The 60948-nt window shown below is 34.7% G+C and overlaps 4 protein-coding genes across 4 annotated transcripts; 1 reads left to right on the top strand and 3 right to left on the bottom strand.

Annotated features, from left to right (window-relative positions):
- Window positions 1–13162: 13162 nt before the first annotated feature.
- Window positions 13163–13683, bottom strand: LOC131613847 (uncharacterized). Its single transcript, XM_058885483.1, has 3 exons — window positions 13667–13683; window positions 13494–13584; window positions 13163–13411 (listed from the first exon to the last, which is right to left on the bottom strand). The coding sequence occupies exons 1-3, from the start codon at window positions 13681–13683 to the stop codon at window positions 13163–13165; spliced, it is 357 nt and encodes a 118-aa protein (XP_058741466.1).
- Window positions 13684–21276: 7593 nt separating this feature from the next.
- Window positions 21277–23969, bottom strand: LOC131613845 (protein FAR1-RELATED SEQUENCE 5-like). Its single transcript, XM_058885482.1, has 2 exons — window positions 23922–23969; window positions 21277–23835 (listed from the first exon to the last, which is right to left on the bottom strand). Exons 1-2 carry the CDS (start codon window positions 23967–23969, stop codon window positions 21277–21279), a joined length of 2607 nt encoding a protein of 868 aa, XP_058741465.1.
- Window positions 23970–27388: 3419 nt separating this feature from the next.
- Window positions 27389–29356, top strand: LOC131609212 (chloroplast envelope quinone oxidoreductase homolog). The gene is made up of 4 exons (XM_058880867.1): window positions 27389–27547; window positions 27631–27772; window positions 27921–28012; window positions 28459–29356. Exons 1-4 carry the CDS (start codon window positions 27482–27484, stop codon window positions 29146–29148), a joined length of 990 nt encoding a protein of 329 aa, XP_058736850.1. The 5' UTR covers window positions 27389–27481; the 3' UTR covers window positions 29149–29356.
- A 3789-nt stretch (window positions 29357–33145) lies between these two features.
- LOC131613844 (uncharacterized) lies at window positions 33146–34195 on the bottom strand. Its single transcript, XM_058885481.1, has one exon. It carries the CDS (start codon window positions 34193–34195, stop codon window positions 33146–33148), a length of 1050 nt encoding a protein of 349 aa, XP_058741464.1.
- Window positions 34196–60948: the final 26753 nt, after the last annotated feature.

Here is a 60948-nt window from a genome sequence, read left to right as displayed (position 1 = left end):
TGATACATGTCAGGGATTCAACTGATGATGTGGAACCATGTGTGGATCCATGTCAGGGATTCAACTGATGATGTCTTACTATGTGTGGAACATGTCAGAGATTCAACTGATGATGTGGAACTATGTGTGATCCATGTCAGGGATTCAACTGATGATGTCGAACTATGTGTGGAACATGTCAAGGATTCAACTGATGATGTTGAACTATGTGTGATCCATGTCAGGGATTCAACTGATGATGTCTTACTATGGGTGGAACATGTCAGGGATTCAACTGATGATGTCGAACCATGTGTGGAACATGTCAGGGATTCAACTGATGATGTCGAACTATGTGTGGAACATGTCAGGGATTCAACTGATGATGTCGAACTATGTGTGATCCATGTCAGGGATTCAACTGATGATGTCTTACTATGTGTGGAACATGTCAGGGATTCAACTGATGGTGTCGAACCATGTGTGGAACATGTCAGGGATTCAACTGATGATGTCTAACTATGTGTGGAACATGTCAGGGATTCAACTGATGATGTCGGACCATGTGTGATCTATGTCAGGGATTCAACTGATGATGTCGAACTATGTGTGGAACATGTCAGGGATTCAACTGATGATGTCTTACTATGTGTGGAACATGTCAGGGATTCAACTGATGATGTCTTACTATGTGTGGAACATGTCAGGTATTCAACTGATGATGTCGAACCATGTGTGGAACATGTCAGGGATTCAACTGATGATGTCTTACTATGTGTGATCCATGTCAGGGATTCAACTGATGATGTCGAACTATGTGTGGAACATGTCAGGGATTCAACTGATGATGTCGAACTATGTGTGATCCATGTCAGGGATTCAACTGAGGATGTCTTACTATGGGTGGAACATGTCAGGGATTCAACTGATGATGTCGAACTATGTGTGGAACATGTCAGGGATTTAACTGATGATGTCTTACTATGGGTGGAACATGTCAGGGATTCAACTGATGATGTTGAACTATGTGTGGAACATGTCAGGGATTCAATTGATGATATCGAACTATGTGTGGAACATGTCAGGGATTTAACTGATGATGTCTTACTATGGGTGGAACATGTCAGGGATTCAACTGATGATGTCCAACTATGTGTGGAACATGTCAGGGATTCAACTGATGATGTCGAACTATGTGTGATCCATGTCAGGGATTCAACTGATGATGTCGAACCATGTGTGGAACATGTCAGGGATTCAACTGATGATGTCGAACTATGTGTGATCCATGTCAGGGATTCAACTGATGATGTCTTACTATGTGTGGAACATGTCAGGGATTCAACTGATGATGTCTTACTATGTGTGGAACATGTCAGGGATTCAACTGATGATGTCGAACTATGTGTGATCCATGTCAGGGATTCAACTGAGGATGTCTTACTATGGGTGGAACATGTCAGGGATTCAACTGATGATGTCGAACCATGTGTGGAACATGTCAGGGATTCAACTGATGATGTCGAACTATGTGTGATTCATGTCAGGGATTCAACTGATGATGTCGAACTATGTGTGGAACATGTCAGGGATTCAACTGATGATGTCGAACTATGTGTGGAACATGTCAGGGATTTAACTGATGATGTCGAACTATGTGTGGAACATGTCAGGGATTCAACTGACGATGTCTTACTATGTGTGGAACATGTCAGGGATTCAACTGATGATGTCGAACTATGTGTGGAACATGTCAGGGATTCAACTGATGATGTCGAACTATGTGTGGAACATGTCTGGGATTCAACTGATGATGTCGAACTATGTGTGATCCATGTCAGGGATTCAAATGACGATGTCAAACTATGTGTGTACAATATTAAGTATTTATTTGTAAAGTATGTATTTGTAAAATTATATTTTTAATGAAGATACATCTCAAACAATATTAAACTAAATATATACGTATTTGTGAAAATTATTGCATTAGATTGAAATCAATATTATAGCACCAAATAAGTATTTAAATTCATCAACGTCAACACATATATACTTTAATATACTTTAATCATTATTTTTGCATTGGCTTTAAATCAATATATACTATAATATACTTTAATCAATAATATTGCAGTTAAGTATATATTGAAATCAATATATATATATATATATATATATATATATATATATATATATATATATATATATATATATATATATTTTAATGTCCAATCCATTGGTTGTTTCAGATTTTTATTTAAATACTTACTTAAATTTACTATTTAAACACAAATATTCTTATTTTGTCCAATTAATAAATATGTTGTTTTTTAATGCAAAATTGAAATATGTTTTTTTTATAAATATACATATTTCAATTAAAATTAAGTACTTATATTAAAATAACCTTTTCAAATAATACATATGGCCCATAGAAAAATCACCACTTTATCATGTTACAGCACTTGGTTTTTTTGGAGGGAGTGTATTTAAAGGCGCCATATTTTAATTAGGCAGTAAAATGAATGCATAAAATATTTAGTTTTTACCGCCTACTATTGCACAAATGGGTCAAGATGGATGAAGGAAAGGAATGTGTTGTCCACGTGTGAAAAAAAAAGCTATATTAAATGAAGCAAAAGGTGAATATCAACTGTGTCAGTAAAGTAGATTTTTTGCAGAAAAAATAATGTACTACTAGTAGTACTAGTACTACTTTAAGTAATGCTCAAGAAATCAATATATTATGCTATTTTTGATTAAAGTAGTGGAAAGAATGGGGTGGTAGGACCAGCAGAGATGGCTATGTGTGAACAATTGTATTTTCTGTAGCATTTGTCCTTTTTCGAAAACGACATAGTTTGCATGGGAAAAGCTGAACGACATATATATCCCAATCCCCAGAAACATGAGAAACCAAACATGGGCAGATATGCCAAAATTTGCAACATATATTTAACATAAATATAAGCATTTCAATATATAATATAACTACTGCAATAGGGAATATAAATGCTATAGATAATTAACACACAACCAATGTTCAACGTGCATAGCTAATTCTTAAACAAAATAGAAGTCTTGGAAATAATAGTACCACAATATTTCAAAATACATGCAACAACCTTCAAAACATCATCAAAATACATAGTAACTTCAACAAACCCCACAAAATCTGGCCTTACCATCCCCTGTGTTCAATGTTCAAAACTGTGACAACGATTTCTTCAGCAGGAGGATACTTGATGCTGAATCCCACCAAGTCTCCATTGCATAGCCCCAGATTCCTTGCAAACCTGTTCCAGCCGCCACCTAAATACTTCTCAGTGTGGCCTCCCCTCTCAAAAGTATGCACTTCAGACTGATAGGTGTCACCGGTTATGCCATCGACAATGTCGATATACCTCACTTGCTGAAGACGGCCAGTCATAACAACTTCCTGCGGGATTTGCTGCACGTTTACATCTCAACCAATGTTAGTTTTTATGTTTACGCTTAATATAAAATAAACTAAATTCATATATGTACATGTTTATGGTTTTAGCAACTAACTTACAAGAAGGTTACTTCGAGCAATCTGCGCATCTTTAACCTCCCTCTTCCATAAGCAATATGATGAACGACGGGTCCTACTTCCAACAATGTCATAACCAACAGACACTACATCCCGACTAAAATAAATTTTGCAAGGAAATATAAATCAGCTTACATCATAACATATAAATAACCGATGATTGCAATAACATATAAATAAAATCTACACTTTCAAAAGCTATGTGTGTGAGTTAAGTGATCAAAGTTTCAGAACCTACAACAATGACCAATCTGGTGATTTGCTTCTGGCCTCCTCATCGTTTTTCCCTTCACTGTGGTCTGTAAAAAAAGATCTGCAAAAAGAAGTTTTGGAATCAACACACCATGTTAAAGATTATTTGTTAAACAGAGCATGCAAACAAATAATACTAACATATGATCTAAAACTTACCTTGCAGATGCCATTGTATGAACAGATGAAAAGATTGGAGAGATTACAGAAGAACTTATGTTATTTTTCCACCTTTACGTTTCAGCAGCAAATGCAAGTTTTAAGAGTAAGTAGTGTAGTGGTAATTATAAATGGTATAGATGAAGTAAATTTAATATCCACAACTACCAATACCCTACCAGCTTCCAATCCTCGATGATCTCATTTACTCCTCTTAATTGGAACCCCAAAACATCCTTTCAAATTCTTTAACTTTTACAATTCTAAATCTTCAAAATAATGCCATAAATATATTTTCTCAAAAGCTATATTCTCACAATTATCTAACAGAAGGTTTTCAAGACATTTTACCATTGGGACGGAGCCACGTTTGCAACACTGTAGGCCTATGCCCCCACTTCATTTTGATTTATATACTATATATGTACCATAGTCTCTAAATATGAGTATTTAGATGGGTCCTACTCAATTTTACACATTATATTTATATTACACTTTCAAAAATTTTAAACAACTCAACTATATTTTTTACATATCCAGCCAACCCTATTTTTTCTTCAAAAATTTTAAACAACTCAACTATATTTTTTACATATCCAGCCAACCCTATTTTTTCTTAATTATCCATCAACTGTGACAGCATGACAATATATTTATGCAAGCCATTTATATATCCATCCCTTTCTTTATTTTTATTTATTTAACTTTTAAAAAAACATACTATTAATAACATATAGTACTTTTCTATTTTCTTTTTCTTTTATTTTGTTTATTTTTTAAAACTTACATGTATAATATTTTGTAACTAAATTTTCGTGTAATGTACGTACATCAACAAAATAAAATTAAAAAACCTTTACCTCCATTACTATAATATTGAATAACAAAAATCAATTAACAAAATAATATTACAACAATATTTTCTAACCTCCATCTCTTTACAATTATATTTCCTATTCTTACAAATTTTTTACCAAACCTTAAAAATGAGAATTAATATGAAGAAGGGGAAAGAGAAACAGCTTAAAAGAAATAGAAATTGATATAGTTTTATGAGATAATGAGAAGTTAAATTTTGAGGAAGTTTTTTTTAGAAAAGCATTATTTTTTATAATTAATTAATGATAGAATACGTATCATTTATTTAGGAAGTGGAGTTAATGGTTTAGTGGGATTTATTTCATTTTTAGGGAGTGTGGACTGACGATGGTAAATATTTTAATTTAATAAAATTTTCTTAAATCATTAATAGTAATTAATATAAATAGAGGTTGGATCGTGAATTGAGTTAGTGGGACGTTTTGACTAATAGTTAATAGTTTTTATTTTTATTGATAAATAATAATGAGTTAGTGGGATGTAATACTATTTTAATTTAATTATTATTAAGTATTTAAATTTAAGAATAGAAAAAAATTTGACCAAAATTTTCTTTGTGTGTAAATTAGTGGGGGTAATCATTAAAGAAATGGTTAGTTATCATAAATTTTTGGGAGTAGGTGGTTAATTGAAACGTAGTGAGTTGTTTAAATATAATATTTATCAATTATTAATTATTAGTATTATTATTATTATTATTATTATTATTATTATTATTGTTTAAATATATTATGGGACATATAATATTTATCGCTAATAAAATGAAATACACTATACACATATTTATTGATGACATATAAAATAATATGTTCAAATATATGTCATTGATTATTATACAAAAATATGAGAATATTTTTTATCAATAATATGTGTATACTATGTGTCAACCATGTCAGGGATTCAACTGATGACGGTCAACTATGTGCGAAGCGTGTAACAGATGAACTGATTACGGTTAACTATGCGTGAAGCATGTTACAGATGAACTGATGATGGTAAACCATGTGTGATCCATGTCAGGGATTCAACTGATGACGGTCAACTATGTGTTAACCATGTCAGTGATTTAACTGATGATGGTAAACTATGTGCGCAGCGTGTTACAGATGAACTGATGACGGTCAACTATGTGTTAACCATGTCAGGGACACAACTAATGACGGTTAATTAACTATGTGCGAAGTGTGTTACAGATGAACTGATGAGGTCCGAAAATGTGTTAACCATGTCAGGGACACAACTAATGACGGTTAATTAACTATGTGCAAAGCGTGTTACAGATGAACTGATGAGGTCCGAATATGTGTGGAACATGTCAGGGATTCAACCGATGACGGTCAACTATGTGATAACCATGTAAAAGATTCAACTGACGATTGTCAACTTTGTGTGAAGCGTGTTATAGATGAACCGATGACGGTCATAAAAAAGTTATTTATTCATCCATTATAATTGTTTCATAAGAAAGTTATATATAAATTTATTTTAAAGTTTTTATAAATTCAATAATATAAAATATTTTTGTTTTAAATTAGGTTTGTTAACAATATAAAATATATAGAAGGCTTATACACACACACACACACACACACACACACATATATATATATATATAGAGAGAGAGAGAGATAGAGAGAGATAGATAGAGAGATAGATAGAGAGAGAAAAGGGGTGATGCACTGACAATGTAAAATACTTTTACACTGTCAACCAATCACCACCCATGTATCTAATTAAAGATTTTTTTATTTAAAAAAAACTAAATGACATGACACCTTTATCATTTTCTATTGGATGACAGTGTAAAATTATTTTACACTGTCAGTGGAGTACCTTTTAACTCATATATATATATATATATATATATATATATATATATATATATATATATATATATTTATATTTTAAAGAATCCCAACAGTTATATATATATATATATATATATATATATATTTATATTTTAAAGAATCCCAACAGTTTTTAAAAACTTTTTAGGAACATATTGGGCCTACAAATAGAACTTTTTGCATTTATCCTCAAATAGAAGTTGCAGAAGTTGCAGAGGCTCTCCGTCCGTCCGTTCGCAAAGGAGGTTTGAAATCCGGTTTCTCCAGCCCTACTATGTCTACCCCTGTGCCGATAGTAGAGGATAAGAGGTACGTGTAGGTGTTGACGTTGATCGGAAGTAGTGAATGTTTATATTTCGTTTTGCATGGTAGATGTTTGGTACCCATTTTTTTGGTTGTTGTCTGTTTTTCAAAAATGTAGGTGTTATTGTAGTTATCCAGTACAACTGTTATGTTTTGATCTGTAGTCCCATTGAAGGAAATGTTTATATTTCGTTTTGCATGGTAGATGTTTGGTACCCATTTTTTGATTGTTGTTTCTTTTTCAAAAATGTATGTGTTGTTGTAGTTATCCAGTTCCAGTACATTGTTATGTTTTGATCTGTAATCGGCCCATTGAAGGAAACTCTGTTATTTTGCATTTTTTTTTATAATCTACATTTGTTTGGAACAGCTGATTTAGATTTACGGTATTTAAAATTTTAAATATGCGTTAGGTTTGTATTTTGGGATATTATGTGGATGGTAAGTTTATTAGGGTTTTGTGTACAGCTCTTCTGAATTTGTTGTTGGGCAAGCAAATGGTGAAAGCGTCGTTGGAGACGTTGTGGAAGTAAATGGTGTGAACCCGTAAGTATCATGTTTTAATGTAATGCAGTTTCCCGTTTTTTAAGTCATTAGTTAATGTTGTACTCTATGATTTTGCAGAGACGATACCTCTGATGAATCATATGATGGACTATTTGAAAGATTAACTGCTATTCAGATGCGAGTTCGGAAAGAACTGAGAGATCCAAATGTGGATGTTCACAGCTCTGGTTCGGAAAGTGATGAATCAGGTGATGAGGAATACCCGGATGATTACTGTTGGAAACGAGTGGTGAAAGACGGTCAAAGTGCGCAGAAGAATGTCCTGGTAATGTCGTAGACTGGTTATAACTATTGTTTGAATTATGATTTGAAATAGTTTTAAGTGAGTTAGCTTGGATTTTGTTTTTCATGCAGCATTTCCCTCGCTGTGTTACCAAACACTACCTGTTTTGGAACCAGAGATCTATAGAACTTATAGATGAAGACACTCGCAAGAACTATTATGTTGAAATTGGCTGCAAAAGGAAGAGGAAGAAACTGTTGAAAAAGGAAAAATTCATGGGGCAAGGATGGTATCAGTTTGCGAAAAACAGGAATCTTGGAACCGGAGACATTTTGTTCTTCACAATAACATCGCCACCGAGACGTCTCTACGTTACGTTGAGAAATCCTTAGTCTTGTTTGGTTGTGGTGGCCTGTTTTTTAAGGAGCTTTAATCTCAAACATTATTAGTTTTTTGTATTATATATGGTACAATTACAATGTTGGTTTTTTGGTAGTTATTTTTAGTTGATACAAGACTTGTTTTGAAGTATATATGTTTACATCAACTGCAGTTTGTTTGTTTGGTAGTCAATGACATTGACTCTATGGTTGAATCGCAATTCCGAATGTTTTAAGAATGCTTTCTTTATCTTTGATGATTGTTTGTCATCAATAATTCTCAATGCGTTTGTTGAATTTTAGAATTGTGAAAATAAAATTGTGACATAAACTGTTTTCAACAAATATTTAACTGAAATAGCTTGGCTCGGTAACAACAAACTATGGTTTCTAAATAAACAAATTGACGAGGAAGCTACTCTGGTTTATTTGATTTGTCAATTAACAGAAGATCCGCCATAAGAACAGGTTGTTTTTAAAAAATTAAATATATTTTTCTATATGTGGCAACGATTATTTTTTCTCTCTAATCTGAAACAAATATGCAAAATGATTCTCAAATTTTAAATAAAATGTGTTTTCTTTTAGTTTTTGTTATTGCCTCGTTTTACCTCAATTTTACATGTTATGTGTAGAAATGCTACTTATTAAAAAAAGAAACTCAATTAAATATTTATATTTATTTGATTTTAATTGTTATTATTTATTATAATTTTTGGATAATAATATTAGCCTAATAAATATTTAAATCAACACCTTATTTATATTTATAAAATTATTAATAAAAATAATAATAAAGATATATATTTACTATTTATTTATTATTTTTTATGAAACATAAAATAATCATTTCATAAATTAATTTTTAAAAACAATTTTATTCTTTGACTTGATCTCTTTTATTTTAAATTCAATATTTATATTATATATAAAAATAAAGTAGTAAATAATTTTATTCTTGATCTCTTTTACATTTAAACATTTGTTGAATAATTATTAATGTATTTATTTTTTTATATAATAATAAATGTTTTCACATTCACTTTTAAAAATTTATCAATATTTTTAATCTTGTTTACAACATAGCAAACACAATATTCCTTAAATACACTCTTTTGATTTTAGGGTTTAATGGATATGCATTGACAGTGTAAATTAGTTTTACACTGTCATCCAATAGAAAACAAACAATCTGCCATATCATTAAAACTTTTTCAAAATAAAAGTGTGGTATAATTAGATGCATGGGGTGTGATTGGTTGATAGTGTAAAATTATTTTACACTGTCAGGGAGCATCACCCTATTTCTCTTATTTTATTACACATTTCCAAATCAAATTGTAACTTTAAATTTTAATGGATTTTAAAATATATGCCACCATAAAACATTTTAAACAATAAAAAATAGTGTCAACACGTGTAGAGACTAACTCATTTATACGCTTTTAGACTTTTAGTAGCCAAAATAAACGGAAGATTGAAAGAGGAATAGCAACGTCTCTTTAGTTTCCTAGTGAGAGGAGCTGCTTCTTCAACAGTAACCCCACACCACACCCCATCAACACAGCCTCCATCACCGGCGGTCTCACGGCTGAAAATGGCTAATGGAGATAAAAGACAAAGACTTTCTGGGTAAGCGTACCATGTTTAACACTCCCTTTGTGTTAATTTCATATTGTACCATGTTCCCTCATGAAACCGCTTCTGAACCGTAAAGAATCGTTGTGTTACCCATTTATGGTAGACTTACAGAGAGGCCTAACACATTTCTACCGGCATGCATGGTGTATATCTAATGTGTCTTGAAAGTTTATGTTTTATGCAGATCTGAAACCCACAATGGACGACATTTCGAAGAGCATGAACTTCGAAAGATGTACGACAACTATGTTGATCACGAGGAAGAGCGGGAGCTAAGAACAAATAAGATCAGAAAAACCATATCTTATGAAGAATTTTGTGGGATTGTGCTGCAATCTGGTGAGGCGGGAAGTAATGAAGAACTTGAAGCAGATAAGGAAATCCCTTTTCCTACTCATTTATCAATGTCACCCGAGGCGGCAAGGTATACTATTTAGCATTATATAAATGTGGTGGTTCTGTTGTTCCAATATATACATTGAGTATTGACTGATTATGACTATGTTGCAACTTATGCAAAAGTTTTGCTGAGTACAACATGTAGTGGTCGTGTTTTCGATTCAGATTTATTGTTCATGATATCTGCATGTGTCATGATAAGTAAGTACTGTCTTTTTCTTGATCATGATATATAAAGAAAGCTGTAAGATTTTAGTTAATGGAAGAGGTAGAGATAAACACAATTGTTATTAACTGGAATATGCATGGTGTATAAATAATGTTTGTTACATGTGTTATTTTATGCAGATCTCGAAATCTGAAGAAGCTACACTTTGACGAAGACGTCAGGGAAAGGTTGTACAACGGTTATCTGCATTATGAGGCCGACCGATTTATGCGAACAAAAGAGACCAGGAAAACGTTGTCATATGAAGAATATTGTTTGGAGATGCTGGGAATGTGTTATGTGGAAAGTACAGATGAAGTTGAAGACAAGGAACCGGGTAAGGAGGAAGTGCTGGGATCGGGTGGAGAAGGAAGTAAAGATGAAGTTGAAGACAAGGAACCGGGTAAGGAGGAAGTGCTGGGATCGGGTGGTGAAGGAAGTAAAGATGAAGTTGAAGACAAGGAACCGGGTAAGGAGGAAGTGCTGGGATCGGGTGGTGAAGGAAGTAAAGATGATGTTGAAGACAAGGAACCGGGTAAGGAGGAAGTGCTGGGATCGGGTGGTGAAGAAAGTAAAGATGATGTTGAAGACAAGGAACCGGGTAAGGAGGAAGTGCTGGGATCGGGTGGTGAAGGAAGTAAAGATGATGTTGAAACAAGCAAAACTGCTAAGGATGATATTCAACGTGCTGTTGCAGATACGACATGGTAAGCTGTTTTATTAGTCACTATTCTTACGGTGTACTGATAGTATTTTGAGGTCACGACTCACGATTATTATCACATCATGTTAACCAAAGTGGCTGTTTTATTATAAAGTGTGTTAACTTTAAGTTGACTATGTTGCATGTAATGTGAATATAGTGATGAAGAAAGGGAGGAAAACACTGAGTTTGAAAGTAAAGAGATCACCTGGGAGCTAGTGGTGAAGTCGGGGAAGACTAAGACTATCAGGAATAATGTGCTTGTAAGTTGCATATTGACAAATTATAATGATATTGATTAGTTCTGTTATTTGACGGTAAATGATTTCATTAAATTGAATATGTGCAGCAAATTCCAAGACATGTGATAAGGACCTGTTTGTCCGCCCCCCAGGATACGATTGAACTTTTTGACACCGACACGGGAGAAACCTACCAGTGTGAAATGGGGGGACGGGACGATGAGGTGGAAAAGTATCTTTGCCGTGATTGGTACCGCTTTGCAAAAGACCGTGATCTAAGAGTAGGTGATGTTTTGTCTTTCTGCATCAGATACCCTCCAGCCACAAGGATATTAGTCTGTGTGGAGAGATGATAATTCTGGGTCGATAATGTATCCGTGCAGCAGGTGGTTGTTTTGGTTCATACTTGGTGGGTCGTAAGTGACGTTGTTGGTTCAGTTTGGTTAATAGTCTAATCAATTTCAGTTAGATTTTGTTGGAGTATTATAAATGTTGTTGAAGACTTCATGTGTGAACTATATGTGTAATGGTCTAATGGTGTATTTTGAACTTTAGAGCTGCTGCTCTTTTATGATTGTATGAATATTACTGCATGTCTACTATTATGTAGTGGTTAAACTTTGTAGTGTTGATTTTGCATGGGATGGAGCTCTAACCATTTTCATTTTAGTGGACGCATGTGGCAAGGGTTAACACATGCAAACTGGAATTTTGGGCTTAGTAAAATAAGTATTCTACAAAAGTAACATAAAGGTTGGAAATATAAAGCATAGTATAGTTAAAATTCTTTATATAAAATTGATTTAATTTGTAAAAATAATATAATTCATACAAACTTTTATTCTAACTTTTATCAATTTTAATTACAAATTATTATAGGAGTTATACATAGTAATTATATGTAATAATTATTATTTTAATTTTGTCATTATTATAATTGTATAACCTTTAATATTTATTTGTTTTTTTAGTATAAATTTTAGTTCTTAATATTTTTTTAATTTTGAAAATTTACTCTTAACATAGGGAGTTTATTAGAAACCCTAATTTTGGCTTTTACTAATTTAATCCTATATTAAAAATAAATATAATAATCATAATAATAATATAATATTCATCCACAACTATTAATAATAATTATATAAATAATATATAAAGATGTAATATTTAGGTAATCATAATAATAAAAGAAAATATTAATGATAATATAATGTCCGAATATATAAAAATAAATATAAATAAATTTATACAAATAATTTATAAAGAATTAAAAAATTAAAAATATAACTTAAATGTAAAAATTTATAAATATTAAAATATAAGTTAAATATCTCTATCTTTTACGATTCAGATTATAAGTTAAATAATAATAATAATAAAAATTTTAAATCCAACTTATAACTTAAATATTAAACTTAAAATAGCTAAAGTATTTATATTTTTATAGTTATACATTTATGTGTTAAAATTCTTTTTATAAAAAATAGTTTAAACAAAACAAAGTAAAAACAATTCAATATGCTATTCAACAAAGTAAAAATCAATGCTCCAATACACAAAATAAAATATTGCTCATTCATCACTAATATTTAAGAACATAAAACACATTTGGGATCACGACAACGTCAAAACCAACACCCAGCACTGGCAGCCGCCGCGACACAACGCGGATTTGCGTTACATATAACACGACTATTGTGACTGCTACATAACACTACAGTTCACATTATTACATACTTAGATACGGCGACCCATAAACATTAAGTTTTCCAGCTTTTTGATTTTACACCGCGAAACATGTCACCTTCAACGATTCAACAATTTCACGTACAACCTATTAGGAACCAGTGAAACGGTAAAACCTACCCGATCACCTCTCCTGAATACTTTCTTCCTTGCAAATTGGTACCACCCCTCCCCTATATACAGATACTCTACACCGTCAAGAGTTTCACTCTGGATGATGCAATCATGTGTAAGTCCTGTATCATAATCACACAATTCTATCATTGAAGAGAAAAAGCTACAGGACCTACAGACTCTCCTTGGAATATGCTGCAGAATATATGATTACAACACCTGAGTTAGTGTTAATGAAACATGGAAGCAGCATATTGAATAACATGTATATACTTACAAGAACATTTCGGCTTGCAGTGTAGCCTGATGTAATGGTTTCCTCCCAGTAGTATCCATCAGCTCCACCATCATCTGATGATTCATTTGAACTGCAATATGTAACATATTACAACAGATGCATTTCAAAAACATTTGTATAACAAACAACCAAACTATTTTATAACTTATTACCTGCTTCCGTGATTCATTTCTCCTTCTTCAGCAAACCTTCGCAGATATAAAATGAAACACTCAGCTGGCTTGACATTTATACACACACGGTTAGGGAACAGTTTCAAACAAGTGCAGTCGAGTTGTTCATTCAAAAGAATAATATAACTACTGCAACACTCAATATAGTGAAACAGTCAATGCAGTGAGGTCGACATGTAGTATTGGAATAAAATTGTTCATTCACGGGTGTCTTTTTCAGTTTTATACAGGGATGGAGCTAGGTGCACTGAAACTCTCTCCCTAATTTGCACCCACTATGTTTTCTAAAAAATAAATGAGTGCTATATATATATATATATATATATATATATATATATATATATATATATATATATATATATATATATATATATATATATATATATATATATATGGAAAATACTAAAACTTACGAAGAAAAACTTGCAAGAAAGTGAAGAAAATGAGGTGTCTTCATGTAATTGGATGATCCATTTTAAAAACCATCCACCCATGTTTTGTTATCAATTTCTTACTGACATATAACCATCCAACCCATGTTTTGTTATCAATATTTTACTGCCACATCTATTAGAGCATCCATACCAATTATACTCATATGAGTTCTTTAAATGGGTCCTACATAATTTTTTATATTATTTCACTTTTTCCAATTTTTTAAACAACTCAACTATATTTTTCAAATATCCATATGCTTCTTCAAAAACTTTAAAATGAGTCCTACTAAATTATATAATATATTGACATTTGGATTAATTTGGACACTTTTAATAAAAATTTAAAAGAAAAAGAAGAAAATAATTGAAAAGGAAGTGTAGAAGCGTTCTTTACTGTAACAACTTTGTTAAACTAAAGAACCTTGATTCCATTCAATTATCCAATAACTCCTGACACGGTAGCATAAAAAACTGTGTAGAAACCTTGTAATTTTACCGATAATCATGCTCTTAGTAATAGTTTGCCACATGTATTCTTGCGTTTTGTTTAGAAGTTTATCGTAAGAAATAGCAATGCTCACTAATTATTTAACCATTGATAAGAAATATTTAATTAAAATTGAATAACGCATTAACTAATCAAAAAAGTATTTTTGTTATAAATATGAATTCACATGGTATATGAATAATTATTTAAGGTTTCATTATAAATGATAGTAAGTTTTTTATTATAAAAATCATATATGTCCTACTAAATTAGAGACGAGTTGGTTTTATGCTTAAATTTAAAATAATTCTTAATTAAATTTTCAAAAATAAGATTATGTTGTATATTTTTATTTTAACATTACAACATTATCATCAAAGATGGCAAACAAACAACTATTCATATCATTATTATTTATATTTATATATAAAAAGAGATGGATAGATAAATAATTTTGTTTATAATAACATTGAGAAAATTATACAAATAAAAATTACAAAATTATTAAATATTTTTCAAAATTAAATCTCATAATAAAATATATGTATGATATATATTTAATATACGTATGATGTATATTTAAGCTTAGAAAATAAAAACTCTTTTATTACACTACATGAATATATTGCTCTCACAAAATATCGGACTCCGTCACTGATTTTATATATATCAAAATTAATCTCAATTGGGTCTTCCAATTTAGGACCGTTTTAGGGGGGTCAACTCTCTAAAATGGCTTTTATTTTTAGATCCTCTTCATTTTATTTTATGCTTATATTATGATTAATTAGTATTACTTAATTACTAACATATATTTTTCAATCTAACTATACTTATTTTGTGACATATTCATTAATACAAAAGAGTACAAAACTTTATTTATTTAATTTTATTCATATTATTATTCATAGTTTCATGTTATTCAAATAATGCTATAATAACTATTAAATAAAATAAAAAAGCAAACCGTATCAAAATAGTGTGTAATTGTCAAATTTGGGTGTAATAATGTCATTCCTCAATATTAAACTATCATATCAATTACTACCATACTCAACCGCTCAAGTAATTAACCCATGGCCAACTACTACCACCCTACCTCAGTTATTGCTCTCATTTACTCAACTTCATCTACTTAAACTTGAAAGCTGGTAAACTTCATCCACTCAAAACAGACAAGGGATCTACTGTGACCTGGGTGATAATGGAGAAAGTATACGTAGTTTTTGAAGGTCGTAACCCAGGTATATATTTGTCGTGGCCTGAATGTTTTGCTCAAGTTAACAAATGGAGTAACAACGCACATGGCAAATATTACAGCCTTGAGCAAGCTGAAAGGGCATACACGGAATATTGCAAACAAGTAGGTCGTGTCTATGAACAACATCACAACATCAACTCGTGCGAATCTGAAGAGTGTTCGTATGCAGACGACAAAGTTCAGCCTTCTCAAGATCTGTCGTGTAAGTTGATACAATACAACCTTATGTTATGTAGTATATATACGTTGCTTATAATATTAAACGATAACCATGATATGTAACTATGTATGGCCTTTATTAACCTTTATGAACCTTTTTTATTTGTATTATAAGCTACGGTTTTGTCGAACTTGGCCGAGGAGACAGACGCGGAGGATATCGTTCTACAAAATAGCATACAAAAACAGGTAGAGGTAGTTTGCAACCGTATGAGAATCCTTGTACCGGTATACAATCTACACGAAGTCAAGGTTGAACATGGTTTCCAATTTTTAAGGTATCATGCTTGTTTGTGTAGTCCTTTGTTTTCCAAATCTATGGTTTCAGTTGGCCGTTTTGTGAAGACCGACTATGACGCGAAGGAAGATGTTGCGGTGCTGTTAATGCGTCGTTTGCTTTGCGCAACAGGTAGAAGGATTTGTGATTACAACTACTATAACGTCCAAATACTATCGGAAGAACTTCAAAATGCGAGGGATGCAAACTTTGAACTGAACATGGAGATTGCTACTTTGAAAGCAGAAAACAGGCTCCTCAGTAACCAAGTTTTAGCTAATGAACATGTTAAGTGAATGTATATAATAACAATGTGGACGGTGTTCCATTTTTTAGATTGATTCAGGTCTCAATGTAGTGACTACGGTCTTAATCGTTGTTGTGTTTTTAGCTTAGTTGCATGGCGTTGCATGTGTATAAGTTCCATTTTATGAAACTCGTTTGTCGTTTGTAGTACCTTTCATTTGATCCCTATATGTGTATGGGATATTTGATTATGGATGGAGTGGTGTGCACCTCATATATATATATATATATATATATATATATATATATATATATATATATATATATATATATATATATATATATATATATATAATGTATCATTAGTTTCAACCTTATGGTATGTATGTGATTACAATATTAATATCTCATGTGCAAGTAGCATATCAAACAGGTCTTAATATTATATTAAGATATCAACTGATTTACTTTATGCAATTGTGATAGCTTGGGTCAATTCCACATTAAATGGTAATTAAGTGATTTGATGGAATAGGTATCGAGATTAGTCTCTACATCATTACTCTACGTTTCTCCTTATTTTCTTTATATTAGCAACATCAACAACAAGCAAGTTCTATAAAAAAAAACAACAAGCAAGAGAGCACTCATTATCAATGGAACCAACAAGATGCAACGACTTTGTGTTGATCCCTGGCCATTCAAAAGACAACGGAATGCAAGTTTTCCTTCTTAATAATATTTATTAGTATGTCTTTATGTGTTACATTTTTATATGTTCATGTACATAAGTAATAAAGGTTGTGGTGTTTATGTAGGGATGGTGACAAAAACTCCTCAAAGATGGGCGAGAGGATTTGTTCATCAACCATTCCAAGGGTTGGACAAGATGTAGATCACGACTCATTTAAACCTGATGTAAGCTCCAAAGAAGTCACGTTAGCTGATGTGTTGGATGCCGTGGAGGTAAACATTTTTGAAACCAACATGCTTTTAAAATATAAGTATATAACTGTATAAGAGTTGTAATATTCATACAACTCTGTAATGTGGAAATGCACTACTGGTGCTGAGTAATAAAATCCATTGCTTATAAAAAAAGAGATATAAGAGTTGTGTTGAAACGTTTTATGTTGAACTTTTGTGTTATATAACTACTGATATGGTTCAACCATTGTGTATGATGCAGAAACTAAGTTTCAGGATAGATATTCTGGAGATTTCTCACAACGACATGATGACCAAACTTGTGTTCAATCAAAAAGAGATACTAAAAAAAGTAGGTGGGGAAATGCGTAGCCCAAGGTTCAAAGACAAAGTTGTCCATGCTAGCTCTGGATATTCCCCTGATGCAGAAGATGATGGAAATGATCGGGGCAAAGAAAAGATGATGGACAGAGGGATGGAGAAACTGAAGAACTTTGGTACAATAAACATATCTGACTACGACTCCGAGGAAAGAATGAATGCTAAAAAAAGAACAGTCTCCCATAACAACTACGTACGTACCGATACTGTTTGCAAACGGCAAAACACAAGCTATGGGAAACTTCCATACATTGATGTCGATTCAAACAGGGGTGGGAAAGAAGTTGCCGACAACACCAACAAGCCATTCAGTAGTGATTATAGCCGAAGGTTTAATGCAAAGGTGACATGCCTTCCACTCATATATTTGCATGGTTTTACGTTAATGTTGTTTAAACTTTAAACACTTGATTTACCATGTTATTCAAATTAATTGTTCTAATATTTATTTCAATAAACAAGGAGCTGATGACGACATCAACAACTCCCAAGGGTCGAAAGCTCTCATTCACACCATCACCAGGAGAGGGGTCGAGGCCTACAGGTAATGCTATTGGCAACTTGCAGAGAAAAGCTGCAACCACTCCCAGATAACTCGGTGTCAAACGACAATCTCCGGGCGGTAGAGCTAAAAAAGCTGTTGCTATTGGGAGGACTAATGCATTCAGAAACAGTACTGGTTTAATGGTCCCGAAGGTAATCAAAATTCATTAAGCAGTACTTATGAAAGAACAATGTTTATATCGATTGTGTATGATATTCTTAACAAGTCCTATATTAAGCAGCATTTCAGATGCGCGGTTAAGACCTCCCCTGATATGAAACTGGATCAAACGGAAATCAGGGTGTGTGCGTATGTCTTCCAAGAAGACTTTGACTCATCGTACGTGGACATGAATTTTATTACCTTATTATGAAATCTCTTTAACAATGACTAACAACCGTTGTTGTATTTCAGTGATACAATATTCAGGGTTGGTAGGACAGCGTACACCAGAGCTGATTTTGAGTGTATGTGTCCAGGAATGTTGGTTTCAAGTGAGGTACATTTCTAACCTATACACATACCTATCATTTTACGTATTATGTTTGTTGGCTAACTGGTTACTGGTGTAAATGAATTCCAACCTTGGAACAGATTATACTGATGATGGCGTTGAAGGTGATGTGGTCACAACACCAAAACTTATGCAAAAATTTGTAGTGCCTGCCTCCGTCGTTCGCGGTAATTACCATAAACTCCAAATTATTCATGATGCTTATGTTACATGAGTCTTTACTAATAAGTGATAATCACATGCTAATGTATTAAACTATCTGTTGGTTGTAGGAAGATGTTGTTAAAAATAATGGTCATGAGGAATTACACATGTTTTACAAAGATGACTGGGCTGTTCGTTTTGATCACCTGAGATTGGTAGAATGTTTCATTTAATTGTCTCTAATCGTTAGATGTTGTATGCACTGCCTCCTTTTTTACATAAGCCAATTAACAGATTTGTTCAAAAATTTGATATACGTTATAGATTTATGTCCCAGTAGAAGACCAGCATGGACACTGGTACCTCATGGTCATTTCATTAGATGATCGCAAGATCTATCATTTGGACTCGCATCTGACCGAGGACGTGGTCGCAGAAAGAAGGTCCACCATCAGAAACATCGTGAGTATAAGTGAATTTTATAATCACATGTTTGAGAAAAGAAGCTATAATAAGCTATATCTTCTTAATTTATCAGGGAGCTGCGCTAAATAAGCTGGTGGAAACGGTGTATGAAAGTTCATTCTCACTCCACGTGATGACGGACTTTGAATACTGGGATATTGTGGAGGCAAGGGGGATCCCAAACTGTGGAACCAGGTATCAAATTTCTTCCAATCGACAATCACTTTCCATATACAATTGGTCAAACTGAACCCGTTGTGTTGTATTGGCAGCGACAGCTCTGCACTATGGGTGGTAGAGTGGATGAATATGCAGAACAACTTCACAAGCAACACTCTTGGTGTGGTATGATTATATGGCAATTCTGATGTATTGTGTTTACAATAAATTATCACCATTTAACCCCAAAAATAATCTTTGTTAACTATTTCACATTTCACTTCCAGATGAATGAGATTGTCACAAGGATGGCCGTAACTATGCGTTTGCTTATGGGAAACCATAACGACTGCAACAACGAGCTCATTTGGAAGTCGAAGGAATACTGGAAAGTTATGACAACCGCGACTTAGACAATGAGAATGTGCGGTGGCCATTTGTTTGGATATTTGGATGGCTGCGTGGACCATGTTTTGTTGATTGAAACTACTACTATGATTGTCTGTAATATATTTTTAGGATAATTTGCTTGCTGCTTTATGCAGTTTTGTGTAATTTGGACCGCCCTTTGCTGCTTTCTGTTGCTTACATTGTTATGTGCTAGTTGTTGTGTCCTTGGGTGTGGATATATTGATGATGGCAAATAACAACAACGCATTATGTGAAGTAATTGGCAATGGATTGAACTGTAGGCTGCAGCGAATGCTGTTGAAGGAGCGGTTTGAATGGTTGCACCTAAGGCTTCTGTGCTTGCACCAAAGCATTTGATTAGAGGAAAATGATGATATAATAGTAGCTGCCACTGAAACTATGTTGATGCACCTGATATTGGAAAATAGAAATGTAACATGAAGAATATTTAAATTATGTTGATGCACCTTTAATTGTTATGTTTCATTGAATTGAAAAATTATGCTATTTATTTTTGCATTTTCATATTGCACCAAAGGTACCAAAGTTTTGAAATAGTACAGGTAAGCAATCCTATTTATTTGTACTGCTTTAGAAATTTTGGTGCTGTTCTATTTTAATTTAATTTGGCTGGTTTCATAATCAAAATTGTGCATTGTATTTTTATCACAAATAATACAGTATGAATTTACTCTATCTAAGTAATATTTAGAACATTGTTGATTAATTTATGAAATATATTATGTTGAATTAGGGAAATTACAACACAACAATAGATGAATTTCAATGTGCTTTAGGATAAAATTACAGCAATTCACTTCTTCAGTTACATCAACTTCCAGCCTTGGATATATTAAAACTAACAAGACACAATGTCTGTTACAATAAGCATACCAAATGCCTATTACAAAACAAATCCCACATTTGCAACACAGCACCCAAAATTACAAAATCAGTATAACTGCCAATTATATTATCCAATACAATAAACTACGAATACCACCTCTTACTTCACCACATTCCCATTCTTAACCCATTCTTAACAGAAACAGACACCTTCCTTGCCAAACAAGCAGCATAACATCATTTTGGCATTGCTTCATCACTTCACTGAATTTCAAACTGAAAATCCATAGTCATTACTTAACCTTACAGATGCTGATTGTAAAGAACTATCTGCAGGAGGCTCTCCATCTGCTCCAAGAGTAGGGCAGCATCTTCTGTTGTGACCAGCTGCACCGCATATCCCACACGTCTGTGTCCGCCTGGGTCTCTCTGATGTACCAACAGTACCTGGTCCACAACCCTTGCTTCTTGAACATGAAGGGTTAAGTATATTCACCAACTCCTCTTCAACATGTATGTTATCTGGAACATCTTCATTGTTGTACTTCGATTTAAGCCTACAAAGTTCATTAGTCAGATATTCTAAATATTTTTTGTAATCATCAACATCCATATATGACAAGTCAGCGACCTCCTTACTAAGATTCACCAAAGTAGCGTGTCTAGCAACCAAATGTGAATCCCAGTAGTGGGAACCATCTTCATAACTTCCACTAATAGACTCCTTCGCATATAATGACCAACGATTCAGCACAAGATTCTCAGGAAATTCTACAATATTAAGATAAACCATCACAGCAACAATGTGCTCACAAGGAATCCCAATGGATTCCATTCTAAGACACGAGCATCTGAAATCGTTATTCGATGGACAGTGGGAAACACGCCATCCATGCCCTTCGTCTCTGTATTTTGTCACCGCATAAATGGTAACTGATGCCATATCTTGAATATCTAATACAGATGTTAAGGTTACCTTTTTCATAACAGATCGTACCATTTCAAATATCTCTTTTGTCCAGTGCTTTGATGCTGACCTCTCAAGCGCCCTAAGATTGGTATGCAACACTGCCTGTCCATATTGGGATTCAAAATCAGCTTGAACCTCTCTACATCGAAAATATGCCACACACCTATGGAACTGCTTAACAAAATCAGTCATATTCATCTTCGAGTGTACAAACTGTCCCATATGACTATGAAATGCTTCGCACCGCGATGTCGTTCTTATTCCTGCAAAGAAATTTCCCCTAATATGAGCTGTTGCCCACATCTTCCTTTTCTGGTACAATTCATTGATCCAATTATTATCTTCTAACCCAAACCTATCTAACATTTCATTCCACAGACTCTCAAATTTCCAAACATCATGATCACCAAGCATTAATTTTTTGAAAACAGGGATGAAATTGGGATTGCTAATGTTGGAAATTGCATTTCGTAGGAGATGCCATGCACATAACCTGTGGTAACTGTTGGGAAAGACTTTCCTGATTGCATTTCTCATAGCAACATCACCGTCCGTTATTACAGATAAAGGTGTCTTACCTTTCATTGCAACCAAAAACTGCTCCAGCAACCATACATATGTCCCTTCAACCTCATTTGAAACTATGGCAGTAGCAAATATAATCGTCTGGTTGTGGTGATTAACACCAGAAAAAACAACAAATGGGCACATGTACTTATTTTTCTTGTAGGTAGCATCAAAAGCAAGCACATCACCAAACAGTTCATAATTCTTTTGACTCTCACCGTCGCTCCAAAATAGGTTTTGCAACGTTCCATCCGCACCCACCGTGTGTGCAACAAGCATCAATGGATCTATTACACGAAGATCAATAAGATACCTGACAGCACCTTTAGCATCAGAAGACATCTCTTTCCTTTGTCTTGCAATTTGATTATGTACATCCTTCTTCAAAAATCCTACCTTATCATACCCCCCGGCAGCATTAGCGAATGAACCAATCATTTGAGTTACTTTGATTCCGGCATTCCCAAAATTCTTAATTTGCATCTTATCTGACTTACTAAGCTTCCTATTACCTTCCAACAGCCTGCAGTGCTTCTCCTTTAACATTGCATGATTGTGCTCAAAGGTAAAAACTGTGACATACCAACGGTGTGAAATTATATCAATATGAACCCGAAATTTTGCTTCACATCCACACCGGGTTTCGTGCCTCGGACCACGTTTGCGATTATCTACTTTGTTTTGCCTAAATCCTGCAAGGTTACAAAGAAATGTTTGTTGAGTAACATCTCCACTCTTTTTTTTAATAACTTGACCTTTACGGACTGCAAAACCGTTCATCTTTGCAAACCAACAGTACCATGTGTAAGCTATTTCCAGACTTCCAAATTGCAGCTTCGAAACATCATCACATTGCAAGTTAAACATGTCCATATTTGCAATGTCGTCAAACTCGTCAACAACAAATGATTCGTCTGGAAGTTGATCTGAAGATATCGATTCATTCAATCTGTCCGAACCCCATTCCGATCCTTCCCCAGAAATTCCACCGCCGTTTGAATCTGTATTCCAATATTTGTGTCCACTAACATAACCGGAACCTATCTCGTCATCATAATCATCACCATCTAATTCGCCATCATCATCTCCATCTTCATCATCGTATTCACATCCGTAAAATTCATTATCTTCTTCCGCATCTTCATCATAGTATTCAACTTCTTCAAACTCAGAATCTTCATCAACAACTCTGTTGTCATATTCAACATTATCCAAGCATCCATCACTAACAAAATCCAGTTCACCGTCATCGTTAACACGACCATTCTCATGAAAAATCCCATCGTGTGCTTCCTAAAAAAATATAAATAACTAAATAGTAAATCAACCATCAATTAGGGTTACAACCACAAGATAAGATTGTTTGAAAATTGACTTACAGAGTTAACTTGCATTACTCCATGGCCAATAACGTCACCACCATCCATCTTTAACTCAATATCTGTTACTTTTACTAAGCACAAAAACTTGCTTCAGACACAAATCGTTAATGGAAGAGGATCGAAAATGGAAGAAATGAAGAAGAAATCAGAAGGGAGCGCAAAAGAAGAAACCAGAAGGGAGCGCAAAAAGAAGAAATCAGAAGGGAGCACAAAAGAAAATGAAGAAGAAAATGGTTTCAGAAAAATAAAACGCAGAAGAGTAATGGCTGCAGAAAAAGAAATGAAGAAGGACAATGGAAGAAGGACACAGTGGAAGAAGGACGGTGAAGAAAGGTGTGTTGTACGTTTGCAAAAGGTGTAAGGGATGGTGGTGATATGGTGTGTGTTAGTGAAGTGAGTGACCATTAGGGACAGCTAATCTAACGGCTCTTGTTCATTTGAAAAAAAAAAAAAGGAAAAAATGGTCTCTCACGGTGAGAGACCTATCCACGTTGCTCACCTTAGACGGCGCCTGAGTTATAGCTATGAAAGTCTAATACCTGTCCATTCATAAATTGCAACTTCTTCGTCACACTTTCTCATTTCTACTGTTTTAATGAATACTTTATTATTATCCAAAAAATTATATCTTAAATTTATAATATTTGTTTTTCTATATTTGGATTTGATTAAACCTTATATATGTCAATTCATAAATTACAACTTCTTCGTCACACTTCCTTATTTTTACTGTTTTAATCAATATTTTATTATTATCTAAAAAATAAGATCTTAAATTTATAATTTTTGATTTCTATATTTGGATTTCATTAAAACTTATATATGAATCAACCTATTGATAATTTGATATTTGTTAAAATGATTTAAAAGATATAATGTATTAGTTATAATTATGAATATTTTTATTACACATTAAAATAATTCATAATATTAAATTTAAATTAATGATAAAATCTAAATGTAAGTTCTTTCTATAACCCTTTTACAACATTAACGAATATTTTACAATTAATAAAATAAATTAGTCTAAATTGTATAAGTTCTGTAAATAAATTATTATAATATTAATTAATATATATTTATAAAAGATGAAAATATTTAGAGTAAATAGTTTTAAAAAACGATGGATATAAATTAGGAAATTAAAGTTTAATATAAAATAAATATTCAATTTTGCTAATAATAAAAGTATTTAGCCTTTAACAATTTTTTTAAAAAAATATATACCTAAAAAGTTTCAAAAAGTTAAAACAAAAAATACATTTATAAACTTTGTTGTTTTATAATTTTGTCTTTTTTATAATTGGTGAGTAATTAAATTATTGTAATAAATAAAATTAGTTGAAAAATTATTACGAACCTTAGGAGAGAATAGTGAAGATGAACAATTATTTTTTAATTTTCAGCTTCAAATGAAAGGTGAGAGGATGAATTTAATACTAGATTTAAAAGTTAACTTTTGATCTAATACATTAACTGCAATTATTAAAAATTGTCATGAGTTTAGAAGATATAATACATTAATATGAATATTCTTATTAGAAATTTAATATAATTCATATTATTAAAATTTAAATTAATGATAAAATATGAATTTATGTAAGTTATATAGAAATAGATTATTGTTCCAAAAATAAATAAAAATATATTTTTTTAAATAAAAAATTTTGTTGGTTAAATAATTTTGCTTTTTGTTTTTCTTTCTTACTACATTTTTAAAACAAATAATGTGCGTTACACACATGTACCCGAACAGATAACCAGACCAAAATCCGTGCGAACATATTTATGTTAATATATATATATATATATATATATATATATATATATATATATATATATATATATATATATATATATATATATATAATTATTAAATGAAATTTATATAATTAAATCAATAATCATAAAATCTTTTTTTATTGGTAAAAAATATCCTACAACATAAATGAATTAGATTAATTTAAATATAAATACTGGAGTAATAGAATAAGACGGCTGAAATGCATTAAAAATTAAAGATTATGAGAGATAATGCATTATAATATAAAAATTGATAAGATTATAAAGTATGGTATTGTCATCTAGAATAAATACATAAGTAATGTATGAATTAAATAGTATCAAAATTGTATGATAATATAAAATATTCTTAATTATTTTATTATCTAAAAAATAATACTAATATATAATTATTGATTCAAACATGAAAATTTATTTATTTAAAATTTTATTTTCTACTAATATGAAAACTTTATGCAACGGGGAAAATGAAGTTATTGATAAAAAAATCAAATAATAACGGGAATAAGTTTATTATTGATTTAATTATTTTGTAAATGATGCGAAAATAAAAATAATATTTATATAGACCAAATAACGTGCGAACCCACGAGTTATTGTATTTTTTGTACATTCTTATTATATTTTAAAAACAAATGCCCGTATTCGTACGAACGCACGAGTATCTAAACCAGAATTCGTGATAACCTACGGGTTATTATAATTTTTGTACAATAAAGAAAGTAGAATTAAATATATTTAAAATAATGTTTGAATTCAAACACGGGAAAAATGTGTTTTTTTAATTATTTATGTTGTTAATATTTTTATTTTAAAATTATTTTTAATTTAAAAAACAATATTTTTTTAAGATACGTGCATATGGTACCGAAATTAAACTATTGATTTAAATATAGAATAATAACAGGAACAAGTCTACTATTGATTTAAATTTTTTTTTTAAATAATTACAAAACAACAATATGTATATATAAAAATAATTATATTGTTGATTAAAATATTTTTATATATGAAAGTAATTATATAACCGATTTATTTTATCTTTTAAAAATAATAAACTATTTTGTTGATTCAATTTTAGTAAAACAAATTTGTTTTTATTTTAAAAATATACTCTCTCCGTCCCATGTTATAAAAAAAATTACCTTTTTAAATTCATTGAATAATTAATGTATCTGAACTATATAGTCCAGATACATTAATTATTTAATAAATTTAAAAAGGTAATTTTTTCTTATAATATGGGGCGGAAAGAGTATCTTTCTTTTAAAAATAATAAACTACTTTTGTAAAATAATTTTGTTTTTTTATTTATTTTTTTATAATATTTAAAAAATAGTAATAATAATAATAAATTTATGCATATTTATTTACATAAGTCGGTTTGGTAAATTTAAAAGACTTTTTCATAATTCTGACCTGACCATCTTTTAGTTAAATAGATTTATGAAAAAGGTTAAATATTTTTTATTTAAAAAAAACATAATATAATATATATTAAATAAAAAATTTAATTAAACATGAATGATTTTGATATATAATTGTTCAATGAACTTTAAAAAAAAAAGTTTTACTAGAGGTTGTATTTGTTGAATTTTGGTATGAAATTAAAATGAATATCTAATGCCACTACTTGTCTTGTTTTTGTCCACACATTTGCTAACTACGTTTCAACTTTTCCATTTATGTTTCTTCTAAACTTCTACTTGTTGTAGCCCACACACATTCTCAACTCTCTCTCTCTCTCTCTGGAGATGGAAAAGAGACTCATGCATGCTATTCAGTACAATGCCTATGGAGGAGGATCCTCAGCCTTAAAGGTTCTTCAACTTCATCTTATTCTCTTATTTCTTCATTTCTCTTTTAATTTATCACCATGTGAGTTTGATTTGAGTTATTGCAGCATGTTGAAGTTCCGATACCGAGTCCTAGTAAAGATGAAGTTTTGATAAAATTGGAAGCAGCTAGCATAAATCCATTTGACTGGAAAGTACAGAAACGCATGCTGTGGCCTATTTTGCCTCCAAAGTTCCCATATATACCTTGTAACTCCCTTTCCAATTCTTTTAGATCTTGATCTTTACTGAATGCTGAAACATGTTTTTGATTACAAAATTGTTTATAGAGCAAAGTTTAGCTTTATCTTGTTTATTCCAAATCTTTGAAGAGCAAAGATGCTGCATTCTGTACTAGGTACTGATATAGCAGGAGAAGTCACAGAGGTTGGTAAAGGTGTTCAAAAGGTTAAAGCTGGTGATAAAGTTGTAGGCTTTGTCAGCCCCTTTGTAAGTTGTTAGCATATTATTCATTCCACTTCATAGATGAATAATTTCTTTGAGAAAATTATAAGTACAACTTTGTTTTCATGTTTGTTATGTTTGTTATGCGTCTTATACGGGACAGTATATGATTTGAACATGTGTTTATAGTAGGAGTAATCCTAACCCTGCAGCCGGTTTTCTACAAGCCGGTTTTGTATTGTTCAAATAAAATCAAAGTGTTTTAATATAAGCTACAAGTTGTATTGAAGAGCTTATGGAAACAAGCTTAAAACAACTTATAGATATGTGATAAGTTGTTCCTATAACTTCTTTCAAACAGTCTTACAAATGTTTATGTCAGGAAATAAACTCAAATTAGTCGATTCTAACGGACCACTATCTATTGTATATTTTTTGTCTATGGTCTATTCTTTGTCTTGTTTATGAGACATGAAATTATATTATGGTAGAGTGGTGGAGGACTAGCTGAATTTGCTGTTGTTAAGGAGACTGTCACTGCCTCAAGACCACCAGAAATCTCAGCATCCGAATGCGCCGGCTTACCTGTTGCCGGTCTTACAGCTCTCCAAGCAATTTCCCAATCAATAGGAATCAAACTCGACGGAAGCGGTGAACGGAAAAACATTTTGATCACTGCTGCATCAGGTGGTGTAGGCCACTATGCAGTTCAGTTAGCAAAACTGGGCAACACTCATGTGACGGCCACCTGTGGCGCTCGAAACATCGATTTCGTCAAAAGCTTAGGAGCTGATGAGGTAATTGATTATAAGACACCAGAAGGTGCTGCATTAAAGAGCCCTTCTGGTAAGAAATATGATGCAGTGATTCATTGTGCAGTGGAAGTTCCATGGTCAACTTTTGAGCCTAATTTGAGCATGAATGGTAAGGTTGTAGACATAACTCCTACCTTTAGTTCTATGATGACATTTGCTCTTAAGAAACTCACCTTCTCCAGAAAACAACTTGTGCCATTGCTTTTGATTCCAAAGGGTAAGGATCTTGAATATCTTGTTGATTTAGTTAAGGAAGGAAAACTTAGAACAGTGATTGACTCCAAATTTCCTATAAAAAAAGCTGAAGATGGTTGGGCTAAGAGTATTGATGGTCATGCAACTGGGAAGATCATTTTTGAGTTCTAAATATGCAGTATGATGCTCTATAATATATGCATACACTACATTATAAGAATGGATAGAGTAAAGTTGTGTTCATTTGATAAATAGGTATTGTTAGAATACCCTTTTGTATAGATGTGTTTAATTTTGTACTTTTGCATCTTAGATATTTTTGTAATTTTCATTAACAATTTATTTTAATAAACGTAATAAATGAACCTAATTATTTCAAGTGATATATCTACTTAATTAATAGTATTAAAGTTTAGCATCTGGAATATGATATTTGTTTTAATAGTAGTGGTAATTATATGTCCCAAAAACTATAGTCCTATACCATATCTAGATATCATAATAGAGTTTGAGTTTGGTTTAATCCATGCTTACAAAACTCATTTATAAGGTATAAAATTGTCATTCTATTATAAAACCAACTAAAACTATATAGGGATCAAAAGATAGGAAGAGAAGAGAACAAGCAATATTGTATTGTATTCTTTTTCAAGGGTGAACTTTACATTGTAACTTGAGTCTTATTTATAGGACCCAAGGGATGTAGAAAATTAAGTACATTAAAGTGGAATAGGAAGATGAAGAATAAGAAGAGGGATGGACATCCACTAGTATAAATGTTTATAACACTCCCCCTTGGATGTCCATTGAGGATATGCCTCGTTAAAACCTTACTAGAAAAAACCCAGTGGGAAAAAATCTAGTGAAGGAAAAAGAGTACAATATCCTTTCATTTCTCCCCCTCAGTTGAACAGTCATTTCTTCGATGAAGACCAATCTTGTGTACTAGTTGATTAAAAATTCTGCCTGGGAGTGACTTTGTGAAAAGGTCTGCAAGGTTATCACATGAACAGATTTGTTGGATGCTTATATCACCATTCTTTTGGAGATCATGAGTAAAGAAGAACTTTGGGGAAATGTGTTTTGTCCGGTCTCCTTTAATGTAACCATCTTTCAATTGAGCGATGCATGCGGTATTATCTTCATATATGATCGTTGTATTTAATTTTTCAAAAGATAAACCACAAGTATTCTGGACGTGCTGAATTAAGGATCTCAACCAAACGCATTCTCGACTTGCCTCATGTAATGCTAAAAGTTCTGCATGATTAGATGATGTTGCTGCTATGGTTTGTTTCACCGATCTCCATGAAATAGCTGTACCTCCACATGTAAATAAATAACCAGTTTGTGATCTACCATTATGAGGATCTGACAAGTAACCTGCATCTGCATCACCTGTTAATTCGAATTGGGATACTTTTTTATAAAACAAACTCATGTCTATTGTACCTCTAAGGTAACGAAGTATATGTTTGACTCCGTTCCAATGTCTTCGTGTAGGTGAAGAACTGTATCTTGCTAATAGATTTACAGCAAATGATATATCAGGACGTGTATAATTAGCAAGGTACATTAGTGCTCCAATTGCACTGAGATATGGTACTTCAGGACCAAGCAATTCTTCATCCTTTTCTCGAGGTCTGAAAGGATCTTTCTCCACATCTAATGATCTAACAACCATTGGAGTAGACAACGGATGACTTTTGTCCATATAGAAGCGTTTTAACACTTTTTCTATATAGCCTTCTTGATGTACAAATATTCCTTTGTCCAAATGTTCAATTTGCAAACCTAGACATAATTTTGTCTTTCCTAGGTCCTTCATCTCAAACTCTTTCTTTAAACAACTCATAGCTTTTGGGAGCTCTTTAGGAGTTCTAATAATATTTATGTCATCCACATAGACAGCTATTATTGCGAATTCCTTTCCTGATCTTTTTATAAAAATACAAGGACAAGTGGAGTTATTTGTATATCCTTCTCTAAGCAAATACTCACTGAGGCGATTATACCACATTTGTCCAGACTGTTTCAGCCCATAAAGAGACTTTTTCAATCTTATGGAGTAGCGTTCTCGAGATTCGGAGTTGTGTGCATCTGGTACATTGAACCCTTCAGGGAGTTTCATGTAAATTTCACTATCAAGTGAACCATACAGATAAGCTGTCACAACATCTATCATGTGCAAATTAAGCCCTTCATGTGCTACTAGGCTTATTAGATATCGAAAAGTGCTTGCATCCATTACGGGTGAATATGTTTCATCAAAATCAATTCCGGGTCTTTGGGAAAATCCTTGAGCGACAAGTCGTGCTTTGTATCTCACAATTTCACCTTTTTCATTTCGTTTTCGTACGAAAACCCATCTGTATCCAACTGGCTTCACACCTTCAGGTGTTCGGACTACAGGTCCAAAAACTTGTCTTTTGTAGAGTGAGTTTAATTCTGCTTCAATTGCATCCTTCCATTTTGGCCAGTCCTCACTTTGTCTACAAATTTTGATAGACGTTGGTTCCTCATCCTCTTTGCCATTTATCTCATTCAGCGCTATATTATATGCAAAAACATCATCAATGTCGACTTCGTTTCGGTTCCATTGTATTTCATTTTGGACATAATTTATCGAGATCTCTTTATTTTCATGAGTTTCAGGTACCTGATCAATCTCTTCTAGAGATGAAATGTCTATTATGTCTGACGATTCTTTTAGATTTCCTATATCCTCACTTGGGCCATCTTTATTCTTAGCTCCCTTTCTTGTTCGAGGATTTTTATCTTTGGAACTGATTGGTCTACCACGCTTCAGGCGTGGTTGAGACTCATTAGGTTGTCCAACAGGGATATCAATTTTTATTGGAGCAGTTGCAGCTGGTATATATGATTTAGTCACACCTTTTGGATCAGTGAACGCATTTGGCAATTGATTTGCTAAGTTTTGCAGGTGAATTATCTTTTGAACTTCTAGTTCACATTGTTTTGTTCGAGGATCAAGATGAGATAATGATAATTCATTCCAACTGATATCTTTTTCCAGCTTCTTATTATCTCCCCCTAATGCTGGAAAATTTGATTCATCAAAATGACAATCAGCAAAACGAGCAGTGAATAAATCTCCTGTTGTTGGTTCAAGGTACTTTATAATAGACGGAGATTCATATCCAACATATATTCCCATCCTCCTTTGAACACCCAGTTGAGCTAGCAATCTCGCAAACGCCTGGTTACGAGTTGACAACAAACAAACATGTGACCATCTAGTTGATGCATCAATTAAAATCATTAAATATCTAAATGGTCCACATGATGGGTGTATTGGCCCATAAATATCACCATGTATACGCTCTAAAAAACTGATAGATGCATTTCCAATTTTTGTTGGTGATGGCCGAATTATCAACTTCCCCTGTGAGCAAGAGCTACATGAGAACTTATTCGATTGAATAATTTCCCTACTCATTAATTGATGACCGCATGAATTTTCAATTATTTTTCGCATCATTATATAACCGGGATGGCCCAACCGGTCATGCCAAATTAGAAATTTATCATTATTTATAAACTTTTGGTTTACAGTTGCATGTGCTTCAGTTGTACTAATATAAGTGTAGTACAGGCCAGAGGATAAAGCCGGTAGCTTTTCCATTACACATTTTGTGTCTGAATTGTGTTTTGTAATACACAGATGTTCAATCCCTCCATCGTCTCATGTTTCAATATGGTATCCATTTAGGCGGATATCTTTGAAACTTAATAAATTTCTATGGGACTTGGGGGAATATAATGCATTATCAATGTGCAATATTGTTCCACCACGTAACAACATATGGGCTCTTCCAGAGCCTACAATTATTTTTGAGGTGCCAGAAATAGTACTAACATCAGTTTTTCGATTCACTAAATTAGAGAAATATCTTTTATGCTTGAGAATTGTGTGGGTTGTTGCACTGTCAGCAAGGCACATATCTTCATTACTGGAGCTAGCGTCCATATTCATTCTAAGAACAATAATATTTTTTTTTAACAATAAGTTATAAGCGCACATTAAAAACACAAATTATTTAAATAGTAAATTATGTAAACAAACAAGTAGAAAACACACTTTATTATTATTAGAAAATAAAATTCAAAACATCCATAAAACATAAAAAGAAAATTTCCACAAATTTTATTTCTTGACGCTTCCATCTCCAATAAGGTGATCAATTTTTCCATCTGGATCAGCAAAGAAGTCACCAATATCTAAATGGGTAACATCCATATTACCATAATCTGGATCATCATCTTCATTAGCAAAGTGAGTCTCGATCTTTTCCTTTTTATTTTTCAGTGATTTTTGATAAAGATCAACAAGGTGTTTTGGAGTACGACAAGTGCGACTCCAATGACCTTTTCCTCCACAACGATAGCAAATATTTTCATTTGTTTTGCTACTCTGACCCTCTTTTTCATTCTTTTCAACATTTTTCCACTTCGGGTGGAAATATGTGTTTTTATGATTCCCATTGCGACCACGATCAAAACCAAGACCATGAGCATAATTACGACCACGACCACGTCCACGTGCGTATGCACGACCGCGACCACGATTTTTCCTATAGTGGTCGTGCCTTGCCACATTCACTTCTGGGAATGGAGTTGTACCAGTGGGACGGGCCTCGTGATTTTTCATCAATAGTTCATTATTTTGCTCAGCCACAAGAAGACAAGATATTAGGTCAGAATATTTAATAAACCCCTTTTCTCGATACTGCTGCTGCAGGAGCACATTGGATGCATGAAAAGTGGAAAATGTTTTTTCTAGCATATCTTCATCAGTTACTTTTTCTCCACATAATAATAACTTAGAAGTTATTCTAAACATTGCAGAATTATAATCACTTACACTTTTAAAATCCTGCAAACGTAAATGCATCCATTCATATCGAGCTTTTGGTAGGATAACTGTTTTTTGATGATCATATCTATCTTTCAAATTTTTCCACAAGACATGTGGGTCAGTTACGGTAAGATACTCATTTTTAAGATCCTCGTGAAGGTGACGACGAAGGAATATCATGGCTTTTGCCTTTTGTTGATCAGATGATTTATTTCCTCCTTTAATAGTGTCACCGTGACCTTCTGCGCTTAAATGAATTTGGGCGTCTAGGGCCCATGTCAAATAGTTCTTTTCCGAAATATCAAGAGCCCCAAAATCCAATTTTGTAAGATTTGACATACTTAGTAGTTCTATCATAAAAAATAAAAGAAATAAAAATATTATAATGAGATAATTATCATAAAGGAAATATTAAATATTAATATTTAAAATAATACTTTTGTAAATTCTAATATTTAGAAATAACACAATAGTAAACTAGATTGTCACATTAGTCTTAAAATTATCTGTTTTTTTTAAAAAAAAAAAAAATCAATTTAGTGACAAAATACATCTTACATATACAATAAAATAAAATAAAATAAAATAAATAAAGCATTATGAGTTCTTCATGAACTATATAATGTTATTTCGCTATCCTTCAGGGATGCCTTGCTTTTGTTACAAACAATGATCTAAAAATTATAACCATCCTTCTGAGATGCGTTAAAATTAAAACCATCCTTCTGGGATGCAAAAAGTTATTTCTTCTTTCTCTAATTCAATTCCACCGAATAAACAAAAATAATTCTTTCATGCTTTAAGCCAAATCCACCTTTTAATCCTTTGACACAATTAAATTTATTTGTGCATTATCCATCAAAATTGGGATCATTGTAAAGCCACATGTATTATCCACAACCTCAGCAACATCAACCCATCTTACTTAAAGTTGAGTTGCTACCTGAGATTTTTTTTTTATATATAATATTCTTAAACATACATCAATTCTATGACGAATAAAATTACAATAAAATTACATAATCTTAACCATAAAATTACAATAAAATCATTGAACAATAAAATTACAAAATTTTAAATGTCCTAATATGATTATATTTACTGAATATCATAAATAAATAAAAACAATGATCTCCTCCAAATCATACCTGAGAGCGTCGTGCTGATAACGTATTATAAAACCAACTAAAACTATATAGGGATCAAAAGATAGGAAGAGAAGAGAACAAGCAATATTGTATTGTATTCTTTTCCAAGTGTGAACTTTACATTGTAACTTGAGTCTTATTTATAGGACCCAAGGGATGTAGAAAATTAAGTACATTAAAGTGGAATAGGAAGATGAAGAATAAGAAGAGGGATGGACATCCACTAGTATAAATGTTTATAACAATTCTATTTAAACTATTTTCAAGTTCTATTTTTAAATAATGTGGAATTTGGGATCTTACAATTAATATAAATATCTTTATGATATCTCAAAATATATCAATTTTAATTTTTATCTCCAATATATTTCCCTCAAACATTCTATTCCCTAAATTTTTTTATCCAAACTAAAGAATCACTTATGTTAACCTTCATTGATAGAGCATGACGTGACAACTAGATTGACATGGAATGTATATCAATTAATCACAGAGAGATAGATTGTATACTAAGTCATTTGCATAAGATTTAAAAAGCTAAAAATTTATAGGTAAGCTCCAGAACCCGACACTAATATCCAAAGTCTCTCACTAAAATCATAGGAAAAGATAAATATTCGGAGTCGAATTAGGAATTCATCACTAAAACAGAGATTCTGTCACTAAATTACAAAGTCGTGAATGGTGGTTTCCTTGCAGTGCCTCAAAATACTTTCAAGCATATTCAATCTCACCACTCTATCAAAACCTTGATATCATTGCATTCCATGATTAGAAACTTATTGTTCTGTCGTGGAGTCAGAAATAAAGAGGGTTGCGGAATCTACGACAGAGCAGAGCTTCCTGAGTGATAGTGTGATGCGACACCATGGATCAGAGGTTGCAATCATGGTGCTTCTTGACCCGAAGACGTTGATCTTGAATCAACGTTGCTAATCACTGATGTGACGAATCAAATGGGGGAGGGGTACATGCATGGTTAACACTCGATCGCCCAAGTCAGTTTAGGGTTCAAGATAATCGTAATGAAATTGGAGATTAGAAATTGTGTATCTTTGTGAAAATATTTATACATTGGGATCAATGGAGCGGGTTAGATAAAGAAGCCTTGTGCTATCGAGCCTTTGGAGACTCGCCGGGCAATTTGGATTTCGGGGGAGTCTTTTAGTAGTCATGGTCGGCCTTTGGGATCAGTTTGAAGGTTCAAGAAACACAAGAAAGGGGGGTTGAATTGAGTTTCTATATTAAAAAACTTTTTTTTAAATCCAAAACACCAACAACTCAAAAGAAATAATGATAAAGAACACATGAAATTTTATACTGGTTCACCATTAACTAGGTTACTTCTAGTCCACCCACCAGGATGATTTTGCCTTATCAATAAGGTCTTAATCCAATAATCAATTTCATGATTACAACCACAAAGACTAACTATCTAAGTCATCTCAAGGATTCTGACCTAATCTGGTCCCTTAAGGAAAAAACAACCCCAATAACAACTGTTGTTGACATCTCCAGGATACTGACCTAAACTGGTCCCTCAAAGAAAACAACCTCAATGATAATTATTATTGACTTCTCAAGGATACTAACCAAACTTGGTCCCTCAAGGAAAACCACCTCAATAACAATTGTTTTTGACTTCTCAAGGATACTGACCAAACCTTGTCCTTCAAGAAAATTAACCAATCTGGTTAACGTTACAAGGTTTTTTCTGTATTCTTAGATGCTTCTACAAAAGAGGATTACACTTATTAAAGCTTAAAAGATAACACTTAAGAGATATAAAATACAGGCTTGGAGTGTTTATCTTTGTTATCTTTGAAGATCTTCTTGACACTTGCTCTTCTTTTTCTTTGCTGGATATTAATTTATGCCTTTATTTTTTAAGTGTTGACTTTCTTCTCTGGCCTCATATGTTTCTTCGTTGTTTACCTTCAATGATCTTCTTCATTTTATGTTCTCTTTTGCATGTAAGTGATATCTTCATGTTTAAATGTGCATATGCATTTGTATAATATGTTCCTTGCTTGATCACTGTCATTCTTATACTTTACACAAATATTTTTTTTGTAATGGGTGCTTCTTCTTCTTGTTCAGCTTCATTCTCAACTTTTGTGTCTTTCACTCTCTTGTGTATAACATCTGCATCATTGATTCAATCTTCCAATTTCTCTTTAAATAGATAAATAAAATAGGCCCGTTAGAGAAAGAGAGATTGAGTATCCACACAACAAATAATTGTTGGAGACGTTATCTAGAAACCAAGTAGAGTGGCACTTGCAGCACTTGGATAAATGAAGGAACGTGTGAGAGTAGTAACGGTACAGTGTGCGGTCATTTGTCTAATCTCGCAAGATAGTGGATAGGATGTAGTAATATAGTCACATAATCATGTACTTTTATAATATTTTCCCACAAGTTTCCTTCACAACTAACTTCATGATTCAGAGGCTTCTGATAGAATTAGATGAAGATTGATCAGAGAGCAGATTCACTGTCTTTTTCTTCATACTTAACTACTTGAGTCATAGGCTTTTGATAGGTTATGATGAAGCTTGATGAGAGTAAGTCTTCGGAATTTTGAGGTATCAAAGCGTGAAGAGTTAGAGTCTATTTCAGATATCTTCTAGATAAATTCTTTTAGAGCATTGACTTGATATTTAATTCACAATAATAGATTTTTTTTTGGTTTAGAAATGTACTTTTTTTTAATTAAAAAAATGTATGTTTTTTTTATTATATATTATTTAAAAATATAAAAAAAATATGTTCTGGATTGAGCCCAACGTCGACCAGGGTCTAATCCAGCGTAAAGGTCCAATGGGACACTCGCTTCCTTGTGACCATTGGAGAGCTTTGACCCACGTATCCTACGAGAAGCACGTGGTCAACTGCCTAGCAGAAGATTCGGTCTTCCGCCTCCGAACCCTACGGGCAGTCCATCCAGGATGAGAGTCACGTGCTGACTGTGTCCTACCACGTAGGACCTGACAATCTCCTGTTTTGGGCCTCAAACATTCCAGCCTAAAACAACAGATCTTGACCCAGCGCTGGGGCTATAAATACCCTCTTTCACTAGAGGGTCAGGTAATTCATTCATACTCACTTTATTCACTTGCTTTCACTTAGGACCTTACTTTGACATCGGTGGACATTGCAGGTACCCCCTCCTCTTCTTTGGACCGACCAAAAAGAAGTTCATCGGCCAAGACGACCGTCTGATCCAAATACGATCATTAGATATAACTAAAAACAATCTACTTCATTCAAATTTCGATCTTATCATTAAATCTTTAACTTATAAACACATCGGTCCGGTTCTATTCTAATTATCTTGGATATTCTATCCTAACACATAAATTTTCGTCATGTAATAGTACTTCTCTTTTCTTTTAAATTGTGTAATTCCTACCACGTATACAAAATGTAAACTAATCATATAGCAAGCAAAATCAAGCATTTTCAGTAACATACCCCACAGCTTCCTTATAATTGTTCCATAACTCACTAACCATATTTGACATCATATCAAACACTTCCTCAAATAGTTCTGGCACCTGTTTCAGTGATTCTTCAAAAGAAGTTTTCAATTTCTCTGCAAGTTCAGCAGCCATAGATCCCGTAGCAGAAACTGATCCTGTAATTATATCCTTAACAGCATCAAACACTAAAGAGAGTAAGGAATTTATTGAACCAATTAATAACTGAAGGATGAACTCGAAACAAGTTCTTATGATCTCAGCAAGATGTTGAAATATTCCAAGTGAGCCTTCACCAGAACTCTTTAAACCTTGAATAAACAACACAATTGTATAAGCAATAGTGTTGAAGATTACACGAGTTAATAAACTCCATAATGTTGTCACAAGAAATGTGATTGGTTTCAGAAGAAGAACCAACATTGGAACAAAGGTTTGAGTAACAAATTGCATAAACAAAGAAAATTTATAATTTTTCTAAATATTGAAAGCTTCAAAGTCATATATGTATATGAATTGTTTATAGAACAAGTAAACTCTTTGGAAGTTAATTAATTGGTTAGAGAAGTTTCGAAGAATAAGCAAATGAATTAATTGTTGCTTACACACCGATGAAGCTGGAAACTTGCAAGGATGGAACACGCAAATTGCTATAAAATATTTACAACTTAGTTGTTAATTAATCTTGAAAGAGATTGTTAGATTTTATTTGTACGCTTTGAAGCAACTCTACTTCATATATGTCGGATTCATGTAAATCTATTTTAATTCGTAGTTATGTTAATTGAATATTAGTATGACGTCACCATATATAATTCACTTATGTAATATTCACTTAATATATTTGTGTAATTTTTTACTAGTTTAATCAATATTATTTGTGATACTTTCAACTTTATATTTTCTATTTTCAATTTTATAATGTATATATTAAGACTATTATGACCCACAAAATAAATAGACTTTCACGGAACAAAGAGCACTAAGCAAAGAGAATACAATTCAACTGCTTTTAATATTAAGAGTAAAGCAAGTTATTTCAGGTATTCAAATTCATTCCCACTTATATTCTTTATTTTTCACTGATTTCGGCGTTGAAATGTTAACTTTGCAGGTTTTTCCTGCTCCGTCGCATCAGAGGTATCCTCCACTGCTGCGGTGAGACACAACTTTCCCACCCCATCTTTCATGTCTACTTCCTAACCGAACATTGGTACCGTCGACATTTCCACGAAAAAACATTGTTTCTCCAACAAAGATCCAAATCATCGATCTTCTTTTTTGTAGTTTCATTATCCTCCCCAAGTATGTCTATTATCGGATTCCCCAAGCACGGTGACATCCAAAGTCATCTGAGTAATTGTTCAACAACAAGATGCAGCTGCGACCGCTGAAGCTACCAAAACTCCTCCTCTCTCTCCTCCTCCGGTGAAAGACGATCTAGTTCTAGTGGCGTCTCCTTTTGGCCCTATGCGACAAGATTATGCAGAGTTATTGAAGGAACATTCCAATTTTTGTAGCTTATCTATTAATTTAACAAATTTTGCATGATGAATCCTTTTGTGATGAGATGATAGTTCCATTCCTTAACTCAGCATTGGTTAAAACATTGACTTGTTAACATCAAATTAAAGAGCCATACGTAAGACGTGATTATAAATGTGTTAGAGATAAAAGAAACCACCGTCATAAGGTCATGACACCCATCGAAGATATTGTTGTGATAGATGCAAGTCACTACAACACGGAAGGCCTACGAAAGCGCTTATTTTGGGCTTTAAAAGCGCTTTAAAGCGCTGTGAAAGCCAGCGCTGGCGTAGGTAACAAAAGCGCTTCTAAAAGCGCTCTGGTAGACCCCCCTGTCATACCCCAATTTTTGACCTAAGATACCACCTCATATCATTTGCATATACATCATTTGCATCTCTAACAAATTGCATAGCTTGTGTTTGCTACTTGTGACTCAGCAGGGTTTAATCTGGAAATCACTCATCAGTACAAGTAACAATCAATTAGGGTTTTGTTCTCCCTTCATCTCAAATGAATCATCTTCATCAATAATCAACATTTGGTCCTCAGAGATTCATTTCAACAAGCTCAACAGCTTTGAATCGACTGAATTAGGGTTTTGACTGAAGACAGCACACTCCTGACTTTTGCTCAGAATTTGACCTAATGGCTTGGGACATGATATCAAGACCTCAAGTGCATCATTTTGACCTAATCCATTGGCTCATAACATCTCCTACACAAAGATTGATCAGACAAATCCTCAGATCAGGGTTTTGAACTATCAGGGACTGAAATCAGGGATCACATTTGGGAAACCCTAAAAATCCCCAGGAAGTCAATCAAAGGTTTCAATCATCTTCAAATAATCCCTATGACAATATCCAATGAAGATTGTGTCTCAATTCAAGATCCACAGTCATCAATTTCATCTGGTCGACAATTAGGGTTTTTGACCTAATTCACTGAACAACTGCCTTTTTAATCAGGACATGGTGCCACAACTCAAACCATGGCTCAATATCCTCTAATGCTTCAATATGATCCATTCATACCATTCATATGGTGAGGATAGCCTGTTTCATTTGAAATCTCCAGAAATGCGATTCGTCTGAAAAAGTCGACTGTACAAGATCACCTTTGACTTTTGGGGAATTTTGGTCAACCATGACTTTTGAAGTTTTAAATCATCAATATATGATATATGAAGTCATTTGATCAAGAAAAATCAAGAAAATCAATCAAGAATCAAAAAGTCAAAAGTTTGACTTTTCACACTTAGAAAAATTTCTAAGTGTTTTTCATGGTTTTTTCCAAACTTTGAAAGGGAATTTCTCAAAATTTCACCTACAAACTGAAAAAAACTTCCAACATGAAAGTTGTAGATTTTGATCCAATAAACAACTTTGACACATATAAATTTTTTCCAAAAGATCAACCATTTAAGAGATATGGAGCTTCAAAGTTGGCATCTTATGAAAATTTCACTTAAAACTTCATTTTCTTCAAAGTTCATGGATCTTTTTCACCCATTTCCTTAAAGGTCTTGAAGAAACTTTCAACTAGGCTTTTGAAGTGTGTAACATGAGCTTTCCAAAATGTCCAAGAGCATGAAAAAATATGAAGCATAGCTATGGTTTTGAATTTTGACATTAGAGGTCATTAAGCATGAAATTTCAAGCCATTTTCACTAAGTTTCTATACTATATGGCCAATGATCCAAGTGATGACACACCAATGCAATAATTGATAGATATTTTCTGGTTTGAGATCAGAATGGAAAGAGATAAGAAGCTTAGAAAAATAACCATGGTTTAGTTACTTTAACCATTTGCATTTAATGTGAAGATTCCACTTTATCTCCAAATGCCAAATCACCAAACTTTGAAGCAAGTTGCAAAGCTCTGCATTCAGAACTCTTGGCCTATAAATAGAGGTCCAAACTTCATTGCAAATCACACCAAAACCTCACAATTATAGGTTTTCTCTCTTCTTTCTTGAATTACAAGTCATGTGTTTCAAAGTGAGGTAGAAAACTCAACCTCCAAACCTTGCAAGTTCTGAACAAAGTGATGCTTCCCACAACTTCTAAATGTCATATATGATGTGTCTGAATCACTCATACACCCCAAAACACCTGAAAACTCAAAATCATCATCTCACCTCCAAATATGCATAACATGAGACTTATCATGCCAATTTTTGTTCAGGCTCAATTCTGTCCAAACTACCACTTCTAACATCATCCATACATCACATATGAACTATCCAATCCATCACATATAGCCAATAACCTCAGAATCATCAAATTCGATTCACTCTTGAAGCTTATGCAGATCGGGTACCATGGCCATGCCCAGATGAATTCAGATGGTTCCAAGCATCCAGACACCTTCCATAAGGTTCATTGAAGCTATCCAGATCATCAAACAACTTCTGTAACACCTCCAAGCAAGAATTCGATTCTCAGTTGTGCCGTTTTTAAGGTAAGTGCTCATGAACTTCAAATTCATACTTCCACGCATCATAAATGAAATGTGAGCATACCATCTTGTTTCTGCACCTATGAGGATCATTAACCCTCAATCAATTGCATCATAACTTGCACATACACGATTTCACATTGAATTTCAGTTCTAGGGTTCTTCATGTTCATGCGAAAATTGACCCCTTTAGAGCAAAAATAAATGAATTCTGAGATCACCATCATGTTCCTTGTGAAAAACCGAGTGAGATAGACCCTTTGCTTGATCAAAACAACACAGTTTTAGAGATTTTCAAATTTCAGTTGGAGGGTTGTTCTTGGCGCGTTTTTGGTTCAAAGGATTTCTGGAAATTGATTTAAAATATAATTAATTCAACGCGTGTATATTACAAGCCACAAGCGTGGCTCAGTTGGCTTTTGTTTTGAGTAGTGACCTCAGGGTCACGAGTTCAAGTCCCTATGGGACCAAACCCTTCTTTTTTATCACTATTTCTCTTCATTTTCTTCACAACTTCAACCATTAATTTAACCAATCAAATTAACTCTTTTTTTATTCATTTTTTACACACTTATTATTTTATATATGTATTTTATGAATATCAAAAAAAATCACAAAAATATATTTGTTTAATACATTTTTAATTAAGTTTAAAATAACATATTTTAAGTGTTTTTTTAATACTTTTAAATATTGTTTTTCACTTGATTTCTCAAACTTAATCACTTGTAAATATTTTTTGAGCAAACCCTAATCATCTAAGTGTTAATTGAAGACAATCTTTTTGTTTATCTTGATTAAATTAACTTCTTTCAAAATTCAAATCGTTTTAAATAAGCGATCGCGATTCTTTTCAAAAACGATAAACCATTTTCTTTTGATTTTCAAAGAAAACTATTGATTAAATCTTTTTAATTGATCAATTGATCTTCAAAACGATGTGGGGCCTCTCGAATATTAGAGAGTATAAGTCCCTTTCGTCTTTCTTTGTACAGAAAACTTTTTCCGAAACTTCAAAACAGTTTTTTTAACAACAAATCACACATCTTTTTCAAACCATCCACCCTGTTTTATGAAAATAAAACAGGGGCCTCTCGAATATTAGAGAGTATAAGACCCACTCCTTTTTCCTTTTTTCTACAGTTTTTCTTTGTACAGAAAACTCTTTCAAAACAATAACTTTCAAACAGTTTTTCAAACCTCGCGTCTGTTGAAAATAATCAACCATGTTTTGTAAATAAACACGGGCCTCCACGTAGGTATAAGTCCCAAGCCCCTTCTGTACATACCCACTCAAGTACATGAAATTAGGTATTTCATTGTACGCCTTTTGTACATATCTCGACCAGTTTGATTTTTAACTTTGAATAACAAACCAAAAATGAAGGTTTTCTTTAAATCTTCCCAAAAATATACCATGGGCCTCCATGTAGGTATAAGTCCCAAGCCCTTTTGTGAATACCTGTTTACATAGCTTTGAATAAACTCAAGTGGACTTCTCCCCGAGTATAAGTCCCGAGCCCCTGTGTATACAAATGGATCATGCTTACAGGTATATTTCCTTCATAAACTCCATTATATACACACACTTTGTCATATATATGTGCTTGTTCATACCTGTTCATGTTTGTTCATACTTGTTCATGTTTGTTCATATGTGTGATATGTGTGCTTGTTCAACTTAGTACAACACTAGGTTCCACATAGCCTCCTATTGGGCTTCGTGCAAAGAATCTCCCTAGTTTAGGTTAGGACATAGAGTATGGTTTCCCGGTGAAATCGCTCTAAGAGCTCAAACCAACTATACCATGCCTCCCCTTGGGCTTTGTACAAACGAGTGACCCTCCCATAGCCTCCTCTTGGGCTTACAATGCAAGGACCCTCGGATAGCCTCCTCTTGGGCTTCGTACAAGGACCCACGGGCTTCTTATAAGCATCCCCAATATCCAAAACAAATACCCTAGGAGATTAGACATTTTTCATCTCTATGCTAGGAGTATCTCTTATATATCATCACAAACAATCAATCAATCAAACTTTTTCTTGCCACAAGGCTGGCTAATCAATCAAACTGTTTTACCACCGTACTGGATGATTAATCAAAGTTTTTGTCACAAGGCTGACTTCATTGAAACTTTTGCCACAAGGCTGGCTGATTAATCAAAGTTTTTGTCACAAGGCTGACTTCATTGAAACTTTTGCCACAAGGCTGGTTAAACACAAAAACATCTTTATCATTCTAAGCACCCTAAGTGGCATGGCCTCGGGCTTATAATGAAAAGATTTTCAAACAAAAATCAAACAGATGTATGTGATGATATAGATTAGATACATCTAGCATTTAGACGACATTTGTCTATTTTCCTTTGCTTCCACTAGCATAAGGGGGAACTACGATTGCTCTGACTTTCTCAACATCCCTTTGAGAATACGTAGGCACAAGGTCGATCCTTGGCGAGCAAAACAAAACAAAAAAAACCATTCAAACCTTAGCACCCGTAGACCCCGAGCTACAGATGCTCTGATTCCCTCTAAGGGATATGTATGCAGAGGATCGCGATGATCTTTGCGAGCATAATCAAACAAACACCTTAGGTCCCACCTATTTCACAAGAACCTCTCAATAACATGGAATGAAAAACAAAGCAAAGAAACCTATAGAGTACTATAGATACGTTGGGTGCTAATACCTTCCCTTCGTATAACCAACCCTCTTACCCAAGATCTCTCCCCCCACTTTTAGGTTATTGCAGCTTTTTTCCTTTTCCTCCTTTGGAAATAATAAAAAGTTTGGTCGAAACAAAGAAAAATCATTTTTTTGAGCACTCGAGCCCAAAGAAGGCATCAGGTGTCTCATCCCACAAAAAAGAGGAACAAAACGATTTTTCGCCCGCGACAGAAAAATGGCGACTTCACTGGGGACCATCTTTTTATTGTTTCCAAAGAAAGGGTTATTTCTATTTGTTTTGTTTTTATTTTATTCTTGTTACATGTTTGGTTCTTTGGTTTCGTTACATCTGTGGTTCTGTTACAAGTGATACATTATGGACAAATCCTAACCCGGATTAAGTACACATAAGAAATTAGGTGGAGGGTATAGTCATGTGCAGGCGCACGTGAGAATCCTTCCGCTCAGTGGAGGTTCCTTGTTTGTAATATATGTTTAGCGAGTTAATTGCGAAGACATTGTTGCTTTCATTGAACTGTAGAAGCTGAGAGACTGTAGAACCCCAACCCATCCTGGCCTTATTAGGTTGTGGTGCAGAAACTATTCAGGTGAAGACTTGGATTAGTTGTCATGCGGAGAACCACACTCAGACGAGTTTTTCTTGAGAATATTGCTGGCTCATGAGTTTAATTGTGGAAAGCCGGTAATATCCGAAAGAAAAATGTAGACTCTGACGTATCAGTAGAACATGTTTTGCAGGTGATTAACTAGAACTATCCCATATTTGGTTCTATGACCTCATGCTCGTGACGCTGGACCTTTGAACCTGTGTGTACCATGTTTGTGTTACCATGTTTGTGTTGCCATGTTTACAGTACCATGTTTGCGTTACCATGTTCGTTTTACCATGTTTGAATATGTGGCATCCATGCATCCATGCATTCATACATCCATAAAAAAAAAAAATCTTTTTCCATAAAAAACATGATTTTTTCCAAACAATTAGAGAATTTTCTTTGCAAACATTATAGGATTAGGTTATGGAGTGGGTAAAAAGGCATACCAAGAGGTACGGTTTCAAAGAGCCTAATATGGAAAAACTGAAAGAGTTAGCGTCTTTTGTACAAGATCCTTCTGATTTTAGGAAAAGCCATGGAAAGCTTTTGCCTATCTTGAACACTCATGTTGATGAAGGACTTCTCAAAACTCTGGTTCAGTTTTATGATCCCGTCTACCGGTGTTTTACCTTTCCAGACTATCAGTTGGTACCAACCTTGGAAGAATACGCCAATCTTTTGGGTATTCCTGTGTCTGACAAAATACCCTTCAATGGTTTGGAAGCCATTCCTAAATCACCAGTCATTGCAACAGGTACCCACTTGAAGAAATCTGAAATAGAGAGTAATTGGACTACCAAAGGAAACCTTCCAGGTTTGCCTTCACAGTTTCTAATAAAGAAAGCCTTTGATTTCATCGAAACTGGTAGCATGATAGCTTTTGAAGCTGTACTAGCCTTGCTCATCTATGGGTTGGTTCTGTTTCCCAATATCGACGACTTTGTTGATATCAATGCCATAAAGGTCTTCTTGAATGGAAATCCCGTTCCGACTCTGCTTGGTGACATGTATTTCTCTGTCCATCATAGGAATCACCAAGGTGGTGGAATTATTGTATGTTGTGCACCTCTGTTGTTTAAATGGATTGTTTCACACTTACCTAAGTCTCCCGTTTTCACGGAAAACCAAGAAGGTTTACGTTGGTCTCAAAGACTTATGTCTCTTACTAATAATGATATTCAGTGGTATACCTTGGCTCGCTGCGGTACAGAAACCATTGAAAGTTGTGGAGAATTCGCCAACGTACCCCTCATTGGTACACAAGGAGGAATTAACTACAATCCGGTCCTAGCCCGACGACAACTCGGGTATGCAAATTCAACTAAACCCATTGGCCCTACAGTGGAAAGCTACTTCTATCAAGAAGGAAATGATCCTCAAGGGTTGAAGACAAAAATGGTGAAAGCCTGGTACGACATCCGATGGAAAGAAAAAGGTGAGATAAGGAACTGTATTGCTACGAACGCCTATACCTGTTGGGTGAAGAAAAGAGCAAGGGAGTTTCAAATGCCTTATGATTATGAAAAACCCATGTTCCCTGTGGTACCTCAACGACCCAACATTCCTGCTATGGAGGAATACCAAAACACTTTGACCAAGATGAGGATAGAAAAAGACGCTTGGGAAGAAAAATTTCGAAAAACTGATGTGGAAAACAGAAAGTTGAAGAAACAAGTGAAAGAACACGAAGAAACTCTTTACCGTCAAGATGGATGGCTCATGAACAAAGATGAAAAGATCCGTCGGAAAGATGCTGCAATCAGAAGATACATCAAAGAAAGCAAGAAAAAGCTTGAAGGCTCAACAAGCAACGCTCCAACTCCTGACAATTGGAAGAATGTGGTTGACAAGCTGAAAGCTGAAAAGGCCGAGTTGAAAGCTTACTATGGGAAAGAAATCATGAAGCTCAAGCTGCACAACGCATTTGGTTCTTCGTCTGATGAAGATGTTTAGGATTTGTTTAGATTTTCATGTATCATTTGATTCTGTAAGGAGCTACGCTCCAATGTTGTAACATTTCCCATTATTTCAATAAAAGAATTGTTTGTGTTCGAATGTTTGCAAGGAAATAATCTTTAAAATGTTTGGAAAAATCATAAATTTCTTTTTGCATACATCATTCTGCATATCGAGTCTGTTGTATAGAGTCTTATCTTTTGGATCTTTCTCCAATAGATCGTCAAGCTGTCGCGTCTCAAAGTTTCTCGACCGCGTTCGCAATCAGATCACAGATACAATACTCGTTCAAGCAGAAGAAGAGTAATGGAACACTCTGAACAAGAGAATATTGAGCTCCGTGGTACAGTGACCACTCTTCAGGAAAAGTTGGAAAGTCTCACTACTCTGGTTGACTCCTTAATGGCCGCACAGAATCAGCCGCCGCCACCCAACAGTCAAGCAACAGTAACATCTGAAGTCACTACTCCAGTTTCTACAGTTGCATTCAACATTCCATCTTTCTCCATGCCAGAAGGTTGGGGCCCGCCTTTCAGTTTTGGTACAGGTTTCCGCCATAATTTCTCTGGGGTTCAAACAGCTACAACTGAAGCGCCTACTGCACAAGGTTCGGCGTTTATTCCACATTCAGGGGTAACTTTTTCCCAAATCACTATGGCACTTTCTCAACCCACTATGACAGTTCCGACCCCTACGGTTCACACTGTTCCTTATGATGGCAATGAGATTTATCATGATCAAGGTAATAGCACAAATCAGCGTAATCTTGTGGGAGATCTCCAAGAGCAGTTTAACAAGATGCAGTTGGAAGTCAAAGCTATTCGTGGCAAAGATTTGTTTGGAAAGAATGCCCAAGAGCTATGTTTGGTTCCCAGTGTACAAATACCGGCTAAGTTCAAGGTCCCTGACTTTGAGAAGTACAAAGGTAGTTCTTGTCCACAAAGCCATCTTGTGATGTATGCCAGAAAGATGTCTACCTATGCAGATAATCATCAGTTGCTTATCCATTACTTTCAAGACAGTTTGACTGGTGCCGCACTGAAGTGGTACACAGGTTTGGATAGCACCAATATTCGAACTTTCAACGACCTAGGTGAGGCCTTTGTCCGACAATACAAGTATAACTCGGATATGGCTCCAGACAGAGATCAGCTTCGATCCATGGCTCAGAAAGACCATGAAGCTTTCAAAGAATATGCCCAACGTTGGAGAGAAACCGCTGCTCAGATTAATCCACCGTTAAAAGAGAAAGAAATGACCAAGATCTTCTTGAATACTCTCAGTCCGTTTTATTATGAACGCATGATTGCTAGTGCTCCAAGTGATTTCACCGAAATGGTAAACATGGGGATGCGTCTAGAAGAAGGAGTTCGAACCGGACGTCTAACTAAAGAAGGTGGATCTTCAAGCGGAACCAAAAAGTTCGGAAGTGGTTTCCCAAAGAAAAAGGAACAAAGTGTTGACATGGTATCCCAAGGGAGGCCAAGAGGAAATGTCAATCGTCAGCGACAGGTTGCTTCTATCACACCAGTCGTTAACACAACACCGAATCCGGGATTCACCCCGCAGTTTCAACAACAACAGCCTCGACAACAGGCTCAACAACTTAACAACAATCAGAATCGTGTGCAAAGAGCTCCACAGTTTGATCCGATTCCAATGACCTATATAGAATTGTACCCTGCTTTGATTGAAAAAGGTCTCGTTCAAACTAGAGCACCACCACCAGTACCTGAGAGACTCCCATGGTGGTACAAAGCTGAGGTCTCATGCCCTTATCATCAAGGAGCACCTGGCCATGATCTTGAGCATTGCATAGCTTTGAAATATGAAGTTCAGAGGTTGGTTAGATCTAATCTTCTCTCTTTCAGAAATTTGAACCCTAATGTGCAAGCAAATCCGCTGCCCAATCATGGAGGGCATGTTGTAAACATGGTGTATGGATGTCCTGGCCAATACCGAGTCTATAATATCAACTTCTCAAGAGCAGATTTGGTACAAATGCACGCTACTCTTTGTCGGGGGCCGAATTTTCGCCAGCATCAATACGGTTCCTGTAGAATATGTTGTGTGGATCCTCACGGGTGTTCGATTGTGAGAAGAGATCTCCAAGTTTTGCTAGATAATGGTACTATTGAGATCTACAGAAATAGGGATGAAAATGAAGTTAACATGATAGGATGTTATCCGCATGAGCTTTTAGTCTCAGATATCAACTCGGAAATGCCTAAAGTTAACATCATCGTTCCTCATTTCAACATGCCTGAGCGCATAGAAGTTACTTACAACAAGCCAAGGGTTCCTGTTGCTCCTTTGATCATTTGTCTACCTGGACCTGTTCCTTATGACTCTGACAAGGCAGTTCCATACAACTACAATGCGACAATGATAAAGGATGGACAAGAAGTTCCTTTACCAACTCTTTCATCTTTCGTGAACATCGCTGATGTAAGTCGAGTAACAAGAAGTGGACGTGTGTATACTCCACTACCTCCAAAGCAGCCTGTTGCTCCTACAATCGGACAAAATTCTATCAATACACCAGTGGAGAATCCTGAGGAAACTCCTGTCAGTAATACAAACACTGATGTTGGTCAGTCCAGTGGAACCAATGTCAATTCTGACTTTGACGAAATTTTGAAGCTTATCAAAAGAAGTGAATACAAGATTGTGGATCAGCTTATGCAGACTCCTTCAAAAATCTCAATACTTTCATTGATTTTAAATTCAGAAGCCCACAGGGAAGCCCTGATGCAGGTCTTAGATCAAGCTTTTGTAGATCATGATGTGACTATTGATCACTTTGATGGGATAATAGCCAACATAACTGCTTGCAACAATTTAAGCTTCTGTGATGAAGAACTCCCCGAGGAGGGCAGAAATCACAATCTTGCTTTGCACATTTCTATGAACTGTCAGTCAGACTCTTTGTCCAATGTGCTGGTAGACACCGGATCTTCCTTGAATGTGATGCCAAAGACGACTCTTGCTCGCTTGTCTTACCAAGGAATGCCTATGAAATTCAGTGGTGTGGTAGTCAAAGCATTTGATGGATCGCGAAAATCTGTTATCGGAGAAGTCAACCTTCCCATGACAATTGGTCCACATACATTTCAAATCACCTTCCAGGTCATGGACATTCAAGCTGCTTATAGCTGTCTGTTAGGACGACCATGGATCCATGAAGCAGGGGCAGTAACTTCGACGCTCCATCAAAAGCTAAAATTTGTAACAAATGGAAAATTGGTAACAATAAGTGGAGAACAAGCCTTGATGGTGAGCCATTTATCCAATTTCTCTTTCATCAGTGCTGATGATGTGGAAGGAACTCAGTTCCAAGGTCTCTCTTTAGAAGACGAATCTTCCAAGAAGAAAGCATCGATCTCTTCTTACAAAGAGGCAGTGAAAGTAGTGAAAGATGGAACTACCACTGGCTGGGGGCAAGTTGTGATCCCTACCAAGAATGAAACTAGAGCAGGTCTCGGATGTTCACCAACATTCTCAAACTGCACCAAGAAGGATGAAACCCTTCGTCCGATCAAAGAAACATTCATTAGTGGAGGATTCCTTAACCCAATTCCTCAAGAGGTTAATGTCCTTATCGAAGAATGCATCAAAGAAGGTCTCTCCGATACTGAAGAAGAATGGAAATGTTATCTCAATGACTCGGGATACATATCTCAGGAAGAACCACATCCTCCTTCAGAGAAATCCAAAGGCAAAGAAACTGAGCCTGTTCCTGCAGAAATCTGGGACACCTTGGGACAACCAAGTGGAAAATTTGATTATATGGTGAAATACACTGCGCCTGAAAGTTACAAGATTGCGATTGAGGATATCCAACCAACCGGATGGGGAGATTCCTTTGAATATAATAGTCAACCAGAAGAGGCTTATCAGCCCTGTCAATTTTCTCAGCAGCCTGAAATTACTGAAGATTTCGGCTTCAATGCACCTGCCAAGGTTTATAATCCTGAAGATGGTTATTATCACATAAATGCCATTTTTGAAGATGAAGGGGAAGATGGTCCCGCAACTGACTCAGAAAGTGTCGCTAACAATGAGTCTCTTCATCCTGAAGACTGGGAAATACATCCTGAAAATTCTGAAGATTGTGACTCATCTTATGCTCTTCAAGAAGTAGAAGAAGACCGTTTCAACTCTACAAAGAACAAGGGTGACAAACCAGGACCTTCAAATCCTGCTCGACCAGCGGTCAATGTCAATACTGAAGATCACTCTGGGGAAGATTTTCCTGAATACATAATACACAGAGGAGTTCGTTGCTACTGGAAGGCTGTCGAAGTTCCGAATGTTGTTCGCCGCTCAAAGTAATCACCTCGCTGTTATTTTGACCTCCTGCCTTGCCCAAAGCAGAGAGATGTTTTATAGGGCTTTGCTTTTAAATGTTCCGCCCGAATAACTTTGTGTATAGGGCTTTGTTTTAAAAGTTTCCCTCTTTGTCCTGCCCAAGACAAACGAGTTTGTGTTTAGGGCTTTGTTTCAAAAATGAATCATAAATAAAGTGTCATTTTGAATTCCCTACATTATATGTTTTATTTTTGCTTTTTTTGGAAATGGTAATCCTAAAAAACCAAAATAAAATAAAAAGAAACTTTTTCAAAAAAAATCTGCATACACTCCTGCATTCATAAATTTTCTGAAATAAATATAAATCACATGTGCAGATTAACTATTGGTAAACCCATTGAATGCAATAACCCTATGCCCTCTCCCAACTTTGAGTTTCCTGTGTTCGAAGCCGAAGAAGAGGAAGAAGAGGAGATCCCGGACGAGATCTCTCGATTACTTAAGCACGAGGAAAGAGCCATTCTGCCTCACAAAGAGCCTTTAGAAAAGATCAACTTGGGTTCTGAAGAAGACAAAAAAGAAGTAACCATTGGATCGCTGCTTGATACTGATATCAAGAGTAAGTTGACAGACCTTCTCAAAGAATATGTTGACGTGTTTGCCTGGTCCTACCAAGACATGCCTGGGTTGGATACCAATATTGTTCAGCATTACTTGCCACTGAAGCCAGAATGTCCGCCAGTTAAGCAGAAATTGCGAAGGACTCACCCTGATATGGCTAACAAGATTAAAGTGGAAGTTCAAAAACAGCTCGACGCAGGTTTTCTTGTCACCTCTGAGTATCCTCAATGGTTGGCCAACATAGTGCCAGTTCCGAAGAAAGATGGCAAAGTCAGAATGTGTGTTGACTACCGTGACCTGAATAAGGCCAGTCCAAAAGATGACTTTCCCTTACCACATATCGACATGCTGGTTGATAACACTGCTAAGTTCAACGTCTTTTCCTTCATGGACGGGTTCTCCGGTTATAATCAGATTAAGATGGCTCCCGAAGACATGGAGAAGACATCTTTCATCACCCCATGGGGTACCTTTTGCTACAAAGTGATGCCGTTTGGATTAAAGAATGCAGGCGCAACTTACCAAAGGGCAATGACTACTCTCTTCCATGACATGATGCATAAAGAAATGGAAGTTTATGTGGACGACATGATAGCCAAGTCCAGCACAGAAGAAGAACATATTGAATACCTTTTGAAGTTGTTTCAACGACTAAGGAAATATCAGCTTCGCTTGAATCCTAACAAATGTACTTTCGGGGTTAGATCTGGAAAACTCTTGGGTTTCATTGTCAGCCAAAGAGGTATTGAAGTAGATCCCGACAAAGTCAGAGCTATTCAAGAGATGCCTGCACCAAAAACTGAAAAGCAAGTAAGAGGATTTCTCGGACGATTGAACTATATCTCCAGATTTATCTCTCAAATGACTGATACTTGTGGGCCAATTTTCAAGCTTCTCCGCAAAGATCAAGGGGTTGTATGGACTGAAGATTGCCAGAAAGCGTTCGACAGTATCAAAGAGTACCTGTTAGAACCACCAATATTGATTCCTCCAGTTGAAGGAAGACCATTAATCATGTACCTTACTGTGTTGGAAGAATCCATGGGTTGTATGCTTGGACAGCAAGATGAAAACGGTAAGAAGGAGCATGCCATCTATTACTTGAGTAAGAAATTCACAGATTGTGAGTCTCGTTACTCCATGCTCGAAAAAACATGTTGTGCTTTGGCCTGGGCTTCAAAACGTCTCCGCCAATACATGATCAACAATACTACTTGGTTAATCTCCAAAATGGATCCGATCAAGTATGTCTTTGAAAAGCCTGCCTTAACAGGAAGGATTGCCCGATGGCAAATGCTGTTATCCGAATATGACATTGAATACCGTGCTCAAAAAGCAGTCAAAGGAAGCATTCTCGCCGATCATTTGGCGCATCAACCAATTAATGAATATCAATCTCTCAAGTTTGACTTTCCTGATGAAGATGTCTTGTACTTGAAGATGAAAGATTGTGACGAACCGTTACCTGAAGAAGGTCCTGAGCCTGGATCAAGATGGGGCCTAATTTTCGATGGAGCAGTAAACGCTTTTGGCAATGGAATTGGGGCAATCATCATCACTCCCAAGGGTACTCATATCCCGTTCTCCGCCAGACTGCTATTTGATTGCACCAACAATATCGCAGAATATGAAGCTTGTATCATGGGTCTCGAAGAAGCCATTGACTTAAGGATCAAGATCCTAGACATATATGGAGATTCAGCCCTCGTGATCAACCAAATCAAAGACAAATGGGAAACTTACCACCCTAGTTTAATTCCTTACAGAGATTATGCAAGACGTCTGTTGACTTTCTTCAACAAGGTTGAATTGCATCATGTACCTCGAGATCAGAATCGAATGGCAGACGCCTTGGCTACTTTATCTTCCATGTTCAAAGTCAATCATTGGAACGATATGCCTACAGTCAGAATTACGCACCTTGAAAGGCCCGCCTATGTGTTTGCAACTGAAGCAGTCATCGATGATAAACCGTGGTTTCACGACATCAAGCGCTTCCTTCAGACTCAAGAGTACCCACTTGGGGCATCAAACAAAGATAAGAAAACTCTAAGGAGACTTTGTGGCAGTTTCTTCCTGAACGGAGATGTACTATACAAAAGAAATTTCGACATGATTTTGCTCAGATGCGTGGATAGACACGAAGCAGATATGTTAATGCATGAAGTGCATGAAGGGTCCTTTGGAACTCATTCTAACGGGCATGCAATGTCCAAAAAGATCTTAAGGGCAGGATACTATTGGTTGACAATGGAATCTGACTGTTACAAACACGTGAAGAGATGTCACAAGTGCCAGATCTACGCAGATAAGATCCATGTGCCACCGACTCTACTCAACGTTCTCTCATCTCCATGGCCTTTCTCCATGTGGGGTATCGACATGATTGGAATGATCGAACCAAAAGCTTCAAACGGTCATCGATTCATCTTAGTAGCTATTGATTACTTCACCAAATGGGTCGAAGCAGCATCTTACGCCAATGTTACAAGACAAGTGGTTGTGAGGTTTATCAAGAATAACATCATTTGCCGATATGGTGTTCCCAGCAAGATCATTACTGACAATGGTTCAAACCTGAATAACAAAATGATGAAAGAATTATGTGAGGAATTCAAGATTGAGCATCATAACTCCTCTCCTTACAGGCCAAAAATGAACGGCGCCGTCGAAGCTGCCAACAAGAACATTAAGAAGATTGTCCAGAAAATGGTCGTCACTTACAAAGACTGGCATGAAATGCTGCCATTTGCTTTACATGGATACCGTACTTCAGTGCGTACTTCAACAGGGGCAACTCCCTTTTCTCTAGTGTACGGCATGGAAGCTGTGCTCCCCGTAGAAGTTGAAATCCCATCAATGAGAGTTCTCATGGAGACTAAGTTATCAGAGGCTGAATGGTGTCAAAGCAGATACGATCAGTTGAACTTAATCGAAGAAAAACGTATGACTGCTCTATGCCATGGACAGTTATACCAAGCAAGGATGAAACAAGCCTTCAACAAAAAGGTTCGACCTCGTGAATTTCGAGAAGGCGACCTCGTGCTTAAAAAGATCTTGTCTTTTCAACCAGATTCTAGGGGCAAATGGTCTCCTAATTATGAAGGCCCGTATGTTGTCAAAAGAACATTTTCTGGCGGCGCCATGATTCTTGCAACCATGGATGGTGATGAACTCCCACATCCTGTGAATGATGATGCAGTCAAGAAATACTTTGTCTAAAAAAAATACAAAAGAACAGCTCGGTAAGTCGAAAACCCGCAAAGGGCGACTTAGGCAAAAATGAGCGTCTCGGTGGACTGAAAACCCGAAAGGGCGGTCCAGGCAAAAATTAGAGACAATAAACAGAAAAAAATTCATCCTGGTAGATTGAAAACCTGAAAGGGCAATCTAGGCAAAAATTAAGGATTTATGACAAAGTAACTGCATCAGTCCATACTTCGTCACCTGAAGAGTCTACTTCATCAAAGGATCTTCGATCAAATCATCGCCAATCTGAAGCAACAAGCACAGTTGGAACTCAAAGTTGTTAAGGGAATAGTGGTTATTGCTTTCAATGTAGCCTTTTCCGCATAATTACCATTTCCAACTTTTGTAAATACTCTATGGAATCACGCCTTTAGCTGATTACCATCCTATTAAATAAATTTGAGCCTTGTGCCCATTTGTTTGCAATCTTTAATTTCTTTCAGCTTGCAAAATGACGCTTTAATTGTGTTATTCACTTTTGAAACAAAAAAGAAAAATAAGTTTTAAATGAATTTACTTCACTTTTCTTTTTTCAAAATAAAAGCGAAATTTTCCTTTGAGTTGTGAACAACAGAAGGAACATCAACAGCTATCTCCATAAGATGAATCAAAGAAGGTTCTTCTATCCCCAGTGAAGAAGCTCTTCTATCCCCAGTAAAGAAGGTCTTTTGTCCCCAGTGACGAAGATTTTCCATCACCAATGAAGAGGTTCTTCCATCTCAATGAGAAAAGATGCTTATCTTCCCCAGAGAAGATTAAAACATGCAGCACCATTCATCACCCGTGCTATCTACACCGTGTTGAAGAACATTTGCCAAGTATCTGGTTGTATTGCGACGTCGGTCCTTCTCCAGTATATACTTCTTTGTCTGTCAGTATTGTCAGTATGCATGCTACATTCATGACATTCATCATTCATACATATTTGCATCATTTATGCATTCTTGCATTTTTCAATACTTACTTGTTTAGGATATATTTATCCTCAAAAAGAAAAAGAGAAAAAAGCAAAAAATAAAAAAAAAGAAAGAGAAGCAGATATGGGCGTGTCATCTCTCCAGTAGGTTGTCACCCATAAGCAGAAAGAACATCTTCTTTCTCCAGTTCCCCACTGAGATCATTCCTCGTGGAAGAAGGTTGCTTTAGTTTTCTCCTCTCAAAACGAAGGAGAAAATCCCATTTTGAGTTCATTCCTCATTGGGTACAAAGTCTTGTTTGACTGTTTCTTTCCAATTCATTCTTGGTTAGAACCTTGTCTTTACCAGAGATTCAAATTCCGATTCCTCAAATAGAGTCGTGAAAAAAACAGACAATAAGCAATAGCCTCATCATCCGAGCAGCTTATGTCTCTTCCAAAAGACTTTTCCTCTCTAGGAAATCAATCATGAAGACCATTTGACAAATCAGGGCCTTATTACTGTTCACAAGGCTGAATAACCAGTAATTTCCCTAGCAAAGTCTCCAGAATCATTTTATCACTCGGCTGATAATTAATCATGTCTTCAAAACCACTATCACAAGGCTGGTAGTCGGTAACCTTTTGTTCTGGTTATATTATTAAACATGTCTATCCCAATGCTGATAGTCGATAATATTAACCGAACCTTTGAAACTCTTTTTACCATGTCAAGTCTGTCACCATGTTGATAGTCGGTAACACAGTTTCAAACCTTTCACCTTCGCATTATTAAACAAGTCTATCCCCAAGCTGATAGTCGATAATGTCGATAGGTAAGCTTTTTTTACAAAGCTATCATTCCCCGGTGAAGCATACACTTGCTTTCCCGAAAAACGGATTGAGACATCCTTCCCAATCTCTTTTCCCCAGTGGAGTCAGTTCTTGATATCCCCTCGGTAAAGATATCCTTGCATCATTCGCAATTTTGGTATCTTAGGTCCAAAATTCGCGTCTTCTGATATTTAAGTCTCTTCCACCCTATCAAAACGAAGATTTTCAATCTTCATGTCTCAGGTTGAAGAAACTTAAATAGGGGCATCTGTCATACCCCAATTTTTGACCTAAGATACCACCTCATATCATTTGCATATACATCATTTGCATCTCTAACAAATTGCATAGCTTGTGTTTGCTACTTGTGACTCAGCAGGGTTTAATCTGGAAATCACTCATCAGTACAAGTAACAATCAATTAGGGTTTTGTTCTCCCTTCATCTCAAATGAATCATCTTCATCAATAATCAACATTTGGTCCTCAGAGATTCATTTCAACAAGCTCAACAGCTTTGAATCGACTGAATTAGGGTTTTGACTGAAGACAGCACACTCCTGACTTTTGCTCAGAATTTGACCTAATGGCTTGGGACATGATATCAAGACCTCAAGTGCATCATTTTGACCTAATCCATTGGCTCATAACATCTCCTACACAAAGATTGATCAGACAAATCCTCAGATCAGGGTTTTGAACTATCAGGGACTGAAATCAGGGATCACATTTGGGAAACCCTAAAAATCCCCAGGAAGTCAATCAAAGGTTTCAATCATCTTCAAATAATCCCTATGACAATATCCAATGAAGATTGTGTCTCAATTCAAGATCCACAGTCATCAATTTCATCTGGTCGACAATTAGGGTTTTTGACCTAATTCACTGAACAACTGCCTTTTTAATCAGGACATGGTGCCACAACTCAAACCATGGCTCAATATCCTCTAATGCTTCAATATGATCCATTCATACCATTCATATGGTGAGGATAGCCTGTTTCATTTGAAATCTCCAGAAATGCGATTCGTCTGAAAAAGTCGACTGTACAAGATCACCTTTGACTTTTGGGGAATTTTGGTCAACCATGACTTTTGAAGTTTTAAATCATCAATATATGATATATGAAGTCATTTGATCAAGAAAAATCAAGAAAATCAATCAAGAATCAAAAAGTCAAAAGTTTGACTTTTCACACTTAGAAAAATTTCTAAGTGTTTTTCATGGTTTTTTCCAAACTTTGAAAGGGAATTTCTCAAAATTTCACCTACAAACTGAAAAAAACTTCCAACATGAAAGTTGTAGATTTTGATCCAATAAACAACTTTTTGACACATATAAATTTTTTCCAAAAGATCAACCATTTAAGAGATATGGAGCTTCAAAGTTGGCATCTTATGAAAATTTCACTTAAAACTTCATTTTCTTCAAAGTTCATGGATCTTTTTCACCCATTTCCTTAAAGGTCTTGAAGAAACTTTCAACTAGGCTTTTGAAGTGTGTAACATGAGCTTTCCAAAATGTCCAAGAGCATGAAAAAATATGAAGCATAGCTATGGTTTTGAATTTTGACATTAGAGGTCATTAAGCATGAAATTTCAAGCCATTTTCACTAAGTTTCTATACTATATGGCCAATGATCCAAGTGATGACACACCAATGCAATAATTGATAGATATTTTCTGGTTTGAGATCAGAATGGAAAGAGATAAGAAGCTTAGAAAAATAACCATGGTTTAGTTACTTTAACCATTTGCATTTAATGTGAAGATTCCACTTTATCTCCAAATGCCAAATCACCAAACTTTGAAGCAAGTTGCAAAGCTCTGCATTCAGAACTCTTGGCCTATAAATAGAGGTCCAAACTTCATTGCAAATCACACCAAAACCTCACAATTATAGGTTTTCTCTCTTCTTTCTTGAATTACAAGTCATGTGTTTCAAAGTGAGGTAGAAAACTCAACCTCCAAACCTTGCAAGTTCTGAACAAAGTGATGCTTCCCACAACTTCTAAATGTCATATATGATGTGTCTGAATCACTCATACACCCCAAAACACCTGAAAACTCAAAATCATCATCTCACCTCCAAATATGCATAACATGAGACTTATCATGCCAATTTTTGTTCAGGCTCAATTCTGTCCAAACTACCACTTCTAACATCATCCATACATCACATATGAACTATCCAATCCATCACATATAGCCAATAACCTCAGAATCATCAAATTCGATTCACTCTTGAAGCTTATGCAGATCGGGTACCATGGCCATGCCCAGATGAATTCAGATGGTTCCAAGCATCCAGACACCTTCCATAAGGTTCATTGAAGCTATCCAGATCATCAAACAACTTCTGTAACACCTCCAAGCAAGAATTCGATTCTCAGTTGTGCCGTTTTTAAGGTAAGTGCTCATGAACTTCAAATTCATACTTCCATGCATCATAAATGAAATGTGAGCATACCATCTTGTTTCTGCACCTATGAGGATCATTAACCCTCAATCAATTGCATCATAACTTGCACATACACGATTTCACATTGAATTTCAGTTCTAGGGTTCTTCATGTTCATGCGAAAATTGACCCCTTTAGAGCAAAAATAAATGAATTCTGAGATCACCATCATGTTCCTTGTGAAAAACCGAGTGAGATAGACCCTTTGCTTGATCAAAACAACACAGTTTTAGAGATTTTCAAATTTCAGTTGGAGGGTTGTTCTTGGCGCGTTTTTGGTTCAAAGGATTTCTGGAAATTGATTTAAAATATAATTAATTCAACGCGTGTATATTACAAGCCACAAGCGTGGCTCAGATGGCTTTTGTTTTGAGTAGTGACCTCAGGGTCACGAGTTCAAGTCCCTATGGGACCAAACCCTTCTTTTTTATCACTATTTCTCTTCATTTTCTTCACAACTTCAACCATTAATTTAACCAATCAAATTAACTCTTTTTTTATTCATTTTTTACACACTTATTATTTTATATATGTATTTTATGAATATCAAAAAAAATCACAAAAATATATTTGTTTAATACATTTTTAATTAAGTTTAAAATAACATATTTTAAGTGTTTTTTTAATACTTTTAAATATTGTTTTTCACTTGATTTCTCAAACTTAATCACTTGTAAATATTTTTTGAGCAAACCCTAATCATCTAAGTGTTAATTGAAGACAATCTTTTTGTTTATCTTGATTAAATTAACTTCTTTCAAAATTCAAATCGTTTTAAATAAGCGATCGCGATTCTTTTCAAAAACGATAAACCATTTTCTTTTGATTTTCAAAGAAAACTATTGATTAAATCTTTTTAAT

This window comes from Vicia villosa, linkage group LG6 (assembly GCF_029867415.1).
Source record: "Vicia villosa cultivar HV-30 ecotype Madison, WI linkage group LG6, Vvil1.0, whole genome shotgun sequence".
NCBI classification, from domain to species: Eukaryota; Viridiplantae; Streptophyta; class Magnoliopsida; order Fabales; family Fabaceae; genus Vicia; species Vicia villosa.
This window is presented reverse-complemented; position numbering and strand designations above follow the sequence as displayed.

Coding starts and splice junctions, on each gene's coding strand:
- LOC131613844 (XM_058885481.1), bottom strand. CDS start 34,195: ATGTCAAATCTTACAAAATTGGATTTTGGGGCTCTTGATATTTCGGAA.
- LOC131613845 (XM_058885482.1), bottom strand. CDS start 23,969: ATGGATGGTGGTGACGTTATTGGCCATGGAGTAATGCAAGTTAACTCT. Junction 23,836..23,921: donor GAGTAATGCAAGTTAACTCT/GTAAGTCAATTT, acceptor ATATTTTTTTAG/GAAGCACACGATGGGATTTT.
- LOC131613847 (XM_058885483.1), bottom strand. Junction 13,412..13,493: donor CTGCAAGCCGAAATGTTCTT/GTAAGTATATAC, acceptor TATATTCTGCAG/CATATTCCAAGGAGAGTCTG.
- LOC131609212 (XM_058880867.1), top strand. CDS start 27,482: ATGGAAAAGAGACTCATGCATGCTATTCAGTACAATGCCTATGGAGGA. Junction 27,548..27,630: donor GAGGATCCTCAGCCTTAAAG/GTTCTTCAACTT, acceptor GAGTTATTGCAG/CATGTTGAAGTTCCGATACC. Junction 27,773..27,920: donor AAAGTTCCCATATATACCTT/GTAACTCCCTTT, acceptor ATTCTGTACTAG/GTACTGATATAGCAGGAGAA.